This window comes from Eptesicus fuscus, chromosome 3, assembly GCF_027574615.1.
Source record: "Eptesicus fuscus isolate TK198812 chromosome 3, DD_ASM_mEF_20220401, whole genome shotgun sequence".
NCBI lineage: Eukaryota > Metazoa > Chordata > Mammalia > Chiroptera > Vespertilionidae > Eptesicus > Eptesicus fuscus.
The window spans coordinates 77,892,663-77,964,751 of record NC_072475.1 but is presented as its reverse complement, the minus strand read 5'-3'; the positions used below and the strand labels follow the sequence as shown (position 1 = coordinate 77,964,751).

Sequence of the window (72,089 nt, the reverse complement as noted above, 5' to 3'; positions counted from 1 at the left end):
AATTTATTTTTACTTTGAAGCAGATGTCGCAGCATGTTGAAGATTATTAAAAACTTAAAAATAATGTTGTAGGCCCTGAAATTTTGAAGTTGATGTTTTACCATCTGGTGTACAAGTGACATTGCTGAGGAACCCAAAAACTTACAATTCTTTTCCTAAGGCATAATCAACATAATGGCCTCAATATAACAGGCTAATGTGATGGCCTGTAGAATATCCAAGTAATTAAGTTTCCTTCATACTACAAAGTCAAAAGAGTGAAAGAGCAAAGACATAAAAAGATGCTCAACATCAGTAGTCATTAGTGAAATGCAAATAAAAAACACCAGATATTATCACACACTTATCAGGATGGTTTCTATCAAAACAAAATAAAATAAAACAAACAAACAAAAATGTTGTGAGAAAAGAAATTAGAACCCTTGTGCAATGTTCACAGCAGTATTCATAATAAACAAATGGTAGAAACAATCCAAACATCTACTAATTCATGAAGGATAAGTTAAATGTGGTACCATACAATGAAATATTATTCAGCAATAAAAAGAGGCATTAGCATATGCTACAGCATGGATAAAACTTGAAAACATTCTGATGAAAGAATTCAATCACAAAGAACCACATATTGTATGATTCTTTTTATATGAAACTAGAGGCCTGGTGCACAAAATGCGTTCACGGGAGGGGGGGTTTGTCCCTCAGCCCAGCCTCTGGACCCTCTCCAATCTGGGACCACTCGAGGGATGTCTAATCTCATGGGATTGGACATAAACAGGCAGTCGGACATTCTTCTCACAATCCAGGACTGCTGGCTCCCAACTGCTTACCTGCCTGCCTTCCTGATTGCCCCTAACTGCTTCTGCCTGCCAGCCTGATCACCCACTAACCACTCCCCTTCCAGCCTGATTGATGCCTAACTGCTCCCATGCCAGCCTGTTTGCCCCTAACTGACCTTCCCTGCAGGCCTGGTACTCCCCAACTGCTCTCCCCTGCAGGCCTGGGTCCCTCCCAACTGCTCTTCGCAGCAGGCCTGGTCACCCCCAACTTCCCTCCCCAGCTGGCTTGATCTCCCCCAACTGCCCTCCCTTGCAGGCCTGGTCCCTCCCAATTGCCCTCCCGTGCTGGCCATCTTGTGGTGGCCATCTTGTGTCCACATGGGGGCAGGATCTTTGACCACATGGAGGTAGCCATCTTGTGTGTTGGAGTGATGGTCAATCTGCATATTACTCTTTTATTAGATAGGATAGAGGTCTGATGCACGGGTTGGGTTTAGCTGGTTTGCTCTGAAGGATATCCTGGATCAGGGTGGGGGTTCCCTCGGGGTGTGGGGAAGCCTGGGAGAGGATCCTGTGGTGATTTGCAGGCCGGCCACGCCCTCTGGTGACCCAAGTGGAGGCCCTGGTATCTGGGGTTTATTTATCTTCTACAATTGAAACTTTGTAGCCTGGAGCGGAGGCCTGGGCCAGCCAGGGTGTGCAGAAAGCTTGGCTTTCTCCATCACCAGGGACAACCCTAGCCTAAACTGAACATCAGCTCTTTCCAGCTCTGTGGCTGCCACCATTTCTGTTTGGATTTATGTATGTTCTATCATTGAAACTTTGTAACCTTGAGTAGAGGCCTAGGCCAGCATGGGCAGGTGGAAAGTATGGCTTCCTCCATTGCCGGGGAAACCCAAGCCTCCCTCCTGCTCTCTGTGGCTGTAGCCATCTTGGTTAGGTTTATTTTCATATGCGCTCCTGATTGGCTGGTGGCCAGCAATCAGGGCTGATCAGGGCCATCTAGCCCAGTCCCAATTGGGCCGATGGGAGTTGGCTGGCCAGCAGGGGAGGGACCATGAGATGGTTCCAGGGCATGCCCAGCCCTCTCGCCCAGTCCAGATTGACCAGACCCCAGCAGCAAGCTAACCTACTGGTTGGAGCATCTGCCCCCTGGTGGCCAGTGCACGTCATAGTGACTGGTGGAGCAGTCGAATAAAGGTTTGCATGAATAGTCGGACACAGCATATTACACTTTTATTATATAGGACTGCCAGAGACATAATCTATACAATCTAGACAATAGGGACTTTCCCTGGGCAAGCTCCTAAGCAGTGTAATATAGAAGAGCAGAGGAATTTTGGTATGTGTATGTCTTGACCAAAGAACAGTCTCCATCTGAAAAGTTCACTCCCTTTAACCAAGCATATAAATTACTACATCCAAAGAATAAATAAAGAGACTTGACCGGGAAAGTACGCACCTGCAACAGGCAGGTTGGCTGAATCAGCTCTGGTGATCAATAAGTAAAAATGTAACCAATCAGGTAAAAAGGTGTACAAATAGATTTCAAAATGGAGGTGTATGTCCAGTTCCAAACACTAGGTAGTATGGCTCTTCCTTTTTATTTTGGGATATAGAGATGTTGACACATGTGTATGGGGTCCTCTTTTCTGCTTTCTGGAATTATCTTAAATCTTATTCCAGGGCAGTAGTTCTCAAGCTTTAATATGCAGCAGAATCAATCATAGGGCTTGCTAAATAGAAAATATGCCTCCTCACCCACAGTTTCTGATTGAGTAGGTCTGGATTGGCTTCTGAGGAATTTCCTTTCTAAAAAAATCCCACATAAGACTGATGGTGCTGGTCAGGGGACCTATACTTTTTTTATAGTAATAATTGATTAGTTAACATTAAAATAGGAAGAGAGCAAACAGGAGGCCAGACAGTATAAGGATGCTCATCTGGGCAGCTTCACCAGGAAGCTGCAACTTTACACTCCCCAGGGAACCACTGGTCCATTCCTACAGATCACTGGGGGAAGGGGTCCAACAAAGAGGAAGATGGGAACATGGGCAGTGAAGAAAGGGTGATGTATGGAAGGTGCTTGTCTGTCAGTCTAACTTGGGGACAAAGATTATTGCCTACGACCCCAAGGCAAGTTCATGAAAATTTGGGAATACATAATCCCTAAAGAAATCTCTCTCTTGGTTGTTCTTGCACACCCTTGCACTGTCTTGTTCTGTGATTCGCACTCACCCATGCCCTAGCCTGCCATGTGGCTGCCCATGACCATGAGGATCCCACACACAATGGACTGCAGTTTAGAACTCAAGCTAAGCTAACCAGATGGTGGACGGGACTGTTCTTTGATATGGAGCAGAAACTCTGGGTAGTGGCTTTAATTCTAGCTCTGCTGAAGACAAGGCAGGACTCCTTCCCTGGCAAGACAAAAGGAAGGAAATGGAACCTTGGAATGGAACCCCCTTAATGCTACATCATCAATAAAGCTTTCCATGATACTTCATCCTCCCCTGGGGGCCTCAGGAAATTCTTTCCCCCATTGCATCCCAAAAAACTCCACTTTCACCAATATCAGGAGGGGACACAGAGGGCACCTCACCGATAACACTTTGAGGACTATATTTCTAGAGTTATTGCAAGTTTCCAATTTATTTTCTCTTTATTCCACACCAATGTTGGCTATGGTATGATTCCAGTTCTCAAGAATAAGTAATCTGCTTTATAATAAAAGTGCTCAATTCTTTGATTTTAAGTAAGACTCTAATAAGTACTGATTTGCAGAGTTTATGCATTTCATATTGAGTTCCAGATTTCCCCTGAGTATAGAAAGCACAGACATAGATGAAAGGGAAAAGTTAAAAGCAATCATGCCTATACCTTTGTGATTTATGCATAGTTCCTCAAGCCTCAATTTTGTCCTACATGGTTTAGATTTCTTGGGGGAGCTCTGCATAATCAATATAATCTAGAAAGGTTCACCTAATCAATAATGTAGGACTTTTTCACTTTTCTTCCAATGATCAAGTAGAAATAAAAGGTTTTGCAAATTATTAAAAAAAATAATTCTCATAGCTTCACTGTAAGCCTTATACTTTCATAGTTGTCAGAGCTCAGCGGGCTAAGCTATGACGGACTGCTTCATTTTGACAGTTCCTTTGGAACAATTATTTAATGTGAACATTATTTAAATGTGAGAGTGGAATGAATATATCTTGGTGTATTTTTTTTTAATTTAGTCTCAACATCTTATCTTCCATCTACATTTAAAACAGCACATTATTCTTTGCTTCTTAACTTCCATTTAGAGTTAGTACAGAGTTTAGATACTGGGGGAAATATTTTAACTGAAGAGCAAAAGATACACATTGATGTGCTATCTTTGGCTTTGTTCTTCCCTATTTCCTATATGAAGAAAGAAAAACGTTGATTTTTAGCTGCGCAAAATATGATTCCCTTTGAACTATATACTTGGCAATTTAGGAAAAACCACACACCTTTCAAGGCATTATTTCAAGCATTCCGGGTATGTATACAGTTACTTTTACTGGTTGCCATTTTGAGGAAAGATCCATTTTTGGAGGAAAACTGCAGGAATTTGGAACTTAGAGTTTTGTTTACAATGGAGTCCTGGCTACCCATTCTCAGGGATACTTAATGGGTAATGGCAAGAACAGGAAGAGTCAACAAAGCAATTATCACTGTTCTTACTGGGAGATGGGGTGAGGTAAAAATGCATAGAAAAGAGTTACTTGTTTACTTCAAAATATGGTAGTGTTGGACTAAAGGGGTAATCTGGAGAGTTTCTGTATCTTTTTTATATGCGATTTCTCTGAAGAACCAACAGGCAATGTCATTATACTCGTTCTGGAAATTGCCTTTATGTACAAACAGCATTCATTACATGCAGCTTTCCTGAGCTCTAAAGGGCAAGAGAAAAACAGATTATTTGTAAAATAAAATAAAAATGACACTAGCAAGGATTTTTTTCCCCAGTGAGAAGTAAAATGCCTGAATATTGTTTTCAAACATCCCAGCAATCAACTCCAGAGAGCATGAGCAAACATAATTTTGATTGTTGGCATAATGAAGATGATGATGCGTTTTAATCATTTCCCAGAGCATGAATTCATTTTCAGTGTGAGCCTGGCTATGCGGCCATGACAAGTGGTAGCACTGTGAGAAAAACAAATGCACGAATGAAAAACAATGAGTCAGACAGCTCATTCATTGCCGCCAATAGAAGCCAGAGTTTCCAAAACTCTGCTTAGTATTTGCCTTTGTGTAATCTGAAGTGCATTGCAGGCCATTTGCATGTTGAGTAAAATGTTAGAATTGTTTAGGAATAAACAAAGCAGTTGCATTTTCACTGTCTCTCAGGAAAGTTTGATTTTTATTTTCTTTGTGTATATGCTTATTAGATTAGGTACAGAGGAATTTTTTCAGTAGATAAAATTACATAATGTTGAGAATTGCTGCAATTACCTCAATTATACAGATAAAACCCTTCCTCAACTTCTACATTACCAGACAACTAAAATTGCTTTCTGATTTAAATTATCTGCATATTTTCTTAAAAAGGAGAACACACTGGGCAGTAGTATAAAAAGACTAATATCAAAACTAATTATTTTTCCTTACTGACCAAAGCTATTATTTTTACCAATTTTCCTCCTGTCTTTTTTTCTGTGTGGCTTCATATTATAAATTCAGTTCTGTCTCCTATTTCTTTTCTTATTATAGCATAAGCATTTTCTCATTTGGTAAAGTTTTTTATAACTGATTTTCAGTGTCTACATATTATTAATATCACAGAAAAATAGCATAATACATAGAAGAATTCTGCATTTGTGAACATTTAAGTGGCATTAAATATTTGTTTACTAGAAAATAATGCAGTAATAAACATCCTTATACATGAGTGTATCTAACATTTTAAGGCTGTGAGTAAATTTTAAGGCACTACTTATGTAACAGGAGTGTAAGTGAAATCCTCTGATGATCACGGGCCACGTGGACACCCACAGTAAAAATATTTCCTAGACACCCTTGCTGGTAGCATGACTATGTGCCTAAGTTTTTGCTAGTGGAATATGAGACAAAGTGGCAGCTTCTAGGAAAGTTCTGTAGACTATTGATGCCCTTTGCTTCTATTTTTGGATCAAGGCTACAATCCAGGGATGGTGGACCATGGAATAAGAGAAATTCTCATTCGGTATCTATTGACAAACTGGAAAGAAAGTATTAAAGTTGTAATATACCTTTTAATGAGAGATAGTGAATCACCTTTGTTCCATTTGTTTTTGAGTGAGGGTTATGCAAAAAAAAAAAAAATAAAATATTATTTGTTTTTATAGGACTTAAGAAAGATTCCTGGGTTTTTTCCTCTCTAAGCGGACACTCTGCATCATTCTCTGCCACCTCATTGTAGCAACAACAAAATACATGTTAGCAAAAAAGAGCTTTTGTAAGCATGCATATAAGCCTTACCAATGGACACAGACAACAGGGGAGTGAGAGCATGAATGGGGGAGGGAAGGGAACAATGTGGCAATAAGGACACATATGTAATACCTTAATCAATAATGAATAAGTAAGAAAATAAATAAATAAATAAATAAATAAATAAATAAGAGAGAAAAGAAATGTTATTGAAAAAAAAAAGGTAGCTTTTAAAAAACAAATCAGTCCAGTTCCCAAGTAGAAAACCATTTCTAAAAAGTATTGTATTTCCTCTAGGGTAATTTTTCATTTTAGTTGATTGTTCACTACTGTAAAAAAGAAAGTTACAAACTACATACAAGAGGAGAAATAGCTTTAGGATCTGTATAACTTTGAGGCAGAGTTGTGTGAAATTGTCAAACGACAACTCTCTCAGGAGCTTCAAGTGTTAGAGGGTTATTCAGGAACCGTTTTCGCTCTGGGCAATGCTAATACAGCTCAGCTCCAGATGAAAACGCACCTCAACATTTAAGCCACATTGCCTTTGACTATCCCTTCATACAGTGATGGCACTTCTCTTTTCAACACATAAAATGAAAGGAAAAACTGAGGAAATTATATTGGCAGTTTTGGTAAAACAGAATATCCCAGGTATGGAGGCAAAAGGGAATGGGAGGTTTGAACTATGCAGATAGCAAGCTGAGCTCTCAACTACACTTTGCCAAGAATACAAAGCATTTTATAAAGGAAGTTTTCTGAACAGAGATTTCCAAAGATTATGTCTAGAACCCCTGAGTAGAAAACCCCCTAATCAATTCTGTCCTTGGTATCTCAGTAAAACGTGGCATTAATAGAGGCTGTTTTAGTTCTCCTGTGTTATTCAAATTGCAGAGACTCCTGTGTTTACCAATAGGCTACCAGGCAAGATACTCTCACAAACATGGAAATATAATTGAAGTTTATCCAGTTTGCACTTCTTTTGAGCCTCTGGAGGAGACAGGCCACCATCATGAGAAATACGGGCAACAGCTACCAAAGATTCTACTTCTGTCTCCTACGAGTGAACCCGTTTTCACTAAGAAGGTGACACTCCTCCCAGTGTCCATCACATCCCTTCTCTGCATTTGCCCCCTATTATCTCTGCTTTGCTGCTTTATGCTCTTTACTGCTTCTGGCCTGTTGTCACCGCTGATGTCATCGCTCACTCTGCTCCAATGACCGGCCTGCAGGATGCGGGGCCATCAGCACTTGGATGCCAGGCCGCCTGTCCTGTTTCTCCTGATGATGTGTGATCATCGGATGTGACTTTGGAGCTCATTGCTGCACATGAACTTGTGCCCTGTCTTTCCTCTATTTGATCCATATTGCCAGCTAATATAAAAGAGAACCCTATGCTCATAAGCCCCTACTTCCAAACATTAAACATTTCAAAATGATTTTACTTGTAGACTGCCAAACTTTGTAACATTTTAATTTGTTCATTCTTTACTATTACTGGGTTGATTATCACTTGGTTTTCAGGAGTGTGACACGTATTGATGGTGTATTTACAAGTTTACTCCCTGTGATGTCTCATTTTGTGTCAATTTGACTGGGCCATAGTTTGCCCAGACATTTGGTCCTGCACTATGCTGGGTATGTCTATCGAGTTTTTCTGGATGAGACTAACATTTGAATAAATGACTAAACCAGATTGCCCTCCCTCATGTGGGCAGACCCCATTTAATCAGTGAAAAGCCTGAATAGAACAAAAAGGCTGACTCTCCCATGAACAAGAAGGAATTCCTCCTGCCTGGCTGCCTCTCAGGCTGGGACACTGGTTTATTCCTGTGTTAGAAACAAATAAATAGGATGGCCCTTTTTGGGTCTTGACCCCGCTGGCTTTCTAAGCAGAAATACACCAACAATTCTCCTGGGTCCTGCTGACTGCAGAACAGAGACTTGTCAGCCTCTGTCATCATGTAAGCAATTTCTTAACATCAGTCTCTCCATATGCGTCCTATTCGTTCTTCTTCTCTGGACAATCCTGACTAATGCATCAGCTAACTCTGCTATTTGTTTTGTTTACCACCCAAGTATAATGTTTTCTAAATTACAAATTTAGATGATTTCATATTAAAAGTTTTCGACTAGCACATAATTGAGGAATTTCATTCTCAAAAGCAAGCGATCTGTGAACAGCTTGCCTTTTTTTCTTATAAATATGGAATGAAAGCAAATGTGTGTGTTGGCCTAATAGCCCCCTCTGTCATGATAGAAGGTTCTCCATCTTGTTCAATTTCTCTCCTGTCAAGTGCTCTGGAACCCCTCAAACTATGCCTCAGATGTTTTCACAAATAAGCGTCTCCCAAGGCCTCCTTCTCCTGCTCATGACTCACTTCTAGAAGTTTACTGCTTTACATTTTCCACAGCTGACAAGGCCCCTTCATGAACTATCATGTCTATGATGTTCTCAAAGCTAATTGCCAATTTGAGCACCCAGAGTAGTACTCACTTTCATAAGACTGAATTCTCCTTGAGTTAGGAAAAGAATTTCTCCTTAACTCTGTGTCCCATCCAAACAAGGGATGACAGCTCAAGCCTGACGAAACTGTCATGAGTGACTATGCAACTCTGGGCAGAAGCTGAGCCCCTTGTCTGTTCAGTTTTGACTTTCCCCCTCAAAGTTTGACAAATTGAAGTCTGTTTTAGTGAGAGCTCAGACTCACGGTAAAGTGTACTATTTCCTCTGCCCTCTGCTGGTCTCATAGAATGTCTCCCAACACAGGGCCATGATGAGGAAGGAAGCTCAATATGGAGAGGTGAGCTCCTTACAGCTACAATCAGAGATCACTGCCCTTCCCTGTTGCATTAGGCACTTTATTTTAAATTTAATCTTCCTCAATGTTTGTGAAAAAATAGAAAGGGGGATCCAAGATGGCTGCCAACAGGATGGCAGGCTGCAAGATAGTGTGTGAGTGAGAGAATGAAAGGAGAGTGTGTGGATGTGTGGGGAGTGTCTGTGTTTGTGAGTGAGGGACAGCTATATTCCAAGGGACTGTTGGGGACTGCCAGACCAGGCTCCCATGGCCGGGCAGCCTCTATTGCTGCTGAATCTCTCCTGGAGCTGCCAGCTCTGCTGCAGAGACTGCACCATCTTGAAGGGGAGAGTGGCTGTGATTGGAAGCCCGGCCTTACCTTCAACCAGGGAAAGATTGGGTATCTTCCGGGACCCTACAACCACAACACCCAGGGACCAGCTGCCTCAACTGTGAACCCATGAACACCCTGGGTCTCCAGCAACCCCGACCTCGGGCGCTTAAACAGTCTGTCCAGAAGGAGACAAAGCAGCACGAATATGCGGACCTGGACGAGCCCTGTACCTTCTCACAGAGCAGATAGAAGGAACAGCTAATTCGAGCAACACCCACCTGGAATTGGCAAATTAAGCACCAATCTGCAGATGGAAAGGTCAGATATTGCCCAGAGAAAGGTGAGGTTTGGGAGCCAGGCTGGAGGGAGAAATGTGCACAGAAGGATCTAGAGTTTCAGAGGAAGACTGTGCCCCACAAAATCTGCGGCAGTTGGGGTCAGTGTAGCCCGCGAATGTGGAAGGGGGTCCACAGAAGGGAACTCTAGAAATCAACCCACAGCTGAGCTGGGCATAGACAGGCAGCCTGAAGTTCTACCAGTATACCGGCTGCGCAGTGCCAGGGGAAAAAGACCTGCGCAGAGATGTGTGCAGTGCGGGGGGGGCGAGGGGGAGGGTGAGGGGGGCGGGTGTGGCAGTCACGATTCTGCGTGTTTACTCTGGGTTTTGTTTTCTTTTTAAATCCTTGGTTTTGATTACTAAGCCCAGTACATAGGATATTACAATTGAAAACACTCACAGAGACTGCAGGGGAAAGTTGTTTTTGTGGAACCTAGGGATCAGAGTAGGGAGAGAAAAACAGAAAACCAGCTCTGGGGCAGTCCATTCCCCCAACCCAGTATTAAGTGTAGCGGGGAAAACAAAATCTAAATACTGGATAGAAAGTACTTTTAACCCCAGATGTCAACACAGAAACACTGCCACCAGGGATTGAATCATAAATTAACTCTTGTGTAAATACAACTAAAGGCAGGCTGAGAAACAAAGAAATTCCGTCTGTCTGAAAACAGGCTTACAACACAGTGGAGTGGTGGATCTCAGGGAACTTCAATACTGTCCTGACTGCCTGACAGGAAACAGATGTGCCAAACAGAACAGTAGAGGAAGTGAATGACCTTCACTACTACACATTTTTATTTTTTATCTTTTACTTAAGAAACTAATTTTTTTCTCACTTGATTTTATCTTTTTTATTATTATATTCTTATTTTTAATTATTACTGCCACTATTATTTTACATTCTTTTAAAGTTTCAATTTACTTTTTCTTTATTTTATTTTATTTTATTTTATTTTATTTTATTTTATTTTGGGATTAGTGTGCTACGTTCTATTTTCATTTTTCCTTTAGCATTATTTTACTCTATCTCACTTTTACCTTTATGCCAACACTCTCTTCCTCATGTTTCCCCTTTTGTTGTCCTGTTTCTCTTACCTTGTTCCTACTTTAGTTTTTTCCTATCCTTTCTGCTTACCCCTGTTAAAAATTTATCCTACTTATATATCTAATTTCCGCTCCCCTGCTCCAAGTCCATACACATTTATCTCTTCTCTTTCTTCACTATCCAATTTTTTTCTATCTTCCCTTTTTTTCTTTGTTTTTGTTTTATATTTTTTGTTTTATTTTGTTTTGGTTTGCCCTTTTCTTTCTCTCTGTCCTGTTGTTGTTGTTTGTTTGATTATTGATGAGTTTTTTTTTTTTTTGTTTCTCTCTCTCTCTTTCTCCCTCTGCTTTTGTTTTTCCTCTCCTTGCGTGTTATCTTCTTCTACTAATAGATTAACTAATTCTAATCACTAACTCAGGCCTATCTACTCTCCTCCTGTTCCAATAGTTTTTGTTTGTTTGTTTGCTTTTACTTTTCATCTTATACATTCATTCTCTTTCTACCTCCTCTATACTGAATTGTGGCTATTTCTCTCTGCTTCAATTTCTTGACCTCACCTTCTGGAAATAAGCTCTGCCCCCTCAGATTCATCTGGGTGTTTGTTGTTTAGGTGTTTGTTGTCTGCATTTTTGGATTAATTGTTGTTTGTAGTTTGCATTCATCTCTGGGTGTTTGTTGTTTGCATTTTTTGAATTGGTTGTTGTTTTATTGGAGTCTTCTCCCCATATACATATATTTCCCCCCTTCTCTTTTATTTCCTTTCTTTTTTCTCCTACATTTTTCTTTCTCTCAATATCATTTTTGCGCTCATTTTTAATTTTATCTCCTAATTCTCTTAGTGGTTACCTTTATTTGGGGTTGTTAGTATCATGAATACATCTGTGTTCGATGCCTTGTGCAATGTGCCTTGTTGTGTTGTATTTTGTGCCTTTAAGTCAACACAGGAGAGAGAGAGAGAGATACATAACCAGACACCCAGAGAGGAGCGATCATGGGGTGACAAAGAAACAGCATGCATACGAAAGAAAAAGAGGTATCACCAAAAAAGGAAGTAAATGAAATGGAGGCAAGCAATATGTCAGAGAAATAATTCAGAGCAATGGTCATAAGGACACTGAAAAGGTTGGAAGACAAATTCAACAATATGTGTAAGAACCAAGAGGAAATGAAGAACCAAGAAGAAATGAAAAATGACATCACTGCATTAAAGAACTCAATAGAAAGCATCAACAGCAGAACTAGAAGAAGCAGAGGTCCATATCAGAGAGCTAGAAGACAATATAGGAAAAAATACCTGAGCAGAGCAGCATCTAGAAAAAAACTTAAAAAACAGGAGGAGAGCGTAAGGGAACTTTGGGACAACATGAAATGAAACAACATCCACATAATAGGGATGCCAGAAGGAGAGGAAACTGAGTAAGGAATAGGAAACCTGTTTGAAGAAATAATGACAGAAAACTTCCCTGATATAGGGAAGAAAAAACTCACACAATTCCAAGAAGCTCACAGAGTTCCAAACAAAATGAACCCCAAAAGACCGACACCAAGACACATTATAATTAAATTGGCAAACACTAACCACAAAGGAAGAACCTTAAAGATGGCCAGAGAGAGACAGAAAGTTATCTACAAAGGATCTGCCATAAGACTAGTGACTGATTTCTCAACAGAAACACATCAGGCCAGAAGGGAATGGAATGAAATATACAGAGTCATGCAAAGGAAGGATCTGAATCCAAGAATACTGTACCTGGCAAGGCTATCAATCAAAATTTAGGGTAAAATCAGGAGCTTCACAGACAAAAAAGGACTAAGGGAGTTTATTACCACCAAACCAGCAATGCAAGAAATGCTAAAGTGTCTGATGTAAAAAGAAGAAATAGGAAGTGAAGAAGGAACACAGGCATAAAGAATAAAAATGGTTACAAACAAGAACCTATCAATAATAACTTTAAATGTAAATGGATTAAATGCCCCAATCAAAAGACATATGGTAGCTGAGTGGATAAGAAAACATGACCCATATTCTGCTGTCTACAGGAAACCCACCTCAGAACAAAGGACTCATGCAGACTGATGGTGAAGGGATGGAAAAAGTTTTTTCAGGCAAATAGAAATGAAAAAAAGCTGGGGTAGCAATACTTATATCTGACAAATTAGACCTCAAAGTGAAGGCCATAACAAGAGATAAAGAAGGCCACTTCATAATACTAAAGGGAGCAATTCAACAAGAAGATATAACTCTGGTAAACATATAGGCACCAAATAAAGGAGCACCCAAATACATAAAAAACAAACAAACAAACAAAAACTTCTGGAGGATATCAAGTGAAAGATTGAGAGCACTACAGTCATAGGAGGGGAGTTTAATATCACACTAACACCACTGGACAAATCCTCTAAACAAAAAATCAGCAAAGAAACACCAATCCTAAATTACTCACTAGATCAGATGGAATTAATTGACATCTTCAGAACATTTCACCCCAAAGCCACATAATATATATTCTTCTCAAGTGCACATGGGTCATATTCAAAGACAGACCACATATTGGGACACAGGCAAAGTCTCTTCAAATTAAAAAAGATAGAAACAATATCAAGCATCTGCTCAGATCACAATGGCATAAAACTATAAACCAATTACAATAAAAACAATAAAAAAATAAAACACCTGGATGCTAAATAACATGCTATTAAACAATGGGTTACCAAAGAGATCACAGAAGAAATAAAAAGCATCATGGCAACAAAGAACAATAAAAACACAACAATCCAAAATCTATGGGACACAATGAAAGCAGTCTTGAGAGGAAAGTTCATAGCTCTACAGGCCTACCTCAAAAAACAAGAAATAATGGTATTAAATAATCTAACCCTACAACTCCCACCACTCAAAGAGTTAGAAAGAGAGCAACAAGAAAACCCAGTGTAAGCAGAAGGAAGAAAATAATAAAAATCAGAGCAGATATAAATGACATGGAGACAAAAAAAAAAAATTACAAAAGATCAACAAAACCAAGAGCTGGTTCTTTGAAAAGATAAACAATATTGATGAACCTCTAGCCAGGCTCACCAAGAAGCAAAGATAGAAGACACAAATAAACAAAATCAGAAATGAAAGAGGTGAGGTAACAACCGATCCCACAGAAATAAAAATGATTATGAAAAAATACTGTGAACAACTCTATTCCAACAAAATGGACAACCTAGATGAAATGGACGTATTCTTAGAAAACTAAAAGCTCCCAAAACTCAACCAAGAAGAATAAAAAAAACCTGAATAGGCTGATAACTACTGAAAAATTGAAAAGTAATCAAAGATCTTCCAGCAAATAAAAGCCCTTGTCTTGATGGCTTTACAGGGGAGTTCTACAAAGCATTCAATGAAGAATTAAACCTACCCTCCTGCACTGCTGATGGGGATGCAGACTGGTGCAGCCACTGTGGAAGACAGTATGGAGTTTCCTCAAAATGTTGAGAATGGAACTCCCATTTGACCCAGTAATCCCACTTCAAGGACTATATTCCAAGAAACCAGAAATACCAATCAGAAAGGATATATGCACCCCTATGTTCATAGCAGCACAATTTACCATAGCTAAGATTTGGAAACAACCTAAGGGCCATCAGCAGATGAGTAGATTAAAAAGCAATGGGTTGAAAAAAAGATGGTGACCGGCAGGAAGGTAGGGAGAGAGAGAGTGTGAGTGAGGAACCCATAGAGGAGAGTGTAGACGTGTGTGGTATGTGTGTGTGTATGAGCTAGGGTCAGTTAGATTCTGAAGGTCTTCCAAGGGGCTGCCTAACTGGGCAGTCCTAGACGGCGGAGCCCCGTGCACAAAGTGGACACTTCTCGGGGGCTGGTGCGGACGCGGAGACCACGCCATCTTGAGAAACAGAGCTGCCTGAGACTCGGATCCTGGCTTCTGATACAAACCAGGACCCTGCAGCCACTGGGGACAGAGAACTGCTATCACAGCTTCAGACCAACAAACAACAAGAATCCAGACTTCCTGGCAGATTTCCGTGAGTCAAAGAGCCTATCCCCCTCCCTGCAGGCGCGTGGATAGCACCATAGTAACTGATAGACCCACCCCTCGCCCAAGCTGCAGAGCGCCCTCAGCCTCGCTATAGCGCCAAAGTAACTGATAGACCCGCCCCTCACCCAAGCTGCAGAGCTTTGCGCAGGGACGCGCTCCCCCTTACAGAAGTTGGCGCGCAGGACAGAAGCAGCTCCCTGTCGGGAAATCTGTCAGTGTGCACAGAGGGCTCCCCTTCAGGGAATTTGGGGGAATTTGGCTTGTGGGTCACAGCTCCCCCTTCGGGGAATCATAGAGCATGCACAGAGGTGCTTCCCTTTGGGGAATTTGGCATGCAGGATGGACTCCGCCCCCCTTCAGGGAATCTGGGAGAGTGCACGGAGCCAGCTCACCTTCAGGAAATTGAGAGTGTGCGCCCTAGCCGGTTTGGCTCAGTAGAGAGAGCACACACAGGAAGCAGCTCCACTTCAGGGAATTTGGCACGCCGGACACAGCTGCCTGGGATCCCTGACTCACAGAGCATTCACACTAAGAGCCAGTGACCCCAATTGTTGGTGCATGCACACACAGGGACCCTGAATCGCAACGAGAAACCGCACAAGGCAACAGAGACTCTGACACTCCATTCTTGGTGCAGACACAGGGAAACTCTGACTCCTGGTACATACTAAGGATCTCATTTTCGGCACATACCAACAGTGTGGTGCAGACAGGGCCCCTGATTCTAAGTGTGCACACGAGACCACACAGAACACTGGGGACACTGACCCTAGGCAAGTCTGGTTCCCACCAACCAAAGGCAGCCACACGTCCTAGTGTCAGAGCACTTCAGTGAAACTCGGGTGGAGCGAAGTCCCCACAGCACACGGCCCAGGTCCACGCAATGGAAGCTTGAGCTTTCTGGTGATAGCCAGAATGGGGAAATGAAATAACTCACAGAGGAAAGAAAATGTGGAGTCACCAAGAAAGGAAATTAGTGAAACTGAAGCTTGCAACATGACCGAAAAGGAGTTCAGAGTAATGGTTGTGGAATTTATACATCGGATGGATGAGAAAATCAACAACTTATGCAAGAATCAGGAAGAAATGAACAGTGATATAGCTACAATCAAAAACACCATGGAAAGTTTCAACAGTAGACTACAAGAAGCAGAGGACCGAATTAGTGAGTTAGAAGATCAGGTACAGAAACAAGCTCAATCTGAACAGCAATTGGAGAAAAGAATTAAAAAGCAGGAGGAAAGCCTAAGGGAGCTTCGGGACAACATGAAACGAAGTAACATGCATATAATAGGGCTGCCAGAGGACAAGAAGAGCAGCAGGGATTAGAAAATCTATTTGAAGAAATAATGACAGAAAACTTCCCGGATATGGGAAAGATAAAAGTTACGCAAGTACAGAGAGTCCCAAGCAGGATCAACCCCAAAGACCCACACCAAGACATGTCATAATTTCAATGGCAAATATAAATGATAAAGAGAGAATCTTAAAGGCGGAAAGAGAGAGACAGAGAGTTACCTACAAAGGAACACCCATCAGATTGTCAAATGATTACTCAACAGAAATACAACAAACTAGAAGTGAATGGAAGGAGGTATACAAAGTGTTGCAAAGCAAAGGACTGAATTCAAGAATACTATATCCAGCAAGACTATCAATCAAAGTTGAGGGGAAAATCAGGAGCTTCGCAGACAAAAAAAGGCTCAGGGAGTTTATCACCACCAAACCAGCAATGCAAGAATTGCTAAAGGGAATACTGTAAAAAGAAGAAATAAACAGGTAAGAAGGAATACAGACACAAAAATAGATATGACTACAAACAAATACCTTTCTGTAATAACGTTAAATGTAAACGGACCAAATGCTCCAATCAAAAGACATCGAGTGGCTGAATGGATAAAAAAACATGACCCATATATATGCTGTCTACAAGAGACCCACCTCAGAACAAGAGACTCACACAGATTGAAAGTGAAGGGATGGAAAAATATCTTTCAGGCAAATGGAAATGAAAAAATAGCTGGGGTAGCAATACTTATATCTGACAAAATAGACCTCAAAGTAAATGCCATAACAAGAGATAAGGAAGGCCACTTCATAATACTAAAGGGAGAAATCCAACAAGAAGAAATAATTCTGGTAAACATATATGCTCCCAATATAGGAGCACCCAAATACATAAAAAAAACTCCTGGAGGATATCAAGGGAGAGATTAATAGCAATACAATCATAGTAGGAGACTTTAATACCCCACTATCACCATTGGACAAATCCTCTAAACAAAAAAATCAGCAAAGAAACAGCAATCCTAAATGACCCACTAGACCAGATGGAATTAATTGACATCTTCAGAACATTTCACCCCAAAGCCACAGAATATACATTCTTCTCAAGTGCACAGGGGTCATTTTCAAAGATAGACCATATGCTGGGTCACAGGCAAAGTCTCTTCAAATTCAAGAAGATAGAAATTATATCAAGCATCTCTCAGATCACAGTGGCATAAAACTGGAAATCAACTACAATAAATACAATCCAAAGAAATCAAACACATGGAGACTAAACAGCATGCTATTAAACAAGGACTGGGTCACCAGAGAGATCAAGGGAGAAATAAAAAACATCATGGCAACAAATGACAATGAAAACACAACAATCCAAAATCTATGGGACACAGTGAAAGCAGTCTTGAGAGGGAAGTTCATAGCTCTACAAGCCTATTGCAAAAAACAAGAAACAATGGTAATAAATTACCTAACCCTACAACTCAAAGAGCTAGAAAAAGAGCAGCAAGAAAAGCCCAGTGTAACCAGAAGGAAGGAAATAACAAAGATCAGAGTGGAGAAAAATGACATAGAGACCAAAGAAACAATACAAAAGATCAACAAAACCAATACCTGGTTCTTTGAAAGGATAAACAAGATTGATGGACCTCTAGCCAGGCTCACCAAGAAGTAAAGAGAGAGGACCCAAATAAACAAAATCAGAAATGAAAGAGGTGAAATAACAACGGACCCCGCTGAGATACAAAGGATTGTCACAACATACTACGAACAACTCTATTCCAAGAAACTGGACAACCTGAAGGAAATGGACATATTCCTAGAAAAATATAACCTTCCACAAATCAATCAAGAAGAATCTAAAGAGCTCAATAGGCCAATAACTATGGACGAAATTGAAGCAGTCATCAAAAAGCTTCCAGTAAACAAAAGCCCAGGGCCTGACGGCTTCACAGGAGAGTTTTACCAAACATTCAGGAAGAACTAAAACCTATCCTCCTCAGACTATTCCAAAAAATTCAAGAGGATGGAACACTTCCAAGCTCCTTCTATGAAGCCAGCATCACCCTAATACCAAAACCAGATAAAGACAACACAATGAAAGAGAATTACAGACCAATATCCCTCATGAACATAGATGCCAAAATCCTCAACAAAATTCTAGCAAATCGGCTCCAGCAATACATCAGAAAGATCATACACCATGACCAAGTAGGATTTATCCCAGGAATGCAAGGATGGTACAATATCTGCAAATCAATAAATGTGATATGTCACATAAACAAATTGAGATATAAAAATCACATAGTCATATCAATTGATGCAGAGAAAGCATTTGACAAAATCCAAAACCCTTTCTTGATAAAAACTCTCAACAAGGTGGGAATAGAAGGCTCATACCTCAACATAATAAAAGCTATATATGATAAACCCTCAGCAAACATCATACTCAATGGACAAAAACTAAAAACATTTCCCCTAAGAACAGGAACAAGACAGGGATGCCCACTCTCACCACTCCTGTTTGACATAATACTGGAAGTATAAGCCATTGCAATTAGACAAGTAGAAGAAATGAAAGGCATCCAAATTGGAAAAGAACAAGTAAAGCTGTCTTTATTTGCAGACGACATGATATTGTACATAAAAAATCTGAAAGACTCCGTCAAAAAACTAATTGACCTAATAAATGAATTCAGCAATGTAGCAGGATACAAAATTAATGCCAAGAAATCTATGGCCTTTCTATACACCAATAGTGAAATTAACAGACAGAGAGACTAAAAAGGCAATCCCATTTACCATCGCTCCAAAAAAATTAAGATACATAGGAATAAACTTAACTAAGGAGGTAAAAGACCTATACACGGAAAACTACAGGACACTGAAAAAAGAGATAGAGGAAGACGTAAACAGATGGAAGAACATACCATGTTCATGGATTGGTAGAATCTACATCATTAAAATGTCCATACTACCCAAAGCAATCTATAGATTCAATGCACTCCCCATTAAAATACCAATGGCATATTTCACAGACCTTGAAAGAACTCTCCAAAAATTCATCTGGAATAAAAAAAGACCCCGAATAGCCGCAGCAATCCTGAGAAAGAAGAATAAAGTAGGAGGGATCTCAATACCAGATATCAAGCTGTATTACAAAGCCACTATTCTCAAAACAGCCTGGTACTGGCACAAGAACAGACATATAGATCGATGGAACAGAATAGAGCATCCAGATATTGACCCAAACCACTATGCTCAATTAATATTTGACAAGGGAGGCATGAACATACAATGGAATAAAGACAGTCTCTTCAATAAATGGTGTTGGGAAAATTGGACAGATACATGTAAAAAAATGAAGCTAGATCACCAACTTACACCATACACAAAAATAAACTCAAAATGGATACAGGACTTAAACATAAGACGGGAAACCATAAAAATACTAGAGGAATCCACAGGCAGCAAAATCTCAGACATATGCCAAAAGAACTTCTTCACCGATACTGCCCCTAGGGCAATGGAAGCTAAAGAGAAAATAAACAAATGGGACTACATCAAAATAAAAAGCTTTTTTACAGCAAAAGAAACTATCAACAAAACAACAAGAAAGCCCACTGCATGGGAGAACATATTTGCAAATGGCATCACTGATAAAGGTTTAATCTCCAACATCTACAGGCAGCTTATACAACTTAATAAAAGGAAGATAAATGATCCAATAAAAAAATGGGCAATGACCTAAATAGAATCTTTTCCAAAGAAGACAGAAGGAAGGCCAAGAGACACATGAAAACATGCTCAAAGTCACTAATTATCTGAGAGATGCAAATCAAAACAACAATGCAGTACCATATCACACCTGTCAGAATGGCTATCATCAACAAATCAACAAATGACAAGTGCTGGCAAGGATGTGGAGAAAAAAGAACCCTCGTGCACTGCTGGTGGGAATGCAGACTGGTGCAGCCACTGTGGAGAACAGTATGGAGTTTCCTCAAAAAACTGAAAATGGAACCCCCATTTGACCCAGTAATCCCACTCCTGGGAATATATCCGAAGAAACTGGGAACACCAATAAGAAAGGATATATGCACCCCTATGTTCATAGCAGCACAATTTACAATAGCTAAGATCTGGAAACAGCCTAGGTGCCCATCAGCAGATGACTGGATCAGAAAACTATGGTACATCTACACAATGGAATATTATGCTGCCATAAAAAAGAACGAATTCTTACCATTTGCAGCAACCTGGATGGAATTGGAGAACATTATGTTAAGTGAAATAAGCCAGTCAATGAAAGAAAAATACCACATGATCTCACTCATTTATGGATAATAAAGAACATTATAAACTTGAGCAAAAAGATAGATACAGAGGCAGTAAAGCATCAAACAGTCTGTCAAATTACAGCAGGAAGGTTAGGGAGATGTGGGGAAGATAAGAGATCAATCAAAGGACTTGTATGCATGCATATAAGCATAACCAATGGACGCCAAACTCTGGGGGGTGAGGGCATATATGGGAGTGGGGTGGGGGGGACAATGGTAAGATATGTACACATATAATACCTTAATAAAAAAATTGGAAAAAACAAACAAACAAACAAACAAAACAAACAAACAAAACAAAAAAAAACCTATGGTACATTTACTCAATGGAATACTATGCTGCTATAAAAAAGAGGAACGTTTACCACTTGCAACAGCATGGATGGAATTGGAGAGCATTATGCTAAGCAAAATAAGCCAGTCAGAGAAAGATAAATATCACATCATCTCACTTATATGTGAGATATAATGATCAACATAATTTGATGAACAAGAATAGATCCAAAGACAAATGGCAGGGGATGGGGTTAGGTTAGAGAGCAACCAAAGAACTTGTATGCGTGCATATTAGCATAACCAATGGACACAGACACTGGGGTGGTGGGGGCTTGTTCAGGGTGGGAATGAGTGGGGAGGGGGGGTCAAATGGGGGGAAAAGAGGCATATGTAAAACTTAAGACAATAAATAAAAAATAAAAAATAATTTAAAAAATAGAAAGGAGAATTATCTTTTTTAAATGTCACTATTTTAACAAAATTCATTTACAATTATTTTATTAAACAATCACTTTTTACATGTCATCACACCTTACCCCTGAAAGGTAATCAACAGTCTGAGGTATTAAAACTGAAGGAACATTTGGACCTATTCTGTAAGGTTTCAGAAAAGTTAGTATAGCTACATACTACATGCAACAGCAGGTTTGTAAGAACAAAGGTATGTAAAACAGAACCACTTTTATGCAGAAAGGGTGGCAAAAAATAATATGAGATTTAAGTTGCTTGCGAAATGATATGCCTGTTATTCAGTTTTACAATATGGTGTACATAAGTTAAAAGGTCAATAGCTGAAACAGTAGCCATCCTAAAACACAAAAATCAAACTGACAAACTAGTGGCAATGATATTATGTCCCATTCATAGGATTTAATCCTCAGGCCAATGGCAATTCACTTGAAGTATCTGAAATAGAGATTTTCCAGAATATTTCAATATGATCTACATACATTTAGGGTCACATAAATACCATTGTCCATATTTTTCTTTTTGCACAATTTTTCCCTTTATATTAGAAAGTAAATTTGTTAACACAGATATAGTTCAGAAGGTCACATCAAATGTGGTTGTGTATGCATCTGTGACTGTTTGTTATTTGAACCATCAAAGTTATTGTGAAGTATCACAGAGGAGATTTGTTTTTTAAGTAGTAGACTTAATATTGAAGAAATTATCCAGAGACTTTCCAGATCCCACGTCAATCTGATTATGCCTACACCTTGAAAGAGAAAGGTGAGGCCATTATATAGCTAAACATTGTAACATAAACACTTTCTTCAGGCAAATTGGAAGAAAGGCGCTTTTTTGATTTGATGATTTATTTAATTATTAATTTTAGAGTGTAGGTACTTACAGACTGTCCCATGCCTAAGAGGAGGTGGTGGGATTAGCCAAAGAACATATGTGCATACCCCATGGACACAGACAATAAATTTGGTGAAGGTCAAGGTAGGGGATGCGGGGGTGGGTGGAGGTAGGCAAAGAGGGTGAAAAGAGAGGATACCTGCCATTGTGTCAACATTAAAAAATGTTAATAAAAAACAAAACAAAAAGAATACAGATACTTTATTTGAGTCAAATCTAAATTGCATAGTGACTTGCATGTAGTATAATAAATTAAGTACTGAAAAATGGGTCACAAATGTTGAATAGAAATTAGTTTCTACAGAAATTTTTATAGTTAACATAGCATTTCTAGGTTTTGGTGTTTGTCACTGAATTATTTTATTTGTTCAATTGTGTGGATAGCTTGAACAAATGGAAGGTTGTTTTTTTTTGTGGGGATTTTTTGTGTATTTTCTTCTTGTAAGAACAGAGACTGCTTAAAACTTGGCTTTTTAAAATTTTAGCTAAACTGGTAAAGTGTCCAATGCTTCTTGCAGCTTATTATTAGAAGAAAATACTATTAATTCTATAGCAATTATGACACTTTCAAGAAGACACCTTTAAAATAAAGCCTCCTCCACACTATTTGTTTTGTCAGCATCAGAAATTTGTAGAAAAGAAACATATTTTTTGGAGACTCCAACAAAGATATGCAAAATACATTTAACCTATTTTCTCTTTGTTTTAGGGGAGAAAATAAAGGACCTAGATCGTTAAAATCCCACATAGGAACATTATGCTTATGTTTGGGGACAAGGTCCTCTTCCCACAGCTGCAGCTTGCTTTCCCAAATAATGGTTCTTGAGTTAAGAATAATCTTTGCAGTTGTCTCACTGCTGGAAGCACAGCTGCTGGAGAAGAGCCAACACATGCTGACTTGGGGAAACTGATTACAGCCAAAGGAATAATGGTCTATGGTCACTTAGTATCTTTCAGAGGTTAAAAACTACTTTTACTGTTTGATCAGAAATGGATACTCCACAAAATTCCTTTCCAACTAGGTTAAAAAAAAAAAGGTTAAAAAAAACCCCACAACAAACCCATAGACACAGACAAGAGTATGATGATTTCCAGTGGGAAAGAGGTGAAGGAAGTAGAAGAGGATAATGGGATAAATGGTGATGGAAGGAGACTTGACTCTGGATGGTGAACACACAATACAATATACAGATGATGTGTTATAGAATTGTACACCTGAAACCTATTTAATTTTATTAATCAATGTCACCACAATAAATTCAATCATTTTTAAAAAAGACATATTTCCCAAAAGTTTTTCTAGAAAATGAATGTCAATTTGAGAAATCATCCCAAAATACAGGAGGTCATAGAATGAGTAGTTAAATCTCAGATGTCTAAATTGGCCAATTCAATGAAAGTATATTCCCAAGCTGAAACTATTTGGAAAAAAAACAAAAACAGCTTTCATTTCAGGACTGCAAATCTAAATGCCAGTGCATTGGGTTTTAATGCTTATGGGGCAAAATGTAAAAAATTCCTTTTTTTTTTTCTATTCCTATCTTTTATCTCTATAACCAATAATCAAAAGAAAATTGAAATAAGATAAAATATGACTTATCCTATAAGATATAAGTCCTGAATGCCATTTGCTTGTTATCAGTATAATCACTGGTGCCATACAAATATGGCTGACCACATCCATAAGAGACAACAGCAATATTATTAAAACTAGAGGCCCGGTGCACGAAATTCATGCATGGAGGGGGGTTGTCCCTCAGCCCAGCCTGTACTCTCTCCAATATGGGACCCCTCGAGGAATGTCCGACTGCTTGTTTAGGCCCGATCCTGGTGGGCAGTCGGATCCCTAAACGGGCAGTCGGACATCCCTCTCACAATCCAGGATGCTGGCTCCCAACTGCTTGCCTGCCTGCCTTCCTGATTGCCCCTAACCGCTTCTGCCTGCCAGCCTGATCACCCCCTAACCACTCCCCTGCCAGCCTGTGTGCCCCCAACTTCCCTCCTCTGCCGGCCTGGTCACCCCTAACTGCCCTCTCCTGCAGGGTTGATCACCTCCAACTGCCCTCCCTTGCAGGCTTGGTCCCTCTCAACTGCCCTCCCTTGCAGGTCAGGTGCCTCCCAACTGCCCTCTCCTGCTGGCCATCTTGTGGTGGCCATCTTGTGTCTACATGGGGGCAGGATCTTTGACCACATGGGGCAGCTATATTGTGTGTTGCAGTGATGGTCAATCTGTATATTACTCTTTTATTAGATAGGATAGAGGCCTGGTACAGGGGTGGTGGCCAACTGGTTTGCCCTGAAGGGCGTCCTGGATCAGGTGGGCGTTCCCTTGGGGTGTGGGGCGGCCTGAGCGAGGGGCCTGTGGTGGTTTGCGGGCCGGCCACGCCCCCTGGCAACCCAAGCAGAAGCCCTGGTATCTGGAATTTATTTTCCTTCTACAATTGAAACTTTGTAGCCTGGAGTGGAGCCAAGCCTAGGGCTCCCTCCGAGGCTGGCAGCCATTTCTCTTGGGGTTATAATTGAAACTTTGTAGCCTTAAGCGGGTCGGCCTGGCCAAGGTGTACAGAAAGCTTTGCTTCCCCTGTTGCTGGCGGCAACCCTGGCCTGCTCTCTCAAGCTCCATACTTCCACCATTTGTTTGAATTTGTTTACCTTCTATAATTGAAACTTTGTAGCTTGAGTGGAGGCTTAGGCCTGGCAAGGGCAGGCGGAAAGCTTGGCTTCCTCTGTTACCTAGGAAACCTTGCTCTCTGTGGCTGTAGCCATCTTGGTTTGGGTTAATTTGCATACTCGCTCTGATTGGATGGTGGGAATGGCTTGTGGGCATGGCTTGTGGTGTGTCAGAGGTATGGTCAATTTGCATATTTGTCTATTATTAGATGGGATTCTTTCGCTAGCATCACCCTGAAGATCTATACTGTGAAATCTACCAAACCTACAAATATCAAGTGCTGGCTCACATTCAATTCAGTTGGAACTCAGACTGCAGTCACACAGTGAGCCTTCTCTCCAGAGCAAGAATCTGTTGCAGTCAGTCAAAGACTGCATTTCTTATGCCATTCAATACCAAACTATTGGGTGCCTTCTTGTGCAGAAGGGCCAGTGAGCACAGGAGTAGGGAAAAGCTTATGACGCCCAGAATGACCATTCCTGATATCAGTGCGCTGGTGACAGCATTCAGCTGGAATGGTGGTTCATTTGGAGAACCTATAAGTAATAAGACAAACACAGTGGAAAGGCCCAATGTTAGATTCATGTTACCTTATCCCTGTATATATGCAAGCATTTGCCATCGGTATCTTATAGAATAACAGCATGACACTAGATCAAGCAACAATCTATGTGACTGTTTTTAAATTCAATAACCAAAGGATTATATTGTTTCAAAGCTTGGTAGCCCCAGGGTATCAAAAAATAATAGTCATCTATAAAATTCAATAAAAATTGACCAACAGGTCACATATGAATTCAGAAATCCTCAGTGAACTGTTATTTAAAATATAACAAACTAGTAATATATTTAGTTGATTATGAATTTGCAACTGATCACCAAAAAAAATTTAAAAAATCGTAATTTTAGTTTCAGTATATGTTAATTATCTTACCAAGCTGTGAATTGTTGGTTGGAGTCTCATCTGGAAGGGGGAAAAGAAAAAAAAATAATAGCAATATTGTGTCTGCAAACATCTATCTATGTTTATTATAATTCTATAATTACTTTTTACCAACATGTCTTTTCACCTTCACCCATAAGCTCCATGGGGAAGGCAATTGATAATAAAATTTCTCCTAAACCATTCTGTTTTCCAATTTTCCATTCCACATGTGAAAAATTTCATCATCTGTCTGTTCCCCAAGCCCATACTCTGCCACAAATATAATTGAAAATACACTGTTCTGTGTTCTTTTCTGCCAGCTTTGTTTCATCATCATCTCTTTAGTCATGTTAGTGGGGGCAGTAATTGTTAACAGTTATTACATTTTTTTATAGCCCGATAGCCTGCCATTTGTTATTCTGTTCTAGAGAAATAGTCATTATGTAGTGCTGCTCTATTTTAAGTGTTGCCAATTTGCCAATCGAAATCAGCAAAAGCATCATTTTACGCTCCAAGAAGATAAATCCACACTTAATAACAAACTGAAAGGGAAACATGAAGTCTGAGCTCGAGTTGTAGGTTAATTTGCATCTGGGAAGCTGTTGATTTTTCACTTTTTCCTGGCAAACATAATAATAGATGCATGAACACATTCACTTGGCTTTACAACTTTTGTTACCTGTTTAGTAATCATATAGCAATTAACCCTTGAGCTTGTACAATGTGTGGAATTTGTATTTGTGTTTAAATATGTGGTTGTGTGTGCATCTGTGACTGGTTGTTATTTGAACCATAAAATGAGTGCAGTTGACAGATTTTGAAGATAAATATTATGACAATTAATGTGCATATAGTGCCATACAGTTTATAAAGTGCTGTTTTGTATGTTATCACATTTAATCCTCATAATAGCCATATGGTTTATATATGATTGCTACCTCCACTTTACAGATGAAGCAACTTGCATCTGTCACAGCCTCTTTGATAAAGTAAACATATGTTTAAGTAAAAGCTCAGTTTCAGCCTCCTTTTTCTAAAATAATATAAACTAGCCAAGTATGAAAAAATATTTTTAGTCAGAGATGAATATCTCAAGCTACAAAACTCTAGGATCAGTATTTGAAACCATTGATGGGAGAACTTGGTGAGATATTTATAAAACATCTGATGCCATTTCTTTTTAGACATGTGAATCTTGGCAGAAATGATGGTTCCTCTGTTTGATCCCTGAAGAGCAATGCCCAAAATTAATAGAGCACGCATTCTCAGGAATCTTTAGAATGGTGTGGTGCATTGCTATAGGACAAAAAGAAAAACAGCTCCAATTTTCCTTATAAGGCACCCTTAGGAAAATCCTAATCTCCAAGCAACACCCTTTTTATAGACACTTTCTTTTCATGGAAAGAGATGGGATGAAGAAACTCTGATTAATTCATCCAAAAGGTCCATGTGACTCTTCTCTTAAGGCAAACTGCCCCCCTGGAACATGGAGAAGAATATATAACATTCTAAAATTTTTCTAACAGTTATTCTTTGTTTAGAAATCAAACTCATTGGCTCTAAAACATGTTTCTATTAAAAAATAGAAAGCTCCTTTCTCCTATATGGCCCAAATTAGGCAAAAGTACCCCAACTATTTTCTGCACCCTTAGGTTAATAAGAAAAGTCATAATATCCCCTCCTCTCCCACATTATCTCCAACACTTCTGTAAGAACAATATCCCAGATGTCACCCACAAAGGCTTGGCTGTGAACAAAATCTCTGTGGGGACACAAGGCCACATGAGCCATACCAGCTCCAGGTTCTAGGACTCTGAAACCGGAAGCATCCTACGTTTGGCAGATGGCTGAAATCAAGCATATAATACTAGAACATTGTATGGGATTATATTTGATAGTGGATAAATATAGAGAAAATAATTTGATCTGGTTGCTGTTGCTGATGCTCAGCAATATTAGTATTATCACAATTAAAAAAAAAAAAGAAATCAAAGCCCCGTTGAGCCCAGGAAGGGGAGGTAGACATTTTCCAGAAAATTTTTGTCACCACACACTCCTAATTTTTAAAAAATTATTTTTCTATATTTTTGTTAATCCTCAGCCAAGGATATTTTTCCATTGATTGTTAGAGAGAGTGGAAGAAAGGGGGAGAGGCAGAGAGAACAAAACATGATGTGAGAGAGACACATCAGTTAGTTGCCTCCCCCACATGCCCGGACCACCCTTCAGTCTCCGGGCCGATGCTCTATCTATTGAGCCAAACAGGCTAGGGCCACACTCCTGTTTTTTGTTTGTTTGTTTGTTTTTCATGTCCTCTTGTTCTTAACAGACATATATGCCACAATAAACCTTTGGAATTAGATCAGATTAGAAAACTAAACTTGATGGGTTCTTCAAAAACACAACGTTAGCTGAGGACCAATAGGAGAAAAGTGGTCACAGCAATGCCACAGCTGTTCCAAAGCCAGAAGTGGCAGATAAATTATCATTCTCTGCTTTTCTTTCATATAAGTAGTTGAAATAAATGGTGGCGGGGGAAGAACATTAGTACAAAGATATATGCAAAATGAAGAGTTTTCTTTCTTAGCACAAGCTATTTTTTAACATATTTTTATTGATTTCAGAGAGGAAGGGAGAAGGAGAGAGAGAGATAGAAACATCCATGAAAGAGGCACATCAATCAGCTGCCTGCTGCACACCCTCCACTGGGAATCTAGTCTGCAACCTAGGCATGTGCCCTGACTGGGAATTGAATCTGGGACCTCTTGGTCCATGGGATGATGCTAAGTCCACTGAGCTACATCAGCCAGGCACAAGCTATTTTTTTTTTTAATTTCAATTATCTATATAGTAAAAGGAACCACATATTTCAAGTTCAGAGCCTTCAAACTTTTTACTTCTCTCCCTGTTATGTTTGTTCATAGTCTATCTCTACCTTTGAACTCTGAGATCACTGAGAGCAGACTGTGGCCTGTTTTCTATTATATTCCAAATTCCAACCAGAGTGCCTATCCCTTATAGGGGCTAAATAAATTCACTTGGGTGAATTACTAACTACAGAAAATACTCAATGATACTAGTTGAACAAGAGTTTGTCTTGGACTTCTCCATTGAAATTTATGTAAACAGACTATTTATTACTATTGTTTTTCAGTGATGATACCTTTAAATTTCCAGAATTGTACCCCATAATAAGCGTTTTCCTACCAAATGGTTTTAGTATTTGGGAGCTTAAAAGAATAACACTTCAGGACTTTTGTAGATATTTGAAGTTTGAGGATGTAAATATTTTCCTAAATCAACTAACAAAATGATTTAACAATGTTGGGTAAAGATAACCAGAATGGATTTGATCTCATTAAAACACAAAACAAAACAAAAGTTCTGAGGTTTAACATCTTATTAAACTTGACCTAAGCCAAATGTAGGAGAAAGGAGTGGTTCAATGAGTAAAAAAAAGCAAAACTTCCAAGTATCAGAGAGGTTTGACCAGAGCAAATCAAGCTTGAAATTGGACTTCTCTCTATAAAATCGGCCATAGGATCTGGAGAGATGAATTCTAGCTGACCTACGGTAAAAATAGAGTGAAACTAAGGAAAGAAGGTTGCCTTGGTTATTAAGCAGGACATTAAGTTTATATTGGATTTGCCTGTGGATGGATACAGCTTGATTTCCTAAATTCTGTGTTTACATGTAATTTAAAATATTATTTAGTAACTAAATACATTTTTTAGGAAACATTGTTATATATAGTCCTCTATACAGTGAGACCACCATGATCACCAAAAATTGAGAAACATCTATTGCTATTTATCTAAATTATTTTTAAAATAAATTCACAGAGAGTCAGAGAGGAAGGAAGGGGTCTGTAATGTTTGAACATAGTCCTTTGGGAGCTTTGCCAGTGGAGAGCCCAAGGTGACTAAGAGACAACTTCAGTGTGTTGGGAATAAATATCACCCATGAGGTAAAAACAAGTTGAACTTAGAAAGGAAGAAATCCCGCATGACATCAGTGGTGTTGTGATTAAAGGCATTACTTCATTGAGTTTTTAACACAGATATTTTGGATGACTAGATATGATGTAGGTGAAACCAACAAATCTGAATCGCTGGTTATCTATTTAGAAACATCTACTTAGTAATCTATACGAATTTTGGTGTTTTTGAAAATTATCTTACACTAGCAAATTATTTGAAATGTGTAATATTTAAATTAAAAAATAGATTAATTGAATTTAGTTCCAGTAAAAAGGAAGGCAAGGAGGTTAATTCTTACTAAGAAGAAAAGCCATCTACTCAACTTTCAAGGTTCTTTTCTTACAGCAAACTGACACTAGACACACTCTATAGAAATAAAAACATTTTTACTGTACCAACCCCAAAGTATTCCTAATCATTGGCAACAAGAGCTGAGTTTCCATGCAGTGTGATTCTAGAAGCTATTTCAGACAGCTAAATAGAGATAAGATGTGGGACTTTTATAAGCCACTAACTAGTTCTTTTCAAACCATTCAAAACACATACCAAACTCTCAGGAATGTGGACTAAGTTTGAAATTTTATATTTAATAAATGTCTGCATTATTTAAAAGGTCTATTAGCTTTTTTTTTTTTTAATGCTATGTTGATACAAACACAGGGGAGTGAATAACGCAATTGTTTGAATTTTTCAGGCTCTAGCCACTTTGTGCTTAATCACCTACTCCAGGTAAAACATTTTTCACTGTGGGATGGAAGAAAAGATAAAGATAATTTAATTGAAATACAACAATAGACTTATGGCTAATATAAAATAGATAAAAATATTAAAATATAACCCAAATCAAAATTCTGCTTTTTAAGACAAATTTAGAACTATAGATTTAGAAAGAATCTTTAAGCGTACTTTTCAAAACCTTTATTTAAAAAATGGAGAAACATTTGCCCACAGAACTGAAATAAAATGCAATCCCAAGTCACAAAGCTTGTTAGGACAAAAGATGGAACTATCTAGTTTTTGGTGTTTGTTTTGTTAAATTAAAAATTAATTTGTTTTGTTTACACTGCATGTCTGTTTTATTCTGGATGTCTCTGGTTTCATGCTGATGTAAAGCAATATCACTTGAGAGAGAGAGAGCATATACATACACAAATATTGTACTTACATACATGAGGATATATGTGTATGAACAGTTGTGTACATTAGTAGACTCATGAGTATGAAAGAGTACATTAGACGGGGTTATGTAATATTCAGGATCCTGGGAGAAAAGAAAGGGTATGCAAACTGGGCAATTTAAGGAGAATTTAATAGGACTATTAATAAAAATGTAGGGAATTCACAAGGGAAAGTAAAGTTAATCGAGCAATGGGTGAAGGGGAGGGACCAGCTCTGAGACCAGCTCAGTGGAGTTGTCTGGCAGGAGCTGGGTGGACTTCACTCCCATTCTTTGACAGCGTCACCTATTGGCCAAGCCCAACCAGAAACTGGATGGCAAGGCTGCCTATAGACCAAGTTCACACAGGTCTGTCAGGGGCAGAGGGCAGGGCGGAAAAGTAGAGTGAATTGGGAAGGGCAAGTGAAACTGTCCAGGATGGTATACTCTCTCTCTCTCTCTCTCTCTCTGTTCTCTCTCTCTCTGTGTGTAAAGGGAAATGTGATAAAGACAATACTGCCCTTTGTGTAAGCTGAGTAAACAGGAAACTACTGTGAAATTAAAGTTGTTCAGCAGTTTATCTTGTCTTACAGTTAATTAGCCTCTTTAGGAACCACTTTGTGTTCTCCTTAGAAGCCAACTAACAAGCCATTTTGGAACTGACTGTGACTACACACAAAAGGAGGGGCACGCTTACCGCTCCGCGTGATGATGGGCCCCGCAGAGAGGATGGCATTTCCAGAAGTGCTCTGGGGGCTCCCGGTGGTCCTCCTCCCTGCGTCTCTCCTTTCTCTGTGGCTGCAACTCTGAGGAGTTAATGAAAACAAATGAAACTCCACACCGGCACAGAACTGTTTCCTTATGGCCATTTGGAAAGCAGATTCTTTTGGAAGAGATACCACATGTTTAATTTTATTCATTTACTTCTGTGCATTTATTTACTTTACGTATAACTGCTACAGTGTTTCTTATCCTGGCTTGGGCCACATTTCTTATTTCCTCCCGTTATAGTAGTGCATTGCCTCATTAATTTACACAGCTCAGTGGCTCTCCTGAAAAAAGAGCTGTGTTTATCAAACTTTTCCTCTTTTATTTCTCTCAAGCCTTTAATAAATCTTTCCCTGAAATGTTGGTCAGCACAGAGCCAAGGTAATGTGAACTCTCCATTTAACCCCATCTGATATAGCTGGTTAGAACTAAACTAGTCTATAACAATAAAGAAAATCATGAATTTGAACATGAATATAAACATACTAAATGTCATTTCATGTTATAAAATGTGCCTGTATTTTTTCTCAGATCAATATTGACATGACCCTAGAAGGTCTGTCAACAATAGAATTTTTTCATTCAGTAGTAAATGGGTCTATAGTTTATGTGTTGGCTTTAAGCACTTCAGAGTCTCACCTTTTATAGATTTTAATTTTAATCCAAGGTATTCCTAGTCCATCTGGCTCCAATCTCCCTTTCTAGTGCCAGCCCTGCCCCCTCCTCAGGTTGTCCATCATCTTCAACTCTGCTCCACAGCCTTACTGTAGGACTGGAGGTTCCCTGGCTACTCTGTTTAAGTGTCTGTGACTTTGACCACTCTTTGGCATGGAGTGTCTCTCCCAGTTTTGATTTTTTTTTTCCTTTTGGGCTCATCCATCTTCTGGCACAGCTCAAGGTTCATCTTTTCCACCAACCCTCCTAATATCTTCTGCTTCATCTCTCTCACAATGATGGGCACTGCCTCTTACTACAGCCCATATCTATGTCTGCCTTGTGCCATAACATTTTTTTCTTGTTTCATTTAATGACTATTTCCTGCTCCTAGGATAAGGATAAGCTCACTGAATTCAGAATTCATGCATGCATCTCTGTATTCCCAGTACAATGCTTGGCACAAAGTTGGCATTCAATAGATCTCCACTGGATGAATGAATAAATCCTAGTGCAAATAGTTTGACCTGATGCACATCCACTCTCACTACAGAAATTAGTGAGCACTTGATAACCTTTCAGCTTAGATCAATTTGACGATTTAGACCAAAGTTGCTCAGAAACATACTGGCATAAGGAAGGGGCAGTCATCAGCTCTGCAGAGCTTGGTAACGCAGTGCAGGAAGACGGTGGACATTTTCTGATTCTTGTGCTTCACAAATCGGAACACTTCAAAGGAGAAGCGGCCCTGCTGGCTTCTACCGTTTTCAATGACCGTGGTCTGCGGATCTTTGTCACAGCTGCATTTTAGGGAATGTGAAAACAGGATATTATTGGAAATTACCAGCCCATTGGGACTTGTAAATAAATCTCTGCAGTCTTAAAAGTACCCCACTACATTAAGAGCTAACAAAATCATGCCATGCTAGAGACATTTAATAAGAGAATAAGCTAGCTCAACAGATATAAGAATGACTTTGATCATAGAACATAAATAGATCCGTTCCTGATTATGATATTACTGTCAATTTTTAAAGGTAATTTCACATGGTAACAATAAAAAGTATAAGTATATATAGTGAAAAGTCTCCTCCCATCTTTGACCCTGTCCATACCAGTCACATCCACATACAAACCTGCCAGAGGTGATCCCACTTGCATTGTGTCCTCCCAGGGAATGTACAAAGAGAAGCACAAGCAACATATTCTTATTGTTCCTTCCTTCTTGCACAAGCTGTAGCACAATCAATATGTTTGGACCTTGCCTTGTTTTAAAATTTAGTAATGTACCCTAAGAGATCCTTCCATATCTATACTTAGCGAGGCTCCTCATTCTTTATCCACAGCTGTATAGTATTCTATTTGACAGAGTTTATTTAGTTACCTAATTGTGTATCCTTGAATATTTTGCTTTTTACAAACAGAGTAAAAAAAGTGTTCCGATTTGTGAAGCACAACTAATTTAACTAATAGGTTGCCTTATAATGCAGCATTTTGAATATATCTGTGAGATTAATTGATAGAGTTTGCTACGTTGCCCTCTATAAATACTGTTACATTTTTGTACTTCCTCGGTAATATATGAAAAAAAAAAATCCCTGTTTTCCCCCAGAGCTACATGAACAAAGCCTATGGAAAAATGTTTGGATTGTTCCCTATTTGATAGTAAATATAAACTATCACCATATAATTATTATTTACATTTTTTCATATACATTAGAGCCACTTTGTGTTTCTTAATCTGAAAACTGCTTATGTCCTTTGCCCAAATTTCTATGGTTGGCCTTTCCATTCTGATTCCTACAAGTTCTTTATATGTTAGGAAGAGGGCATCCTTGCTTCTTATATAAGTTGCATATTGTTTTACTTTGTCGTTTGGCTTTGGACATTCCTCACTCTGTGTGTGTGTGTGTGTGTGTGTGCGTGCGTGTGTGTGTGTGTGTGTGTGTGTGTCTGCATGTGTGCACACATACACACTTTTATTTTTGTTATATTTTCAATATTTTCTTTTATGGTGTCTAGTATTTGAGCTGAAGACAGATTTTCCATATTCTGAAGTTTAAAAAATATTTCTTATATTAATATATTTTTCTACCACTTTTAAAGGTATAGTTTTTATATTTAAGTTAATAATCTGTGTAAAGTTCATTATGGTGTATTAAGTGAAGTATACTACAGTTGTAGTGCTATACTTTCTCATAGTTATCCATTATCCAGCACTATTTAAAAAAAATCTCTGTTTATCCCACTGCTTTGTGATATCACAACCTACCATATAGTAAATTCCCACGTTTTGGATCTATATCTCAGCTTACTTTTTCAAATTTTTGTTATCTATGTGTCTAGTTTTGCATAGTATCACATGTATTTAATAATTTTAGAGCTTTTACTAACTATAATATCTGGTAGGGCTATACCTTCCTCATTTCCATGTTTTTTTGTTATTGTTTTTATGGAATTGTATTTTATCACTTTTTCTCGATTTGAGTACCTTGTACTTGTCTATTTTTTTTAAATAACTTAATTGTTCTTTATATTTTCCAAAAAGTTGATTCATATTTCTATTTCTGATCCAAATGTTATTTAAGAGTTTTAAACTTCCAAGTGGTAGTGACTTTCTGTTTTCTGATATATTGTTTTAAATTGCTAGCTATCAATATATAACTTACTTATTATGTCATTTAAACTCCTATATCCTTACTTAATTATCAGCCACCAGAACTAAGTTTTCTGAGAGAGGGTAATTAGTCTTTTACTTTTATTATATTTCTGACTATGTCTTTTTATAGTTACTCTAGTTTCCATTTTGTGAACACTTCAATATTATCTAATGCCTTTTCACTATGTTGGTACAAATTTCTTTAATTTAGGAGAGTATTCTTGGGCTATATTTTTAAATATTTGTTTTATTCTATTATTTTGGTTTCTTTGGGGGATTCCAATTATGCATATTATACATGAATTTAGTTTCTTTTGCCATCTTTTATTTCTATTGTTTCTACTCTAACCTTTTTATCATCTTCTTCACATTTGTCTTTTTAATTGCATTTCTTATTTTTATTTTCCCTGTCCCACACTGTACTGTCTGCTGTGTCTATTCTCCTTTGCACGCCTTCTAATTATGTCTTCCACTTACAATATATTTTGTTTGTTTGTTTCATTTAAAATTCTCCCAATTCCCTTTTCACATTTTCATGGCCTTAAATTTTACTGTTCTTTCTGACCTGAGTTTTTTTTTTTTATTGTACCTTCATAAATATAATTACTTCTTAAATTGTAAAACAAATTATTGTTAGAATATTTGATTACAAATCTGTTTCATGGCAACATTTATTATTATTATTATTTTAATCATCACCCAGGATATGTTGAGAGGGGGAGAAAGAGAGAGAGAGAGAGAGAGAGAGAGAGAGAGAGAGAGAGAGAGAAAGAGAGAGAGAGAGACATGAGAAACATTGGTTGGTTGCCTACACTAAACAACTGGACTGGGGCTCGAACCCACAACCTTTTGGTGTATGGAATAACTCTCCAACCAATTGAGCTACCCAACCAGCACATGGAAATATTTTTCATAATGAGTTTAATTCATCTTTAACATTTTTTTTTGCATTTATTTTGTAGTATGTAGGAACATTTTTAGAATTAACTTCATTTATTGACCATCTATATATATAAAAGCCTAAGCGACCGTTGCAACCAAAACAACCAAATGGATGACCGAACAGGCTGCATGGGGCAACCAGGCTGGCAGGGGGTTAGTGAGGGCTGGCCAAATGACTGAGAAGCAGGCTGTATGGGGCGACCAGGCCAGCAGGGAGGGGCAATGAGGGGTGACCAGGCTAGCAGAGGGGGACTGTGAGGGGCAACCAGGCTGGTGTAAGGGCAGTTGGGGGTGACCAGGCCATCAGGGTTTCAGTTAGGGGCAATCAGACAGTCAGGTAGGTGAGCAGTTAGGAGCCAATGGTCCCTAGGATAGGGCCTAAACCGGCAGTCGGTCATCTCCCGAGGGGTCTCAGATTGGAGAGGGTGCAGGCTGGGGACAGGGGACCCCCCTTATGCACAAATTTTGTGCACTGAGCCTCTAGTTCATATATGAAAGAGTTGGATTTCCCCAGACCTGTTTGTTTGTTTGTTTGTTTGTTTTATTTTGTTTTTACCCTGGGACTCCTAGGGCAATGTAGAATATTAATGACCTTCCTCAAGGGTTTTCCCAATTCATGAGCTACCTTCCTGTTTTACAATAACAGGCAATTTTTTTTTAATAATGTAATTGTGCAGCTGAGTTTTCTCTGCCCTGTGTTTCTCAAGTTTATTCATGAGCATATTCCACAATTTTCTCTTAATCTTAACTGCTTTTATTAGCACTAATATATTTTGGACTTCCTATGGGCTTTCTTTCCTCCTAGTTTTACTGAAACTGGCATTTTGGAGACTTCTTTTAGTTACACATTTCACTCTTCTATAGTTTCCAACAAGAAAACTGAAAAGACTGAAAACTAAGCTGAAGCCAGGGTCATACCAGATAGAAGTTTGATAATTGTATTCCACATTGGCAATTTGTGATTATTATAGACATTTTGGAAAAAGAAAAATGTCAAAACAAAATCATCCCCAATTTCATCATGCATTAGTAATCTCTGTGAACCATTTTATGTATTTTCTTATAGTCCTTTCTATCATATAGAACATAAATGAGGTTAACTGTACATATAATTAGATATGATTCTTTCACTTTTGTACTTACCACATTTATATGTTAAGAACTATATATTTCAAGTATAGAAATACTGAGAAGACGGAAAGGGAGAAAGTAAAATACAACCAACTTTTTTTTCCCCTATTTTATAATTAATTACATGATTGCAGTGCCTGGGTGAATTCTCAATTTACTGGTTCTCCGTAATTCACCTAGACATTTCCTCATTGCTGAACAACCAGTTTGTTCTCATGTTTACTATTTTAAATAGCACTAATAGACCAGAAAATTATCAATATTTTAGAATGCTTCCCAATTTGTAAACATAGAGTCAAAGAACATGAAATCTTTTAAGACTTTTGATAAATTTTCTCAATAATATTGCCCAAATTAACACTTCCAGCAATACGTTATGAGTGTCAGTTTGAACATAACCTCTGAACATCATCTTCACCTTGATTAGCCAATAAAACAGATTCTTTTGGTTTCTCATCATATTACTCCCATCGTGTGTCAATAAGCAGCAGTGATCTGAGCCAACTGCATTTTGTAAGGATGATTAGAAGCCATTGCTTGACTCTCAAGTCTGTTCTGCTATCAGATAAAAATGCCGAAAGGGAACTGAGATGATTGAATGTTTTTATGATCAATGTCCCCTTTCCCCAAATTTAGATTACATTCACTCTATCACTGTCTATTGGGGAATGAAGTTGAAGTTACTGGCTCTAATAAAAAAATGAATAGGAGGCTATTTTATACTTTCATATTAAATACTGATAAATGGAGAAAAGCATTTTGAGGTCTAAATTATCTAGACCATTACTTTAACTTTAGTTTCCTTTTGACCTGCGAAGAGTCAAGTCTAGCTGTGAATAAATAGTACTCTCCCACTGCCTTTCTCTTATTGACAACAGTAGCCTAGCCATGCTTTTGCCAAGACAGTGAAATATTCCCATATATCCTAAACATGAATAAAACATATTTGATGAACCTAACTTACTTGCAACTCTCATTCAACAATAGCCTTATCAGCATTTCCTGTTGAAAACGGGTCTCAACTTTTATACTTAGAACTTTATAAGGAATAAAAGTTCAAAATATAAAACTTTACATTTGAAAACTATAAAAGTACCCTATAATGTGTATCAATGGCTTGTATTTTCCAATTCAATTACCTACAATTTAGTTTTTGCTATCAATGCAGGGCTTAGATACCTACCTAAGGAAGAGATCGTACCGAATGTCATCATTTGGATTCCCTGATGGGGTTGTGTAGCAATAATCCATTAAGACATTCCATCTGCAGGAAGAGGCAAACAAAATTCAGAGTCACAACTCCTTTTGGGTAAGGCAAGCAAATATTGACAACTGTCTTACCCCATGAAATATAGTTTTTTATTAGTTATTTGCAGAAGATTCTTATTGATTAGGACATTCTCCTGAACTCAAAGGTGTTTTAAAATCTGTAATAAGTTGCCATCCTACATCAAATGGATGTGTGTACAAGGCAACTGGACAGTCAAAGCCTGAGGAAACAAAACCCAAAAGAGAGCTGCATAGATGTGTCTAAGTTCACTGTGAACAGTGGTAGTCTGTTTTCAAAAGTTACTGTCTCTAACAGATGACAAGAATATTACAATACCACATTCAGCAAAGAAGTTTGGTGTGTAAATTACACACTCTACATTATGCCAGAATCAGTGGTGGTGGAAAGCCATGAGGCAAAGACACAAGCTTCCTCCACAAGGACAGACTATGCGTACATTTATACATTACTTCATTTCTACTCTGGTGTTATAATAATTACTAGTCCATGGGAATTGAATGCTGATAAAAGAAGACAGAGAGAGAGAGAAAGAAGCTAAAGTAGAACCAAATTTCTAGAGTATAATAATCTCTTCAGGATACAAAGTTTAAGTAATAATATGTGAGAAACCCAAAATAAGCATTTAGGTATTAAATTTTTATAGGACAGGATTGGATCTTTAGCGTTTGAATTCTCTTTCCATTTTGATCATTCTAAATTTTCTAAGTATCATATGGAAATAGAATGTTTTTTTTTTTTTGGTGGTTTTTCTTTACAGAGATGTTTCTGAGGATTGTTTTATACAAATTTGGTCCAGATTCTTGTGGAGAGAGTTCTTTGATTTTCTAATACACCTTTATATATTGAATAGTAACATACAAGTAGAAAAGCACACAAATCATAAGTTTTCACAAAATGATAACATCTGATTAATCATCTTTCAGGAGAAAAAAAAAGAACATTCTGGCATCTCAGAAGATTTCCCATGCCCTCTTCCAGTCACTACCTCTCCTTCTTCATAGGAAGACTTTCTATTTTTCCAATTAATGACATAAAAATGAGTGTTACCCCTTAATCTTTGTAATTTGTTATTTCTGTTTATTAGCATGATTAAACATTGTGTCAATGACAGTGTTTTTGAAATTGAAAGGAATGAGCTAACTTTGTGATTCATGAGGTTTTAGGCAGCAAAAATGTTTTAACCACAAAAGATAAGAGTGTGAAAGTACCTGCCATCCAGATTAGTGGCTTGCACAGCTGCAAATACTTTGGTTTTTAAAGGCAATCCTATACTCGGGATAATTAACTGTTGACTGTAGGTTGAATCCTAATGATGAAAAAAATAAACAATACATTATTGCCTTTCCAACAACAGCATATTTACCATTTAAAACAGTAATGTCATCCAAAAGGGGACAAATCAATGTAAATCTACCAAACCAACTCCAGAAAGGACCTAGTTAACCAACTAGTTCTCATCAAAACTGTCCTAAACCATATCCAAGAAACAAATTCTTTTCCATGCATAAATCTTTTTTTCCCTAGTTTACAATATATGATGGTAAGTGAATTTAAATTATACTCAACTGTTAATAGTCAATGGTTAATATTTTGTTTCATATTCAATTGTCAATATTCAGTTTACTTAAACTAATATTTTATTTATTTTAAAAGTTTATTTAAATTATATCTGCTTTAGTTTAAACCCTTTGCCATGGGAATTGATTGTCTTCATACACTGGAAAGTATTTACCTAAAATCACTATTCTGGCAATTTCAAATTACTAAATTTAATAGAAAACCAATAAAAGAGACCAACATGTTTTCCAAGTTGCCAAAATGCATGACATAGAGTTGTAAACTGTCAAATCATTTAGTTTCTAGGTAAATTGTGTCTCCCAAATTCAGTAACTCTGAAGATATTGTTATTTTGTAGCAAAAATAATTTTTATATATTCACTATGAAATTTCAAAGTTATCAAGGAAGCAAGACAAAATACAGAGCATATGTTTTAAAAGGCTGGAAAAAAAGCAACAGACTTTGATTTTTTAAAATTAAAACAGTAATAGTTTATATGTTTAACTTTTTAAAAAGTTACAATCATGTGGAATATTTCATTCCCAAATAAGCTGGATAAATGAGAGATTATGTGCTATACTTATTTTCTTTATTTCTGTGATAAATTATAATAGCTCCTCTAGCCATTTCAGATAGGTAGTATTTTTATTTAATTATCTTTCTGGCTCCCTGTATGGACAGAAAAAGACCTTTTCTTTTCTTTGCTGTGGCCCTCCACAAGTTATGAAAAACACCTGGTAATTAAACCCCAAGATTATTAGCTCCTCTGTTCATACTGTGCAACAAGATAAGCTACTCTCAAGGCTACATTCTTGCATCCCCCTCCTCCCTGATGTTTCCACAACTCAAGGATAATTCACACCAAGGAGTCTCTATCTCTAGTTAGTAGAAAGTTCCCCTACTCTCCTTCCCTTTAAACAAACATCTTTTAAATTATTTATAACTTTTTCTCTAAGCTTGTTTTACAGGCTTGGGAGAAATACTTTACAGGTTTGGGAGAAATACCCTCCCTAGGAAATCTGTGGAACTATCTCCTAGAAAGCAAACAAATGGTAACTTTTCAAGTCAACCCCTGGTATCTGCTCAACTTCAACAGAATCCCCCTTCCTTCCTTGTTGCTTAGTAACAGCCACTGCCTAAAAGAGTAGGCCACCCTCTCTTCCCTGCGCTGTATTGACTAGCAATACTTGGCCCTTTCCTCTCCTGGAAAGTAAAATAAACTTTCTCTCTACATCTGTTCTTTAAGTTGTGAATTCTTTCACAGTCCTTGTCACTGGCCAAACCCTAAACCCTCCCTTTTCCAATTTTCAAGTAATTTTTTTCTAACTATTCAGCATTTTTCTCTTATATTTGCATCAATATTGTCCAGAAGAAACTTACTTCTTTATAAATATTATACTGCAAAGTGATTTGCAAATAATGTAGTTTAACCATGCATCATCATATTTTTTTCTCCTAAAATTGCTTCTAAAAGATAGTTCTCTATTTTGGATAGTTGCCTTTACTCTTGTCAGTACAATATTGTCTCTAAAATAAATTACATTTATTTTATATTTTTTTCTTCAACTTTTAAAAACATCCACTATTTCAGATTTACTGTTTTTGTATCTGCTCAGAAGACACCTAATATTTAGGTACAATTTAAATTCACAAGTTCACTCTTACTTTCTATTTTTGCAGAGGAGAAAACGATATACTTATGTTGCACAGAAATAAGGCTGCAGTTCAACTCAAAGTCACGTATATGAAAATATGATAGTCCATATAGTCATTTTTTTTGATAAATAAATTTTTCTAAGTAATATTTACTGAATCCCAGAACACATAGAAATTAACAATTGCACTGAATCCCAATTGGGTAAGCATAAATTTCCTCTCCAAATGACTAACCAGAGAATAAGAGTAGTAAGTATATAATGCAACTTTTCATCATTCCTAAAGGTTAGAAATAAGAGCCTGCATGTGAAATAGGAAGATAGGGCTCCTCATGGTTTTAAAATAATATTTAATTTGAAGTGCTATAATAAATCACATTTGGGTAGCTAAATGTTAGTGTTTCCAACAAGTAATAAATATGACTTGGGATTAATTAGTGAAAGTATACTAAAACATTTTTCTATTACAAATTACTAGCTTTTTGATGTCTTATAACTTGGCAAAATACTATTATGGTCCCATGTGTTTTTTTTAAGTAATTTAGGGCAGTGAAACTCTTGTGTAAAGGTGGACACAGGTCAAAGATATTTGTCAAAACCCACAGAATATAGAACATTAAGAGTGAACATAAATGTAAACTGTGGACTGCAGTTAATACTATATCAATATTGCTTTATCAACTGTGACAAGCATATCCCAAAATAATAGAAGTTGGCTGCAGACAGAGGAGATCTGTGGGGATTCTTTGTACTTTCAGGTCAATTTATCTATAAACCTAAAACTGCTCTTAAAATAAAGTCTGTTAATAAAAACAAAAAATAAAATACAAGGTTTTTTTTGGGAAATGGTTGAACTCTATTAAATAACTTGTTATTAAATGAATTTTAAAATTCAATTTAATTTTTAATTCAACCATTAGTAATATTTTTATTGCAAACTGATTAAAAATGAGAAGTATTCTGGCACTACCTATTTCACTGATAGTCTGATATCTAACAATTCATTACCTTTTACCATGGAATTAAAATCTTAAGGTTATCATTAAATTAAAGGCTTTTGTTTAGCATTAAGATTATAGAAACTCTCTGAAGAATTATGTCTAGTTAGCAACGGTACTATTGCATTATTTCTAATAATAAAGGGAAGGCTTTAACAGTAGTTTTCCTCAAATTATCATGTCTAAATTTTGATTTTCTGCTTTTCTAATGAGAAGATAATTTAATTTCACAGAATATGCTATATAATAAAAGGGTAATGTGCAAATATACTGAATGATGGAACAACTAAACAACTGGTCGCTATGATGAGCGCTGACCACCAGGGGGCACATGTGGAACATGGCTGGTGTCAGCTGCAGCAGGATGGTGGAGCAGGCGAGCAGGGGGCGCCAGACCAAGGCGGGATGCTGGTCACTGTTATGGGGGCGAGCCTCTGGTAGTTACTGAAAATTCTTTGCTCCTGCATGCTGGGGTCCCACCCGGCACTTGCACCTGCTGCCAGCGACAGACCTCCTTGCACCTGCTGCCAACACTGGAGCTGCTGCTTGCACTCCCTGCCAGTACCCAGCACCATCAGCAGGCACCATCAGCAGGTGCAAGCAGTGGCTTCCAGCCCCAATCACTCCTAAGGGCTTCTCCACCTCCCCCTGCCCCTGAGGGGCTATTGGGGCTGGCAGCTGCCGCTCACACCCGCTGATGGCACAAGCCCTACTCACACCCATGGCTGGCGCCGGACCCAATTGTTCTGCACCATCAGCGGGTTCAAGGGGGCTGGTGTCATCAGCACATGGGAGCAGCGGCTGTAGGAGTGGGGCTGCCAGCAGAGAGGGGACCAGAGGCCATGGCTGGAGGGGCCAGGAAGGAGCACAGAGGATGGGCCGAGACCCGCCCCTGTGCCCACTGCAGCCTTGCAGCACACAGTTTCTTTCAAGGTGCACGAATTCATGCACTGGGCCCCTAGTATGATTATAAAATGCCATGTGGATATGTTTTTCACTTTTTTTAAGATCAGAAATTATCAATCTTGTTTCACTCAATTATAACAAATAATAGTGAATCTACACCAGTCATTTTGACTCAGGGAGCTTACACATACAAATCAATAAATAGAAACTTTTCAAATTAAAATATTGTTCACAATAATAATAAACATTTGGTCATATTGGGAATGGATATTGGCACATATTTGCTGAAATTATAGAACCAAGTAACTTAGCAGCCCCTTACACAAGAAAGTTTAGAAATGACAGAAAATCATACCAACAAAAGCAATCTTCATTCCAATAGATTTTAATTTGTTGTTTAGTACTCTTTTGTGTCAGACTACAAACTTATAAACATGATTTTTTTAAATGTCTTTGGAAAATGTCCTATTACAATATTTATAGCTCATTATATTCAAAGTATAAAGCACAGACTTTTAAATCAGTTGTGTGAATTATAACTCAGTGCCATGATGACATGTATAATAAAGTAAAAATCAGATTCATAATTTACAGAAATGTTGGTTGATAGATTGAAAAATTGATATTTAAATCAGGCATTTAAAATGTATGAATGAATTTTTTTAATCAACATGAAAATATCATTTAAAGGATTAATGTTAGAGTTATAAATAGAAATCCATGTACTTTTCATATTTTGCTGCCACTGTTGATATTTACATGATGAACATTTAGGTAATACTATGTAGTCAACCCAAATTATTTCAAATGTGACAGAATTGACATCAATCAAAAGCCATGTTAAAGATATTAACACATTCATAACCAAGCATGCCTTTAAGAGAAGTGTCATTTGGACTTTTCTTAACGTTTTACTACAAATTTATTATTCTTCAAATCTTGACCCTGACTATGGCTACACACACACACACACACACACACACACACACACGTAAATAAGCATATACACTTAAAAGTATAGAGACACTTAGAATAACTGTGCAGAATCACATTTATGAAATAAATTTAAGTCATTTTTCAACTTTTAGGAAATAATAAATTTTTATTACACCTTTATCACCAAGATATATGAAAATGGTAGGAAAGATGGATAAATGTACCAAAGGATAATGAAGTTAACTTGGCTTTAAGTAGATTTTTATATAAAATGCATTTGCATAAATGGTTCCTCAGAATAGTGGGAGAGAAAATAGCATCCTTCACCCTCAACTTACGTTATAAAGGAGCAGGTTCAAAGTGCTGACAAATGTACCATTGTTCTCTCTCACAGAAATAGCAGCTGAGGACCTAAAATAGAGTTAGGGGGGGAAAAAACACACATTGATGGAATTTCAAACTAAGAGTTCCAGCTATACCTTAATGTTAGATTTAAGGCACTAAAATCCTTAAGTAGGCCTGACATATTTTTAAGTAAGGCCTGTTTGGAGTGGACATATGGATTAGATCCCTAGAGATAGATAATAAAAAAGCAAGAACAGCCAAAAGTAAAGACAAACTGTTTATAATTTTTTATTTATAAAAGCTTATTTCCCTCCATTTTGCATTACCTATATGAGACTTTTTGCAGAATTTGAATCTGATGCACATATATTTTCATCAATTCTATTAGAAGTTTCAAGAGATCAGGGATTTTGTTTTACTTTGTTCACTACTTGAACATGGCATGGTACATATTGGTGTATAATAAATATTTTTAAATAATTGAATGAATGTCCATACACAGTGGAACTCAGGTATGTTTAGTGTGGAGACAGAGTATGGGCAGAGTAAGACCTGCTTTTCTCTACACCGGTTTCTGTTAGACTCAAGGCCTTTCTTGTCCTATTTTCCATATTAAAAACTTGTTTTTGACCAAAATATTTAACATCATTATGCCATTAAAATCAGCTATGAATGTTTTTTATCTGAAGCAAAATGTGTTCTTCACATTCCCTTGTAACTAAGATTAAACAACAACTATACCTTTGGGATAGCAAACCCTGGAATTGGAAAGGGAAGGTTTCCTATAGAACACCCCATTTTGTTAAAGATACTTGACAAATTTACATGCTTATTTTGTAACTAGAGCCCTCCTGGTCCATGAATTCGCAATCCGGGACCCCGCAGGGAATATCGGAGAGCTGGTATTGGCCCCGATCCCACAGGCCGGGCCAAAGAACCTCACTGCACGATCGAGGCTGGGGAGGGATGCGGGAGGTTGGCCAGCTGGGGAGAGACCACGGGAGGGCTCCAGGGTGTGTACTGCTCCTCTTGCTCAGTCCTGATCAGCCAGACCCCAGCAGCAAGCTAACCTACTGATCAGAGCATCTGCCCCCTGGTGGTCAGTGCACATCATAGCAAGCAGTTGAGTGGTCTTAGCATATCAATAGCATATTACACTTTGATTTGTTGAATAGATGACCAGACAGCCAGACACTTAGCATATTAGGCTTTTATTATACAGGATGTGAATATAACACTGTTTTGAAATACGTGTTTTTTGAAAAATGAATGGATACATAACTGTAAACAAAGGCTATGAACTCAGTCTATGGCTGGAGCTCTTTGGCTCTGGGCCATGCCACCTTTCTTTGCCAATCATCAGCATCTGGGCAGGTGACACCTCAGATTCTGAGACAGCAGAATACAACAATGAGCATATGGCAGAGACTGAAGCCATACAAACCCGACAAAGTAGTCACTGAATGTTCTACACACTGGAAATATGACAGGTCCTTCTGGACTGCACAAGTACCCAGAGTTCTTAGGTTCTTGGGCTATTTTGAAGGATGCAAAGAGAACCTGAGGCAGACACCTGATTAGTTTGAGGTTTAATTTGGAGGGAAATATGTATTATAAGTATATAAAAATATAACATATATTTTATTGCTTGAGCTTTTGATATGGACCATACAATTTAGATAGATAATAGATAGATAAGGCCTAATAGGTTTTCCATTACATTAGTTTGGCTACTCTCAACAAATTCTTCTAAATAAATTCTTATAAATCTTTATAATTCCTTTAAGGATAAGAAATGACTCAAACATAAAGGCAATATGAGACACCAAGAATAAAATGGAACTTACGAAGCAAGCTGAGTATTATTAACCAGGTATTCCAATGGATAACTACAACTAAATTTGTAAAGAAGCCCGGGTAGATAGCTGATGATTGTTGGTGGATCTGGAGTATCGATGTATCCTGAAATGTTTCCTATTTGTACTGAAGTTGTGTTTCCATAAGCACTGGCTCCAGGGACTGTGGATACCTGTTGGGATGGTAAATAGCTATGTATAAATCACAGCATTTCATATGCAAAATAAAACATTAAACCAGGTCATTATTAGGGTCTCTTTCAACTATAACATCCCATGATTAGAAATCAAACAAACATAATGCTATCTTGAAGTGATTATGTGTCTGAACTAAATGAAACTTTACATTTACAAAAGGCAGTTCATAAATAAAAAAGAGATTATATGTTCATAGTGCTATAACAAGTGATTGAAAATGTTGAAAATGTTCATGACAATTCCAAATTCTGTGGCATGGTTTAAAAGATTCCTATTAATCTGATCTTGTTTTCCATTTTACCTTCATATCTCCAGGCTCCCACTCTTGGTTAATAATAATGCCCCAGCCCCATAGGCCCTTAAACTCAGGGCTTTGTGCGGACTCCACTGCCTCCTCTTTGCCCACTTCACCATGACATATGCTACTCCTGCCTTGCATCTCATCTTCCTTAGGAATCTCCTGACACCCTCCCGCCCCTGCACATGCAATGTCTATCTCCATCATAGGAGTGGCCACAGAGCATGAGCAGCCTCCTGCCTTGGCAGTCTGCTCAGCCCTAGTGACACCCCCTTGTGCACCTTCACATCTTCGGAATAGCACAGTGAGGCCGGCATCTGGGGGCCCCCAGGATAAATTCTAAAGAAATGATGTAAGGTCACAAATGTTCTGAGAGTCGATCTTCTCAGTCAGTCTTCCTCTGTGGAACATACAGATTCTATCTGCTTCCAGGGCAGTAGTTCATACATGGGTTTCAGGGGGATTATGAACTCCCAAAAGTATAGTCCATGTGTGTATGTTCCTGGAACTGATGAGCTTTCACTGTATTTTCCAATCCCACTAAAATTTAAGAACTACCATACCATATTAAAAATAATCTTAATAAGGTAATGCTCTTGACCTTCATAATACCATAGAGGAATACAGCCTCTTTCACTATGTCAAATACCTATATGACACTCAATAAATATTTTTAGCAGATATTATGGAAACCTGTCATAGTTAATTTTGTACAAAAGAATAAACTTTAGGTATACATGACCCTAGGAGCACATGGGTAAAGCTAATGTGCTAATAATTCATGAACAGAGCCAGAATCATTATGAACACTTTGATTCAAATTCAACTAATTACTAGTCTACTTATTTTTTCCATGAAAGATTATCCTTGGAATAGATTCCAACACTGGTGACATTAAAGACAAAATCAGAAAACAAGCAGATTTTCCTCTCCTCTCACCACTCCTCTGACCCCTCACTAAACATACCAGTTCTTTCTGTGAAACACACACACATGCTTTGCCTGGAATTTCACCTGAATTGTTCTGTAGGCAGCAGGGCAAGACTAATCCAGAGAAGAAAGCTTAGTGAAGGAAGGCCTTGGGGTGTGTGTGGGGGAGAGCAAAGGCTGGGGCTCTCCAAATGGACTTGCTCTCTCCACCAGGAAACAGACATGTAATAATCAACCTGCACCATTGCCCCTTAGGCCACTTAATAACCTCTCTGCACACAACTCAGAGAGATGAATAAATGTTTTTAATAAAGTGTCAACAATATTGAAGCTGTGGGATTGGGATGGCCATGGGCACAATATTCTAACTGCCCCTTGGGAAGAGATAAAGAAGTCTCTTTTTCCTATTGTTCTCTCTCACCAAGTCTTAGAAACTCTGCCCTCAGAATAAGCAAGCCTCCCCCATAATCCCAAACAATAATTTATGAAGAGGAAAAGCCAATTTCTCTTTCTTCACTAGGCTAAGTGACCTTGCTCATCATAGTTCATTTTTGTCTTTGCTAGGATTTATCAATGATATTGTATTTAAATAAGCAAAATGAAAAAAACAGTACAAAATGAATCTCAGTGTAACTCTCTCCAGATCATAACATTTTTACTTCAATTAATTTTAATTCCCAGTAGAGTCAATGGTTTATTCAATTCTATTTTTGGTGTTCAATGCATGAATAAGTAAAGGGACAGCATAGACTCATACTAGTAGTTCTTATTCTGGGTGGAGATATTTGAAGTGATGTTTTGATATTCTCAATGACTAGAAAGAGTGCTACTGGGATTTCATGGGTAAGATTGGGAATGATAAGCATTAAGAAATTCAAAGGACAGCCTCACACAATGAAGAATTTCACACTGGATATGCTGACAGCCCTCTTTTACAAAATATTGGTATGAATTATTCAATGTTAAACAAAAAACCTAGACAATTCTAAAAATTCCCTTCTATACTTCATCTTTCTTTCTGAATGAGGTCACTAAGAAGCAATAAGCCAAGGGATTCATTGCCAAATTCACTGGAACAAATAATTTCTGTATGATAAGATGCTTCCAGAAAAGGCATGAGGAATGTAGCTAATGAGAGAAATGTTCATCAATGTCATTCACACAAAATAATGTTGCTTAGAGTAGCACAATCCATCTCAGGCCCCTCAACTACTTGGCTACAATAAAGAAAACCATTTTTGAAAAATAAAATTGTATGTTTGGGATCAGAAGCCTCAAGCAGGCAAAGGAAAGTGATTTGTTCAGTTTTATTGGAATTTTCTCTTGAAAGATAGATTGAACTTCTGTTTATTTCATGGAATGTGATTTTTTTTTTCAGTTATGACCTCAAACCCAGCACACTATTTTACATGAATCTTACCACTAAGTTATTGCCACAGCCCTCCAAGGTGCTGAGATTGATGATGAAAATAACCACAGCTGGAAAGGTGTTGTTATTGATGAACCCCCTGCAGTGGGAATCCCCATGCCTTCCGTTCAGGGCAAGATCTGTTTCCGAATAACCGGAGAAAAGTACTGTGCAAAAATTAATCTTCATTGTAATGGCCTGCACCCCACAATAGACACTGATGTCTCTTTCAGCTGAAATTAAAATACATAAAAAAACAAATATAAGTCATAAAAACACAGTAGAAGATATAAGAATGACTTTAACATCCCCTGACATACTTATTTGCCCTCTCAATCTGTTGACTCATTCCTGTATTTGAATTCACCATAATCCAAAGTGAAAGGTATAGGAGAAAAGGAGCCAGGAAAACAATCCTTGATTTAGTTATTCAGGGAGTGATCTTTAGGTATAGGGATTAGTTTATCTCTGTTTCCTTCATAGTAGATGTGTGTTAAATGTTGGTTGGGTATTATCAAATGATTAGAGAATTTAGTAGGAAAAAAATCAGGTTACTGAGGAAATTCATAGCGAAAGTAACTTAATTATTCCGATCTCCTATCTAGAGTAGTGAGGCTCACCACCTGATGTATGTTCCCATCATAAGGAAGAAACAGTTAAAATCCATCCTAAACCCAAATTGTTGAGCACTTTGATATTTTGTAACCTATCTTATCCAGGATGTAGAAACAAAAGCCATTCATTAGAATCCCAATTTGTTTTACCTATATTAAATTCCAATAGAGTAAGAAAATGAAAAATAGTATTCTGATATGGCAAAAATATGCATAGACTAGTCAAAGAAAAGTTTGCCAATCACTATGCCTCAATAAAAGGAACTAGGCATGGAAATGTTAAACACAATTTGCAGTTTTCCATGACTGTGGGTTAGCAGTGATGGGATCCATTCTAGGTTTGTAGAGGTACACACACACACACACACACACACACACACACATACACACAAGCTTTTCATATCTCTATTTCATTATTTTTCCAAGTGTAATGAAGAAAATATATGCAGAAAATGAAGAGGTTTCCTGCGAGGTAATTTGCCAGAGGCAAAGGCATTTACTTTTATTGGTTTTGGTAACTGTTAAAAGTTGAATTGTGCCCTCCACTCAGGGGAGGGGGGGGAGGTACAATTATGCCCTAAGCCCCAGTACCTCAGATTGTGACCTTATTTGGAAAGAGGGTTATTCAGATATAAGTAGTTTAGCTGAGGTCATACTGGAGTAGGGGGGTCTCTAATCCAATATGACTGGTGTGAAGACACAGAAACACAGAGGAAACATCATGTGAAGACAGAGAATTGGTTTCCATAAGCCAAGGAGTGCCAAAGATTGCCAGCAAACCACCGCCGGAAGCTAGGAAGAGGAAAGGAAGGATTATATTCAGAGCCTCAGAGGAAGCATAACTCTGCTGACACCTTGATTTTGGACTTCTGACTTCCAGAATTGTAAGAAAATACATTTCCAATGTTTTAATGACCTCGCTTGTGGAATTTAATTAGGGTAGCTCTAGGAAACTAATGCAGTAATCTTGCCACTTTTTAACACTCTGTTTTACCACTTTGATAAAGAATCCAAAGCATGCATCAGGTTTCCAGACTGTTAACACAAAAAAATCAGAGTAGCCTATGTGGAGAAATGCAATTGATTGCTCAAAAAAAGAATACAAGCAAATTAAAAATATTTTAGTTAAATGATAGGATGTTCACCTAAAAAAAAGTAAATGTTATTCAGGGATTTTTGGCATAGAATTAATTCCCTTAAATACTTCAATTCTAATACAAGGGTAGAGGTGTTCAATGGCATATTTCTTTGGAGTATTTATTCTCTACACTTTTTTTTTTTTTTTTTGGCTGGCAAAGTGAATCCTATTTTGAGTATCTGAATAAGTCAATATGGAAACTCCTATGTTTGATAATAATTTTAAACTCTTTACAAAACAAAGAAAACCTTATTTCATGGCCAAAAGGCAATATTCGGCTAGTTATTATGGAAAAATTCAAGCAATATTCCCCTTGCAGATAGAAAAAGAAAATGAATTCATTATGAAGTACACTTTATTAACATAGAAAATAATAATTACAACTTTCAGTTGAGACAGCATCTCTATTAGCCTTCAGCAACATTAACTGTTTAAATGCCAACATGGCTATTAAGTGATGCTCTTTACTAAAAGAATAGAGTTAATTTTAACAAAGGTTTAGTGAGTGCCTACTAACTTCAAAATGTATCTTCAATCTATTGATATTTCTCCATCCTCAGGATATTCCTTGGCCCTTGCTACTATTACCTTACCCCCTGTAATACTATATTAACTCCCTAGCTGGTCCCTTTATTTCCACTCTTAACCCCTCTCATTAACACAGCCATTAATACATGAATCCAATCATCTCACCTCCTTGCTCAGATCTTCCATAGCTTACTGACTTGGGTCAAAAGTCCACATCTTGAACCTGGTCCTCAAGCCTCTCTGTGATCTTATGCTCTGCTGCCCACCTGCCTCTGCATTCCCCGCTCTTTACTATCCCCCTTGGTCCCTACATTTGTTTCACTGAACTTCTCTCAATTCTTTAAAAGCATTACTAAGACTGATAGAAGCCAGAATAGTGGTTACCTCCTGGAGCGGAGCTGCCTAGAATAGAAGAAATAAGAACAAATTTAAGGGGTGATGAAAATGTTCTTTATCTTAATCTGGGTAGTGATTGCATGAGCATATGTTCATGTTAAAATTTCAAGATGTACCCTGAGAACTGTATGGTATTGTATGTGAAGTATTCCTTGATAACCTAAATCAAGCCTTTTTAAAGCCCTATGACAGGTTTTATACACAAGGCCTTCAGTATGTGCTCTATCCTCTGCTTGAGATTCTACTCCTACCCCCAGCCTTTGTCTGAGAAACTCCTATTCTTCCTTCAGGTCTCAGATTTCATTGTCCTTTTCCCAAAGACATCCATGATTCCCAATCTAATTTATTCCACTCTGTTGTAAGCTGTTATGTTGCCTTAGAGTCATATATGTATTGTATATTTGTCTTTTCATTAAACTGAAAGTCCTGGAAAGCAGGAAGTTATGATATTCATCAATGTGCTCCAGTGAGTGTTCAATGAATTAATTAATCAATTACATACAGTGCTGGAGCCAGAGACCGCACTGAGGATTTACAAAGCAGTGGTCCTTGTTGTCAAGTGGATCACAGTCCATAAGGGGAGGTAGACGTGACCCACAGTATCAGAAGGACTGGGCAGAGAGGTGGGGTGGCATAGAAAGTGAGCCTCACCCAGACCCACTGGTTAGAAGCGGCCTCCTAGAGAAGATGGCATTGAGCTGAATTTTGACGTATCAATAGGAGTTAGCTGCACAGAGTGAAAAACGTGTAACATGGAGGGGACAGTGTCAATAATGACACCAGTGTGCAATAGGCTCTGGTTGGAGCTGGAGAGTTCAGTTTTCATTAGGATTTAAAATGCAAAGGAAGAAATGGCAGGGAATGAGAGCAAGTGGCAAACGTGCAGGCAAAATCACCGGAAACCTTTATGTAGAAAACTGTCTCTGTAAAATAACGCAATGTCTACCTGAATGTCACATCAAATCCTCAGCTATTAGAGGGCTCACTAGGAACTCTTTATGCCCAGGGAAACAGAGAGCAAGCATCATTGCATTATTTGGCATGTCATAAATGTATCTAAGTGAATACATATCATTAAATATTACAAAAGAGAAATACCATTCTTCTTAGCTTAAACCAACTGAAGACTTGAGTTTTATCACCTTTGCTTCAGAGGAATTCATTGATGTTTACAATAGCTTTACAAATGGCGGTGATTACTTTGTCCAGATATAGAGCTCCCTTCTCTTCTCTGCTTTATCACTGAAGAAGTGTAGCCCCTGCAATGGAACTGAATTTGCTACAGGCTGATCCCACATGGAGATATGACAACAAACTAAAGGCTTTTTGCAGTGTAAGAAAAGAGATCTGTTCAAATCCATCCTAACCCAGTTTTCTAAAAACTTTTCACTGCCTCTTCCAAGGAACACATTTTTTTTCTGATTGTAGACACTAAAGACATCCATTCAGCACAATTTGTCCATTTGTGAGGCTCTGGGGGTGGGAGGGAGTTACTAGCTGCCAATGGGCAATTTCTGACAAAGGCAGGTAAATTTTTTTTGAGATACTGAATAACAGTTGCTCTCAATAATTAAAATTTTTGAGCCTTCTTCTTATTGTTCATTCCCTGGCCTGAATTGTGACACCCCTTGGGACAATACTTGAATGTTAAACAACCCATTATTAAACAACAACAAAAATCAATGAATAAATGCCTTTAGACGTTGGATTTTTAGTGTTTTGTGTTTAAAGATACCAAGTATGTCTAAGATGGCAGGTCTGCTTACAGAATTTATGTGCCATTATGTTGCCAAAATGGCATTTTTCCCTTGATACTTTATCCAAGCCAACCTTTTCATAGAAATTTTAAAAATACAGTATTTAGTTGAATTCAGATTAGAGAAATGTTCTGCACTCTTTTCACCTATTAATCAGGCAATGAATTTGTTTCAGATTTTTTAAAATGGTTACATATTAAATATACTATCACACTGTCAACCATCTATCTACATATAAAAAGGTGTTCTGATTAGGAGTTCATAGAATATGGTTGCTATGTAAATGGGAGTCAAGAGGGGATGGATCCAATTCTTGGAGGAAAAAGAGGGGACATCTATAATACTCTCAATAATAAATATTTTTTAAAATATCACTTTACTTCTTTATCCACAATAAAATTCCATTCCTAGAACATCTAATTATACTTTTCCTTTTAGACATAATTACTGACAATATATTTGCAGCATATCATTCACATATCCAATAAGTATATCTAACTTTGTTTTTGTTCTTAACAATTGTATATTCAACTGTTTTAAAACGAACAGCATCTGAATGAGGCTAAGTATTCCTAGCTGGTGAAAGACAGAATGACTTTCAACTCATGTCAATACTTTTAAGTTTGAGAACATTTCCTTTCACTAATGTCAGAATATTTATTTTAACATTTTTTATTATTACCTGGAGTAATAAGAGTGCAGATCAATGCAATTATTCAAATAATTTACACACACATATTCTGCAATACAAATAAACATGGTAACACCCCCAAATTGGGCTGTTGGCTTGTAGTTAGCACAGTGGCTCAAAATGTTCCTTCACCAATTATATAAAAATATAAAATTCTGTATAAAAAGCAATCTTGGGGGTCAGTGCATAATATAAAAAAAGGATGGGTTGCACAGGAACAGGAGTTGAAAACACAAAATCAGTGCTACCCCTTTAAATAAGTTCTCCTAATTTCTAGGTCTAAACTACATGCTACTTCATGTCAACAACAAATTCAAGCGAAGTATGTACTGTTTACATATTATGTATCAGTCTCTGTGCTGGACTCTGAAGATAAAGACATTAACAAGATTCCTTTACTACAAGGATATTATGGTTGAGTAAAGAAGACAGAAGAAAGCCAGACAATTATAATGCAGCCTGATAATGATACAATAGAGGTCTGTATACCATGTTATATACAACCATGTTTGGTAGAATAGAGGCATTTGGAAAGAATCGTTGGGGGAAAATAAAATAGTTCTAACTGGCTAAATTTTATAAAAAGTTGAGTAAAAGATGGCATTAAGAGAAAGGAATGTTGAACTGATACTCAGGTTTCTAGCTTTCATGACTGAGTACATTATTTCCTGAAGTAAGGAATACAGGAAGGAAAAAGATAAGCTCAGTTTTTGAGAGGTTGGGGTACATATGGGACATTCAAGCAGAAATATACAGCAGGTAGTAGGAAATATGAGTCTAATATTTGGAGAATAGAACAGAGTAAAAAATATAAAATTAAGAATCACCAAATACTCAAGATGTCAATAATAAGCAATAACAATAGGTAAACTGCCCAAGAGAGTGTTCAGATAAGAGAAATAGGCTGAGAACAAAATAATTATTTCTACATTGTCCTTTAATGAGACTTTTCCTCATTTCCCTGATGGAACATAATGATTCTCCACATCACTTTAGCTGAGTCTACTATATTGCTTACATTATATCTAGGAATGAATATTTACTTTCTTGCTAAATTATGAACTCATTGAAAGCTCCGAGTTTTCCCAGAGTGCCTAAGAAATACTCAGCAAATGTTTATTAAAATATACTTGATTAAATTTTTTCACAAACAGCATGCATGGTTTCTAACTTTTTAATATTAAGTCCTAAGATTCACAGACAAAAAAATGTGCAAAATTAATAGGGATTTGTCTAGACTGTCCATCTGTAGCTCGTATTTCCTATCTGTATTCTGCCAACTGCCTGAGATGATTCCTGTTTTCAGAGTTTTAGATGAAAATTCAAATCATTAATGTCAGGTACATTCTGACTTCTAATTAAGAAAATTCAACTCATTAAATAATATGAATATAATGGATTTTCATTTTTTGTTTAATTACTTAACCTTTTTTAAATGCATTAGTCTTAGAGACTAATTATCTTCCCTCATTATTAATGAGTGTTTTTTTTAAAATCGCTTTCACTTAATAGTTATAGATTTGTTAATCCATATTGTCATTAGTAGCAAGCAAGTGCATGACAGCCTCTGAGGCTGACATAAGCACCATGGCTATATCGTAACACAGAGCTAACAAATCATTATGAGTACCATGTCTAACTGGCACTTTTTATATTTTACTGTGCATATGTATTACTAGAGTCTTATTAAAATGCAGATTCTGATTCAGTAAATCTGTGTGGGGCCTGATTTTGCATTCCTCACAGGCTCCCTGGTGAGGCCAAAGTCTCATCTTTTATTTAACCAGTTGAGTTCCTTAATCACAACTATATATTTTGACTGGGCAGAAGCTAACCCTTAGGTAGATTCTATCTGGTGAGATCAAATACTCCCACCAAATGTGTATTATCTATTTGTATGGTTCACATGCTCATAAGGGAGAAATTTATAGGATAAAGGACAAGAGAGAGACAGAGAGAATAAGTCACGAAGCAAATGGATGTGTTTCATCTGACTTTCTTCCTGAGGAACTAGCTGATTTCAATCTCAGTGAACAAAGATTCATGAAAAACTTTGTGAGACTTAGCCCAAATAAGTCCATTCTAGTGCTCAGGTGGCAATGTATCAAACAAACTTGGGAATAGGATTTGTCTTCTCCTACCCCCACCTCTACTCCATTCAACAAACAATAGCAGTTTAATAACTGAAGGAAGGAGATAGTCCACCTCAAAGGGCAGCTATGCCCTGGGCACTCTCTGAAACTATGGTCAGAGACATGGGGGGAGGATAGGTGAGTCTATTGTGAGCAGATGGAGGCTCTGTGCGGTTCAGATGCAGGTATTCGCATAAATATTATTGCACCTGTATCCATGGTTCATAGTAGCATTAGTTTAAAATTGACAGTATGAGCCAAAATCTCTCCAATCTAATAGGAGGAGCCTTTTCTGTATGCTGGAGTGAATCACATTGTATTGCCATAGAAACCTTACCTGGAAATAATTTACTTCCTGGTAGGCATCCCAAAACTAATGTATATCATTTAAGCAGATTAAAGAGTAATTGATATGCCATTTCTGTTTCTATCCCTGTAAGAGGAGAGCAGCAATATTTGGCATTACATAAACAGAACTGCTTAGAGAACAGATGCTATGTATGCTGCTTTAACTCATTTTTTAAAGTTACTATTCCTCTTAAGTTTTTATACAATATTGAGGTTTAGTTGCTAAAAGAGCAAGAAGTCCTGAAGGGGTATTGATATTTCATCTACATGAAATGCCAGCAGCTGATGAAGAATTTAAAGTGGGTTAGAAATTTCAGGTTTCCTCTCTATATTGAACAGGTTTCTTGCCATCTCAGTTTTTCACATCTGTTTCTCGTTAGCAAATGCAAGCTGTTGTTTCAGTGTTGTGGGAACACTGAGGCAAACTTTGCACATGTATACTCACACTAGCTTCCCCAAACCAGAGGAGCTTGGTCATCTTTTTCAGGAAGAAAAAAAAAAAAAGCATATGGGTTTTGCTTCTACAAGCAGAGGAAGTAAAAAATTCATTCAATAAAGAACTTTGTTATTAAAGTAAAGAAGGGTAGGGACTGAGTTATTCAGCCACTGAACTTGCTGACTAATTGCTCTTCTCTCCACTGCACTTTATCACTGTAGATTAATCAGGATGTGATCAGCAATCGCTGCCTGGATCAGTTCTTCTGCCTCATCAGGTGCAGTAATTGCAGTCACAGGTGCACAGTGGAAGCAGGCAAACTCTTCACAACTTGAGACCAAAACACCACTACAGAGGAAGAAGGCAGGAGAACTGGTCTTTCTTATCTACACAGAGATCCAGAACATACTCTCTAGGGTAATTATTACATTCCTAGAGGCTCAGTGCATGAAATTCGTGCATGGGGGGGGGGGTCCCTCAGCCTGGCCTGCACTCTCTCCAATATGGAACTCCTTGGGGGATGTCCGACTGCTGGTTTAGGCCCACAGGGACCAGGCCTAAACTGGTGGCCGGACATCCCTCTCACAATCTGGGACTGCTGGCTCCTAAGCGCTCGCCTGACTGCCTGCCTGATTTCCCCTAACTGCTTCTGCCTGCCAGCCTGATTGCCCCCTAACCACTCCCCTGCCAGCCTGATCGCCTCCAACTGCCCTCCCCTGCTGGCCCAATGGCCCCCAACTGCCCTCCCTGCAGGCCTAATGGGCCCCCAATTGCCATCCCCAGATTGCCCGATTGGCCCCCAACTGCGCTTCTCTGCCGTGACCTGCCTCCACCACCAGGACCAGCCTCCTCCATGCCACGCAGAGCTGTGGGACCCCCAGGTGCACGCAGCCATTTTGTGGCTGACATCTTGTAGTGGCCATCTTTGTGGCGGCTATCTCTGTGGTGGCCATCTAGTGGTGGCCATCTTTGTGGCAGCCATCTTGTAGTGGCCATCTTGTGGTGACCATCTTATGATGAAGTCGCGCATGAGGACTACCTAGGCTTTTATTAGTGTAGATTTGCTCCTACTTTGTTTTGGGGTACAGAACATTGCAAAGGTTAAGCAAAGCCTAACACAAAACCAGACAGTTCATTTTGCTTAACCCACCCATGAATTATATTGATTAAATAGGTGATTCTCTCTTTTATTTCCTGTGGAACACTAGTATTCATTTAAATGTTTGTTTCCTTGTGATGAGAACTTTTAGATTTTACTTAGCTATCATTACTGTATTGTACATTACATCCCAGAACTTATTTATTGTGTAACTGGGAGTTTGTACTTTTTAATCAGTCTTCATCCAATTCTCTCAACCTCTACTCCCACCTCTCATTACCACAAATCTAGTCTCTTTTTATGTGTTTTTTTAAGATTCCACACATAAGTGAGATCATACAGTATTTGTCTGTTTGTCTTTCTGTTTCTGACTTATTTCACTTAGCACAATGCCCTTGGTGTTCATCTATGTTGTCACAAATGTCAGGATTTTCTTCTTTTTTTATAAATGAACTAGAGGCCCAGTGCACGAAATTCGTGCACGGGGGTATATCTCTCATCCAAGCCTGTACCCTCTCCAATCTGGGATCCCTCTCACAATCCAGGACTGCTGGCTCCCAACTGCTCACCTGCCTGCCTTCCTGATTGCCCCTAACCACTTCTGCCTGCCAGCCTGATCACCCCCTAACCACTCCCCTGCCAGCCTGATTGATGCCTAACTGCTCCCCCTGCCAGCCCGATTGCCCCTAACTGCCCTCCCCTCCAGGCCTAGTCACCCCTAACTGCCCTCCCCTGCCAGCCTGGTCACCCCCAACTGCCCTCCCCTGCCAGCCTGGTCACCCCCAACTGCCCTCCCCTGCAGGCCTGTTCCCCCACCCCCAACTGCCCTCCCCTTCTGACCTGGTCACCCCTAACTGCCCTCCCCTGCCAGCCTCATTTTCCCTAACTGCTTTCCCCTGCTGGTCTGGTCCCCCCCAACTGCCCTTCCCTACAGGCCTGGTCACCCTTAACTGCCCTGTCCTGCAGGCCTGGTCCTCCCCAACTGCCCTCCCCTGCAGACCTGGTCCCCCCCAACTGATTTTCCCTGTAGGCCTCAGTTCTCCACAACTGCCCTTCCCTGCAGCTTGATCGCCCCCAACTGCCCTCGCTTGCAGGCCTGGTCCTCCCAACTGCCCTCCCCTGCTGGCCTGATTGCCCACTATTGCCCTCCCTTGCAGGCCTGGTTCCTCCCAACTGCTCTCCCCTGTAGGCCATCTTGTGGCAGCCATCTTGTGTCCACATGGGGCAGCCATCTTTGACCACATGGGGGCAGACATCTTGTATGTTGGAGTGACAGTCAATTTGCATATTACCTTTTTATTAGATAGGATAGAGGCCTGGTGCATGGGTGGTGGCTGGCTGGTTTGCCCTGAAAGGTATCCCGGATCAGGGTGGGGGTTCCCTTGGGGCATGGGACAGCCTGGGCAAGGGGCCTGTGGTGGTTTGCAGGCTGGCCAAACCCCCCAGCTACCCAAGCATAGGCTGGAAGCAGGTATCTTGGATTTATTTATCTTCTATAATTGAAACTTTGTAGTGTTGAGCAGAGGCCAGGGTAGGCCAGGGCAGGGAAAGCTTGGCTTCCTCCATTGCCGGGGGCAACCCAAGTCTCCTGCTTGCTCCAGCTCTGGGCTGCGGCCATCTTTGTTGGGATTTATTTATCTTCCATAATTGAAACTTTGTAGCCTTGAGCAGAGGCCAGGGCAGGCCAGGGCGGGGGAAGCTTGGCAACCCAAGCCTCCTGCTTGCTCCAGCTCCATGGCTGCCGCCATCTTGGTTGGGTTAATTTGCATACTCACTCTTGATTGGCTGGTGGGCGTGGCTTGAGGGTGTCATGGAGGTACGGTCAATTTGCATGTTTCTCTTTTATTAGATAGGATAGTATTCCATTTTATGTATGTATAGATATAGAGATAAATAGATATAGATAGAGATAGAGATAGAGATGGAGATAGGGATAGAGATAGAGATAGATGATATAGAAATAGATAGATATCAAAACTTCTTTATCCACTCATCTGTTGATGCACACTTAGGTTTTTCCATGTCTTGATTACTTTAAATAATGCTACAATAAACATGAGGGTGCAGATATCTCTTTTACATAGTGATTTTGTTTCTTTCAAATATACACCCAGAAGTAGAATTACTACATAATATGGTGGTTCTATTTTAAATTAAAAAAACACACAAAACAACCTCCATACTGTTTTCCATAGCAGCTACACCAATTTTCTTTACATCCTTATCATCATTTACTATCTCTTGTCTTTTTTATGATAGCCATACTACCAACTGTAAAATGATATCTCATTGTAATTTTGATTTGCATTTCCCTGATGATAGTGATGTTCAACAATTTTCACATACCTTTTCAGGTTTGGAGCCCATCTTTAATTGGATTATTTTTGTTTGTATACATGTTTGTTTACGCTATTTAAAATTCACTTTTAGGCATCATTGTTTGATTGAAAAAGTCTAGTTTTTAGTTTTTAATTTTTTTATTTGTCAATTGCTAACTTAGCAGCATTCTATTCTTCAATTTTCAGATGATAAAATAAGGATTAAAAAAAAGTTGTTTGTGCCTAGCCGGCATGGCTCAGTGGTGAAGCATCGACCTATGAACCAGGAGATCACAGTTCAATTCCAGGTCAGGGCACATTCCCAGGTGGTGAACTTGATCCCCAGTAGGTGGCATTCAAGAGGTAGCAAATCAATGATTATTTCTCATCATTGATGTTTTTATCTCTCTCTCCCTCTCCCTTCCTCTCTTGAAATAAAAATATATATATTTGGAAAAAAAAATGGTTTTACTTTCCTGACATTCCCTCAATTTAAAATGCATAAAAGAAACTGCAAAGTATTATTTTCTAAAGCATTTGAGATCTTGCTCCCTGGCATATGTTATTAGTTTGCCTCAAAAAAGCTCATAAAAATTTTCAAAATATGGTGTTGTATGCTTGTTTTAAGAAATAAAAGAATTATGTAATGTTCCTAGCATTCAATATGAGGAACCTATTGTTTTCTTCCTTATCTATGATAAGTTATGTAATACTGGTATACATTCAGTTTCCCATAACTGGTTAGTCACCATAAAACAGTGTCAGGACTCAAAGGTTATGGTGCCATAAACCTAATCTCTCCTTGGTTGTGCCTTTATCATTAAAGGCTTCTTTAGAAATCTGAAAGATTAGGTTAACCCTTATAAACTATCATCTTGCCCACAAAAGGGGCTAGTTCTAGAAGGTACCCATCAGTAACAGAGGTCAAATGCAATTATCTATGTATGTCACTCTGGTCAAATAATTTCTTGATACCCTCAAAGTCAACTGTGGTTTGAGTTTTATACTGGGAAGAGCACACTATAATGTTAGTTGGGCATATCTCTATTCCCTGCTATTAGTTTGGAAAGCCAATAGTTAACAATCTTAAAATTAAATATTATCCCTTTAAATTGGAAATGAATTAGACCATGGTATTTCCTTTGGCTCAAGGATAAATGCCATGGAAATTAAAGAAAATAGTTCTAATTCCATGAAACACAAAGGTCAGATAGGGTGAGATGATTACTCTCATTATTAACATTACTTTGCATTTAGATAGCCCCTCTCCTGTACCAGACTCATTCTCATTCTAGCCACTGCTCAGTGGCTGAGCTGCTTGTGAAGCCCCTAAAGACATCAAGAATGATCTTGATATGGAAAAGTGAGTCAAGAGGGGAGCGAGCAATTAACCTCTAGGCTTTATTAGCTCACTCTGATCTTTTGCAAATGACCTGCAAAAGTAGACTTACTTGAAAGTAATCCTATATAATAAATGCCTAATATGCATATTGACCAATTGGCAGAACAACTAGTGGAAAGACCGGTTACTATAATGTGCACTGATTACCAGGGGTCAGACGCTCAACGCAAGAGCTGCCCCCAGCCCACAGGCCCCAGGTCAGCCAAGGGAGGTGACTGGAGAGGGCTGGGGTTGGAGCTGGCAAGTGGGCAGCACCAGGCCGGCCAAGGCGGGTGCCAGCAGAGGCCCCCTGATCACCCCGCAGGTTCCCCCACAGATTGGTCTTGATTGCTGGCCAGGCCTAGGGCCCTTACCCGTGCATGAATTTTGTGCACCGGGCCTCTAGTACCCATATAAACTTAAAGCCTCTCCTGGAATTCCTGATTTATCTGGATTTCAAAAGTTTTTAAATCTAAATTTTAAATTGCAACAATGTGTGTGTGTGTGTGTGTGTGTGTGTGTGTAGGTTTAGAAAATTTGGATATTTGTTGTCTAAGCCAGACAATACTAAAAATGCTAAGATTTATAAAGACAAACAGAAATTAAAAATAAGAGGCTTCGTTATCCTTGTTGAAAATAAAGGAAAGGACTTCTCCCTCTTTTAGACCATTTACATCAGAAAACATAATTGTAAGTACTTTCTCCTCTCCTTGAAATGCATGTAAATCCTGTGGAAAATTAGACAGGTCTTTTGTCAGTTCTATGACCTAGAAATGTCCTTTTCAAGACCTGGAAAGTATCTCTTGAAAATGTAAATATCAAAAAAGAAAGCACCCCGTGGGAGGGTGAGAGCCTAACTTCAGTGGGATCCGTGCTTCCAGATGGCAAAAATACCTCCTTCCATAAAGATATGAGGATTTTATTTTCCTCTGGATAAAGCCATTACGCTAACAGAATTATCAAGTAATTTTAGGATAAACTATGTGACAAATGGTGGTGTCAAGTCCTCCTACTTCAGGTCTTGTTATTGTTTATCTTGAAAACATATCCGTAACGGGTTGCATCTGCTTGGCTATATACGAGTAAAAGAGTGAGATTTCTTTCTGTCTTTGCAACCTCTTAGTGGATTGCCTGTGATGAGCACCACATTCTAGCTTAATGTTTATTCAATGATAAAAGCGTTTTTATCTCTACTGTCTTTGTGGAGAGGATTTCTGGATTGAGAGACTTTTGTTTTTAATTGTTTCCCCAACACATGACTGAGCTTTTAATTGGAAGAATGGACTTGAGAGAATAATAGATATACTCTATCAGTTGTTCTTAATCATAAATGTGTATTTATCATAATTTTTAAAATTTACCATATGAAAAATTCTTCCTTTTACTGTCCTAATCACTCCCTGGCTCATTTACATATTTTATTTACCTTTACAAATATATAACTACAACAGCAGCTAGATCCTCTCTGCTAAGCAATCTTTTTACATTTGGGCTTTCTTTTTCATCAATCACAGGGTAAGAAAGCATTGACCATCCCTCTCAGGGCCTGGCCCAGGCCCTGGCCCCTCATTCTCAGAGCCCCTGCCTCCCACCTCACTGCAGAGATAGAGACCATTAGCATCTCTCAACTCCTCTGCCTGTGTCTTATTTTTCCTTTGCTCCTAAATCAAAGAATCAGCTACCACTTTTCAAGGTTAACTCTTCAACCTGTACCTTAAGTCTCATCCACATTTTATTTCCTTGTTATCTCAATTATTTCAAATTTCTGGAGTACTTACCATTACTCATGTATACTCAGTTGTCTCTAGTCCTCTAATCCTAAAATTCTTTCTTCTCATTTAAATAGCTGAGTTAGGTTACTTCTTCCTTTCCTTCACCACCAAAGTAATCTAGCTAGTAGTCTACTTTCATAACTTTAATTTCCCTGTTCCCCCACTTCTTGCTGCACAGGGATTCAGCTCTCACATAGCTGTTTCCAGTGTCAACCTCTCTCCTTAGACCCAGGGCCATATTTCCTACTACTGGACAGACGCTGCCACTCTAAGTTCTTAAAGCATCTCAAGTTCATGTTTTCCAAACCCAAAATTTCTTTCTAAAATATGCAAGTGCCCTATACTTTCACTGTCAGGTAACAGTATCAACATTCAGTTATCCACGTTCAAAACATCCTCTAGTCCTCTCTCATGTCCCAAATTGAATCAGCCCTTAAGTGCTGGTGGGAGTCCACCACACGGTATCTATGCTCCCACTGTCACTGCCTTCATGATATTTCTCTTGGTCTCTAGTCTCTCCTGACATGTGTCTATACTTTTCCCAATGTTTGCTTTTTACAACAAAATGTGACCTTTGCAAACTCTTCAGAAGGTATGTTTAAAAAGACTAAATGACTCTTCACTGCCTATAAAATAAAGACAAATAGTTTTATTACACAAATAACACATCAAGTATTCTTGTCAAAAAAATGAACCTGACTTTACTCAAATCTCTAGCTCTAATTAGTTTATAGGATATACAGGAGAGAAATCACATATTAAATGACATGTCAGAATGGCAGTCAACCAGATCTAGAGTGTCAGAGTCCTACAATACAAATGACCAAATTACTTAAAGAGATAGATAGAATTTTAGAAAAGCGAAGACAGAGAGGAATGGTCATAAAGTAAATTAGATTTAAGACAATTAATAAATGTGGATATTTTAAAAGCAAAATGCCCGAGTATTAGATAATATTAAGGAATCATTAAGTTTATTAGGTGTGCACATGAAGTATAATGATTTTTAAATTCTTCTTTGTTATGAATTTATTTTAAAATATTCCAGAGATGGGATTGATAAGGAAGAGAAAACAAAATTTATAAATTTTGATAATTGGTGGAGCTGATAATCAATATAAGTGCTCTTTTTATTAATCTCTACTTTTGTATACATTTGAAATTTTCTATAATAAAAAAAAAAGTAAAACACAAACAAACCAATGCAAAACATCATTTCTGGTATTCAAAACCATTAACAAATCTGCTTTTGCATACTTACCTTTAGACATTCTCTTTCCTGACCTCCATGCTTTAGTTAACCTGCCAAACATCTGCATCCTAGGTCTGAGCTCATGAAGACATTCCCACACACTTTGGTCTTTACTCTGGAGCAAGCCAGATTGCCTCTCTGCAGATAAACTAGAAATCTCACATCAACTATATAACAACCCACTGATTGCTCTGTGCAAGTGTATTGTTGCCCTAGCCTGCTCTGTACACAGGAGTAATGACAGGTATGGAGAATTGAAAACGTGGTAGAAGTTTTTCAATTTGGATGGCAGACTTGAAAAAGTAGTTTCAGATTGTCTAACTTTTATTTTGAAAATGTTGAACTGTGGTTCTATAACTTTATCTCATATGAAATGACAAATACTTAAATGAATTGTTGGATTTACATCTCATTGAGTGCAGATTTGAGGAAGCTGAGAGACATGTTTATCAATATGGTCAAAATCTCCTATCTGTCACCAAATTGGTGGGTTGCTGTGAAATGCACTCTGAAGCTGGCCATGTATTTTAGTGGTGACCAACATTTTATCGAAATAGTATTTTTTGAGTATTGCATAATATTTCACAATAATTTCTTAAGTGTTATTTCTAATAAGTCTATTAGCATATATGAGCTGTTTTGAGAGTCCAAATTAACTTATGAGGGGAAAAATGCATAAATTAGGCAAATTTTGAGTAAAATTAGCCTTTTCCAATTTTATCACCCACTAGCCAATATTTTTTACATCTGTGAGCAGCCATTATAATGATATTAACTACGATGAACACTTTGTATGTTAATGTGAATATAATTTACAACTCCAGAAAAATGTCTTTTGTCATTTGCCATTTGTTAATATCCACTTAATATAGAGGGATCCCCACACCATTTTTCATATGTATTTAAATGATTTACTTTCCAAACATAATCACTCTTTCCATATATAATTAGAGAAAAGATTAGGCTCAGACTTACCAGGAAATCTACTGTGGAGGTTGGCATCACAGTTGTAGCCATTGAACTGAGCAGACCCCGGAAGTACTCTTATTGTTAAAAGCAACAGCAACCATATCTGTTCCATTGCAAAACCTAGAAAAGAGTTACCTATTATGTTATCACCAGCCTTCACTCTTACTTGCTGAAAATACTGAGGCTGACCTAACTCACTGTTGGATAGGCAAGCAGTCTATATTCCTGCAAGCAAAGGTCATGAAAGGCCCAAAGACTGTCAGAAATAATTATTATCAACAAGGCAGAGATTTTGGTTACAATAAGTCAAAATTATTTTCATTCTTTGGCTTCATTTTGCTAAAGGCGACAAAGCCAGGCTTTTGTCATAGAAGAGCTACTAGTCAGGTGTAAGTTATTAAGTTTGTAAAAGGAAAAATCTTTAACATAAATTGGAAGAACTAAAACCAAGTATTTGGTAGATTAGAACACCATCGTTAAGCAAACTGACCAATTTGGAAGAACACTCTGCACTTGAAAATACCCATACACATAAAGGCAGAGAAATTTAACACTTAACTACTCGATCCTCAGAGAATCCTAATGCTCTCAATGACAAAATAATGTCAGGAAAAATTTCCCCTCAACAAAGAAATTCCAGACGACTTCTCCAAATCATTGGTTTGTAAGACATTTTGTCAGGAAACACAGGCATAAAGCAAAAGGGAGAACAGAAAGGCACTATGTATGGAACTACACCATGGTTCCTCCAAGGGCTGTTCACTGGTGGGTAATAAGGATTGCTAGAAATACGAAAACCTTGAATTCTTGCAAAAAGGTAATGGGAGGTGATATTTTTAAGTTGTCAATGTGGATTGAATAAACAAACATAAATTGACTCTAATACTTAAATACCAGTTAGTCTGGTATTTAATTATTGTTTTCTCCTCAATGTCTTTTTATTAGCCTGATAAAGTTAAAACATGTTGCAGGAGTGCCCAACTTATTAATAGAGTATAGTATTTGCATTAAAATAATAATAATAATAATGATCTTTTAGGTTGGTGGTTTTGGTTTATGCATAAAAAGCAAAAATAAAATAAAATTGTAAATGGTTGGTTCAAATAACTTAGTGCACTTTAAAAGCTTGAGGTTTTGGGGAGAAAATTATGTTTTAGATGTCTTTAAAGATCTGCCCTTGGATAATTACTCAAGTCTTTAGCAAAAGGAAGGATACATTTTGTTTTTGAATAATCATTTTAATATAACAAGTTCATGGTGAGCAATCTCACTTTGGTGAGGATGTGGGAAAGGAAGGCATGAGTTTATGCTCAAAAATAGTCAGAACAAATATTAACTCAACAGGAGCTTCCTTTCTTCAGCATTATAACATAACTAGTAGCCCGTTTGCACGAAGATTCGTGCAATAGACCTTCATTCACCTGGCTGCCTGCACCAGTTTTCTGCCGGCACCGGGGACCCAGGCCTTGACTGTGGCCACTGCCCTCTACCTTCTTTCAGGGTCCGGGCTTGGCCCTGGACGGTGGCCTTGGGCTCAGCTGCACCCAGCGTCCCTGCGACCCGATTGCAGGAGCAGACCCCCAGGTCGGCTCGCTCCTGCCATCGGAGCAGGCACCTGGCTGGCGCCCAAGGCCTGGAAAGCCCTTGGGCTCCGCCGCACCCCAGCCAGGTCCCTGCGATCGTGCCCAAGGCCCGGAAAGCCCCGGGCAGCTTTCCGGTCCTTGGGCTCCGCCGCACCGCACCCCAGCCGGGTCCCTGCTCCGATCGGAGCAGGCACCTGGCTGGCGCCCAAGGCCCGGAAAGCCCCGGGCTGCTTTCCGGTCCATGGGCTCCGCCACACCGCACCCCAGCCGGGTCCCTGCTCCGATCGGAGCACGCACCCGGCTGGCGACCAAGGCCCGGAAAGCCCCGGGCGGCTTTCCGGTCCATGGGCTCGGCCACACCGCACCCCAGCCGGGTCCCTGCTCCGATCGGAGCAGGCACCCGGCTGGCGCCCAAGGCCCGGCCGCCACCGCACCCCAGCCGGGTCCCTGCGATCGGAGCAGGCGCCCTGAAAGCCACCGGCCCCAGCGTCCCTGTAACGGTTTCCTGGTGGGCGTGGTTGATGGGCGTGGCTTGGTTGGTGGGCGTGGCTTGGGCGTAGCGAAGGTGCGGTCAATTTGCATATTTGTCTATTATAAGGTAAGATAGTCAGGCACAAACCTAGTGACTTTCGGGAGAATAGCCACATGTCTGATTAGTTCTGCTCCCCCAGGACAGTCCCTAAACAAAAGGCTCACACAATTGCTGACCCAGATGTGCGCTCTCTTGGCCACACCTACACCTTCATTGTCTAGCTCCTGGAGACCCTTCAGATAGATGAAGTCATCCCTGCTCTTTTGGAGACTTTGGAAGACTACTAGCAAAAAGAGCAGCTTGTTGCTGAATGGTATCTTCCACCTCACACACACCTATCTCAGCCCTGCCCCACCTCATGATAGGTGCCCTTGAGACTCTATGCCCACACTGTTGTCTTCACTCTGGAGACGTCTCCCATTCCTAGGGATTCACAGAGTCAGGCGTTTTCAACAATGAGTTATTTTATTATTCTGAAATGCTTCCTAGCTTTTATATTCTCTCATAAGAGAAAAATAACATTTACTGAGTACACACTGTACACATAGAGGGCACTGTGTACCAGACCATTTACCGACAGTGTCTCGTTCATATTCCTTATCATAATTGGATGATACAGGTACAGAGAAAGAAAAATACATCTTAGGAAGTTTAAATAACATGGAAAACAAATAGAGAAACTGGAATTCAACTTCAGGTTTTTCTGATAACAGAGTTTACTGCACAAATTATCTAAATATCTGTTACTAAATAAATTCAGTGGGGTTTTTGGTTTCTTTTGTTGTTGTTGTTGCCATTTATCATCAATTGCTTTCTTTAGATTTTTGAATTATGTACTCTTTAATATTATCTTTTTAACTGAAAATGAATAAACAAATTCTTATGTAGTGAATGCAATATGTTTAACAGATGTATTTATGTTTTTAATAAGGGAAAGGAAGCCCTTATTATGAAAAGAGTAAGAATTATTACTATAAGCTAAACTGGACACATCTGTGTTTATCAAAAATGGATGAGAAATTCAAGCTATTTGAAAGAGTCTACTGACAGTAATAGTAAATCTTTGCTTTACCACTTTAGATCTGATCTGAGGTTGTCCAAAAGAGGTATGCCTCTCCCCTTCACACTATGAATAGGACCTCTTGCACTGTCATGGAGATTAAAACCCTTAATAAATATTTTTAAAGAAAGGAAGGTAGCAGTAGAAGGCAGCTTGCTTCACCAGAAAATACATTGATTTTGAAATAAGCAGATTCAAATAAACGGATTCAAATCCCCCTTCAGTCAATCTCTAGAGTTGTCATTTAAAAATCAAGGTGAGGATCAGAACACAGCATGGTCAGTCTGGATATACAGAGGGTATTAAAATACTAGTTTCAGGGCCACCACACATTGATGTGCAAGTTTTACCCTGCACAAGGGCATCCAATGGAAAGAGATGGTGACAGAGCCTGTTCTCCTTCGGCTAAGCCATGTGCGCTGGAGCTAGACTGCTCGATACAAAGGAGTCCATAGACTAGGGACAGTTCTGATAAGCTGAATCATATTATTCTATTTATAACGTTATCTGCACTGGTCTGTGTTTTAGTATTAAGAAATATTGAGCAGGGCATTTTTGAAAGGACACCCACATGTCTTGTATAGGCAGAATCTACATTTTGGTCCCTTATAACATTAGCAGTACTTATGGCATTTTTAAGACTTTGGGAGGCTCTTTATATTCCATTACAAGTTAAAACAAAATGATGAACTATTAACTTGCAAACTTCCTGTTCCCAATCCTATCTCCATCATTTCCCCTGAACATAGAAAATCTGAGCATCAATTCACAGTAGCAAACTTGGAGATGCTACCTTGCCACAGTTCCTAAAGTTCTTTTCTGAAATAGGGTCACTTGGGATTTAAAGAAAGGAAAGTAGCATGTTGAAACTCTTTACAGTCCTCAAAGCAGACTCCCTAGCTCCTGGGCGGGAGCAGTTCCAGACAAATGTACTCCAGTCCTGATCTGGCTCAGAAAACTTAGCTGAGCTTCCTGTCACAGGTAGAATCTTATTTCTGTGGTCTGCTGTGGGGTGGCCTGAGGTGCCTGCTGTTCCACTGTGGCTCCAGCAAACTCTGGTTAGAGATCCAGAGGAGAAGCATCTCCCCTCTTCTCCACCGTAATTAAGTGCAGGAACCAGCGCCCCTACTGTGGTGCTAACATGGTGTACAAGGCTGCCTAACACAGCCAAATTATAAAATACCAACAATAGAGAATTAGATAGATAATTGGATAATAATGACCTTGAAGATATGTGTGCCTGAAGTTTTGTACATTCCTTAACTTAGAACTCCCATAAATTTAAATTGATGCGGGTAGGGGAGGAGAGGGGTTGTATACACAACATTGAATTTTAAGGAATTCAGAGGTTTGATTTTAAAAAGAGTCATGTTCATCTTTAAACTGGTACTAGTGGGCTCTGTGTTTTAGCAAAACAAAGGAAATACTAAATAATTTTCTGTCAAATATCTCAACATTCCTCATATTAAATTTTCTTTTTAAAATAGCTTCTTCCAAAATATGAATTTCTAATGTATTTTCTTAAGATTAAACTTGGATTCAGAGAAATGTAATTTCACTTTCAATTCTCACTTAATTTTATATCAAATTATACAGTTCTGTCAGAAACCTGGTTCTTTAGATTGTATATATTTAATTTTTTTAACCTTCCTATTATTGAGATCTGCTATGTGCCAGGCACTGCACTCTGCTTGATATTCAGCTGTTAACATAAATGTAAGTGTTACTCATGTTGAAAATGTGGAAACAGGGCCTAACGTTTTTCATTGATTTACCAAGGGCCACACACCTAGGAGATGGCAGAGCAGACTTCAAAGCCAAGCCTGACTCTTGGAATTGTAACTCTACTGTTTGACTTAGTTGGAACTTGTCAGATAAATAAAATTAATGCCTGCTAACTTCCAGAAAGTAAATTATATGAATAATGTGTGCTTAAAATATGCTTTGAACTAAAAGATTGAGGTGATTGAGGCAAAATATTTTTAACTTCTACATAATTGTCATAACTCTATTTCACTTAGGCAATGAGTGCATCAAGAATATTGTTCTTTGCACAAATTGATTTAATGACAGTATCAGTGAATGTTAAAGGGTGACAGTTTATGAGAATGTACTTTTGTCTTTTTGTTAAGCACTTCATACATGAGATAAGTGAATTATTACCCTTATCCTGGGAATGAGATAACTAAAGCACAGAGATGTTAACTTATTTGTCTAGTGTTAAACAGACAACCAGTGTTAAAATCAAGATTCAATGCACAATGACTCCAGAAAGCAGCCTCAACTATGAGGTGGTACTGCCTTCCAAAAAAATGATTCTTATAAGAGGAATTAGATGTAATTTGTCAATCCCTTACTAAATCTGATCAATAGAAATTTATTTCTACATTTATTTATTATTATTGAATGCTTACATGTACCTGGGACTGTCCAGGGAAATTGAAGAACAGTCATTAAAAAACATTTATTTGCATAGAACTTACATTCTAGAAGGCAGTCAAAAGAAAACAAGCTATATAAGTAAAGTACAGATTATATTGTGATAAGTGCTATGGAGGTAAATAAAGTAAAAAGAATGATAGGAAGTTCTGGGGTAAAGGAGATGGAATATTGAAATTTTAAATGGGATGGCCAGGGTTATAAATCAATCCATATAAATGAAGCTCAAGGAGAAAAAAAAATCAGTTATGAACTATAGTATCAACTTGTCTTTAATTTGTACTTTACTTTTTCTATTTAGACATTTCCCAATTAAAATACACTTTTAATGCATAAATT

At 38.3% G+C, this 72,089-nt stretch overlaps 1 protein-coding gene across 1 annotated transcript; it reads right to left on the bottom strand.

Moving 5' to 3' along the window:
- Positions 1-25,071: 25,071 nt before the first annotated feature.
- LOC129147995 (zona pellucida-like domain-containing protein 1) lies at positions 25,072-70,070 on the bottom strand. Its single transcript, XM_054712180.1, has 11 exons — positions 70,040-70,070; positions 66,143-66,259; positions 49,318-49,538; positions 46,463-46,644; positions 44,609-44,681; positions 39,426-39,523; positions 38,110-38,190; positions 32,823-32,994; positions 31,470-31,578; positions 25,646-25,675; positions 25,072-25,247 (listed from the first exon to the last, which is right to left on the bottom strand). Exons 1-11 carry the CDS (start codon positions 70,056-70,058, stop codon positions 25,072-25,074), a joined length of 1,278 nt encoding a protein of 425 aa, XP_054568155.1. The 5' UTR covers positions 70,059-70,070.
- Positions 70,071-72,089: the final 2,019 nt, after the last annotated feature.

Coding starts and splice junctions, on each gene's coding strand:
- LOC129147995 (XM_054712180.1), bottom strand. Junction 39,524..44,608: donor TGAACCTGCTCCTTTATAAC/GTAAGTTGAGGG, acceptor TTTCATCATTAG/GATTCAACCTACAGTCAACA. Junction 38,191..39,425: donor GCCACTAATCTGGATGGCAG/GTACTTTCACAC, acceptor CTCTTCCTGCAG/ATGGAATGTCTTAATGGATT.